Source organism: Centruroides sculpturatus, unplaced genomic scaffold (assembly GCF_000671375.1).
Source record: "Centruroides sculpturatus isolate CEXI.00-Female unplaced genomic scaffold, Cexi_2.0 scaffold929, whole genome shotgun sequence".
NCBI classification, from domain to species: domain Eukaryota; kingdom Metazoa; phylum Arthropoda; class Arachnida; order Scorpiones; family Buthidae; genus Centruroides; species Centruroides sculpturatus.
Genome location: NW_019385117.1, coordinates 238,343 through 310,431, shown reverse-complemented (window position 1 = coordinate 310,431; position 72,089 = coordinate 238,343). Strand labels below are relative to the sequence as shown.

The 72,089-nt window shown below is 27.8% G+C and overlaps 2 protein-coding genes across 4 annotated transcripts in view; both read right to left on the bottom strand.

Moving 5' to 3' along the window:
- Window positions 1-11,653, bottom strand: part of LOC111635009 (zinc finger protein basonuclin-2-like) — a gene marked incomplete at its 3' end in the record, with an annotated part of 42,529 nt that extends 30,876 nt beyond the window's left edge. The window contains exons 1-2 of the mRNA XM_023379849.1: window positions 11,525-11,653; window positions 11,080-11,182 (exon numbers count right to left, since the gene is read on the bottom strand). Coding sequence (XP_023235617.1) covers window positions 11,080-11,182; window positions 11,525-11,653 — 232 coding nt within the window. The remainder of the gene's footprint in view (window positions 1-11,079; window positions 11,183-11,524) is intronic.
- A 2,303-nt stretch (window positions 11,654-13,956) lies between these two features.
- LOC111635010 lies at window positions 13,957-71,326 on the bottom strand. 3 transcript variants are annotated; one of them, XM_023379851.1, is made up of 3 exons: window positions 70,529-71,322; window positions 40,262-40,323; window positions 13,957-14,061 (listed from the first exon to the last, which is right to left on the bottom strand). In XM_023379851.1, exons 1-3 carry the CDS (start codon window positions 70,841-70,843, stop codon window positions 13,998-14,000), a joined length of 441 nt encoding a protein of 146 aa, XP_023235619.1. In that variant the 5' UTR covers window positions 70,844-71,322; the 3' UTR covers window positions 13,957-13,997. The 3 variants fall into 3 exon arrangements, 2 of the variants coding, with proteins under 2 accessions (XP_023235619.1, XP_023235618.1); XR_002758322.1 differs by lacking the exon at window positions 40,262-40,323 and having other exon boundaries at window positions 70,529-71,326; XM_023379850.1 differs by lacking the exons at window positions 13,957-14,061; window positions 40,262-40,323 and adding an exon at window positions 50,636-50,888 and having other exon boundaries at window positions 70,529-71,323.
- Between the last annotated feature and the right edge of the window lie 763 nt (window positions 71,327-72,089).

The window sequence follows — 72,089 nt, the reverse complement described above, 5'->3', positions numbered from 1 at the left end:
CAGAACGCACCAATTATTTGTCGAGTTGAACAAACACCAGTTATCGTCACACACTTCTTTATCAAAACCAATTATTTCAAACATCATTACTGCCGGATCCCGGAAACATTTTAAGTCCTATCAAATTATTAACTTTATCTACAATCGAAAATTATTATTTTATGAATTATAAAAAAAAATAAAATAAAATAAATAAATATTATAAGTGAAAATCTTTATTTACGTTAATATTTTATTTTTACAAAGAAAGTTTGGTTTATTTGATCATAAATTGGATTTTTTTAAATATAATTTTACACAAAAACAGAATAAAAATTTGTAATATAGTAAGTGTTGGTACTCCACCTTTTTAGTTTCCACAAATCTTACAGGTACACAAATAGACAGACGAACGTACGGACGAAAAAAGTATAAAATTTCAATTTAAATTCTTTTAATTTTTAAACCTTACAGATAGACAAATGGATATAAAAAGAACACAAAATCTCAACTTCAATACCTCCTTTTAGTTTCCGACAAATCTAGCGGATATACAGACAAACAGACAAAAATAAAATAGAAATCGTTATAACAATTTTATACAACGTTTCGCATTAGTAAACGTTAGATATAGGCCACAATATTAAAAAAAATAATAATAAAATTTCAATAAATAAATAACAAAAGAATAGACTATACTCTCTCATTCTTTTGATTAATATAAAATAATTTAATCGTAGTTAAGACGTTGCTTTAGTTGAATGAGAAGGGAGAAAGAGAGAGAGATAAGAAACAATGTTCTGAATATTTAAGGTAGGAATCTGGAATGAAACAAAGATGAATAACAGCAAGATTGCTTTCTCTTGTTTACTCTATTGATAATTTCTTCCGGTTCTTTCTAATACTTTATTACCATGTAGAATATTAAGTTACAGATCAGGTGAATGGCCAATACAATAATATAATTAGAAAAAAAAAATTAATATAAACAAAAGAACAATTGAAAAATTCTATAGTCTATTATTAATAAAAATATTATACGCTTTTTGAATAATTTAAAATTCTATAAACAATAAAAGTTTATCGATTTGTAAAGTCGAAATCAATTAAATACGTGAATGCAATTTTAATCCTTCTTTATTGACATTACAATTAAGTCTTACAATTAAACAATCGTTACAAATTTATATGTTAATGCAAAGGAAGAAAATTATAATCGTTTAATTAATACGAACGTTTAGCAATGCGAGTAAAACAAAATTTTTTTTTTTTTTTTACAAAAAAATATGCATAAATTTAGCTATTTTAAAGTGTTAAGTAAAGGTTTTACTAGTGGAAATTTTTATAAAATTAAAGCCATAAAATGAAAATTAAAAAGAGCTTTTTTTTCGTAATTTAAAGCATGTTTTTAATGCTTTTTTTTTTGCATAGTAAACACTGCTTAAAACCTCGAAATTCTCAATTACGTGGGAAGTTTATATTAAATAGAATTTAAATTTCTAAAGATTTTTACAATAAACCGATAAAAATATAAAATAAACATATTTTAGATGTAATTTATCTTAGAAAAATGATCAAATTCTTAAAAAAATAATTATCGAAATGAACGTAAAGTTCTAAGAATCGTTGTGATGCAAGAACGTAAATTTTGAGCCAAATTTTAAATTTGGCTCAAAATTTAATTAATTAAAACTTGTAAAATTGAACTTATAAATAAATTAATAATTTGTTTAATAAGTTAAAATATTATTTATTATATTTTTATTTATAGATATCTTACAAACGTTTCTTGTATTATGTAGTAGATTTATGTAACTCATTTTCTATAGGCCTCATATGTAGTATCATATCAAAGTTCTAAATATAGAATTAACATAAAAATTAAGAATTTAGTATCGAAAATATATAATTAATAAGTGTTTTTATGGCATGTAATCACTTTAAAAACAAAAAGAAATATTCTCATTCGTTTCCGATTGTCTTGTATACATTTTAATATTGTATCTTAAAAACTATTAAAATAAAGAATTTCTTACAACTTTATCCATTTATTCTTAAAATAAAGTTATAAAATACTTTCCAACTATAGGCCTAGAACTAATTCTGAGTAGCGCGTGTTATGAAATAAACAATAAAATATCAACATTTATTCTAATTTAAGCATTAATATATCAAAATACACGACTATAATAATACATTTTTAAATATATAGAATCAATTTAGCTTCGTTTAAACTAAGTTTTCTCGGTAATTACGCGCATAAGAACATATAAAAGATAAATTAAAGCTGTCGAGTATGGATAAAATAAAATATTCTGTAAGATATTTTACAAAAAGATACTGAAGATGAGAGCAATCTTTGATCTAAGAAACAAGCTAACTTCTGTACAAAGTGATAAAACTACATAAAAATCAAAACATTATAACTTAATGGCATATTATCCATCATTTTCTTTATATTAGATATCGGTAAATATTACACATTTATTTTATTTAATCTATCTAAATTTTATTCTATTAAATTTTTCGATATTTTAATCTTTCTTTTTTTCCCCTATTCTTTATTATATTTAACATTAAAAATTTGTTACTTCGTATGTTAAATGTAACAGATTTATAGTTAGACAATAGATTAAAAATTATAATAATTCTTATAAAATTAATTAAAATAATTGCGTGATTAAATAATATAGGAGAAAATTTAAAGTCAGAAATAGAATCCTTAAAGATAACGAAGAGTAAACTCCGGGACTATATTTAGCATTTTATACGGAGAAGAATGCAAATGAATAGAAAAGATATGGTCGTACTCACGCTATAGATTCATAGTAATAACTAAATAGTGAATTTACAGCGAATATATCCATAGTTAGATATATATATATATGTGTTTTTTATAGATTTATATCTAAGAATCAGTACCATATACAGCTACAGATTCTTAATTGTAGATTTAAATGTCTACACTTATTCATCTCAATTCTCAATTTAACTCTAGCTAAAACGTCTATAACCGAACTTATGAATAAAATATAGATTAATTCTATATCTTATATTTAATTTATATGTTATATAACTCTATAGTTCGCATATTTAGAGACAAATCTAGACTTTACAACTATAAAATCGCTCTATAAAGATATAATTATAAATAAAATTAAATAGTTTATTTCAATCAAAATAATTTTTATTCCGTGATCATTTCCTTATTAAACAATCAAATCATTTATATAGTATTCAATAATAATAATAATAATAATAGATCCGTCTTGAATATCTGTCTTCAAGGACAAACGTTTTAGTATATTTAAATAGAATATAAAATTTTTATCAGAATCACAATTAATTTACTAGATATATCCACTTTATATAGTACTGTAAACAGTGCATCAGGAGGTCACGAGTTGATGGTTAGGACAATGTCTGTTTGTCGGTGCCTTTCTGAGGACAAGCTGGCTAACAACACACGTGTCACTTATCTGTCGGAAAATGGTTCTCAGACACCACTCCAGATTGTGACCGACCACTTTATTGGGTTCCAGTTAAGTTTATTATCTATATAGCAACTCTATTGGTATCCTGCGGTATCCTTTGTGTGTCGTGCCAGCTTTACCCTTACATTTTGCAGGTTCGTCTTCCCCGGTGGTCGAAAAACAGACACAGAACTGTGACGTTTGCCTTGTCTATCACTAAGCTTTACACCGATACAAAATGGAAATTCAGTTTAGGAAATTTTAAATATATGTAAAAAAATTAATAGATATATTTTTCTGCGACTTATAATTTACATAGAAACATTTAATATTCGAGTAAATGTCATAAAGTTTTAGGCAGAAAAATAAGCCAGTTTTTAAAAATTTATGTTATAATATCGTAGTTGTAACATTAATTAAATAAATAAGAAATAAATGAAAAATTTATATTTATCCGAGTATTAAATAATGGATGTTACATTTACTGTTTTAAAAGTGTGATGCAAAGGAATAATATGATGTACAGACGATAAATATTTTTAATGGTAAACACAAATTTTAATAAAGAAAAGCTATGAAAAGTAGCCTATTATTATCAATTTTGCTCACATGTTTTTTTACTTTAAAGGTGTATTGTAGTGTTGTATGCGGAATTTCTGCCCCAGTGGCCGAGTAAAGAAGTGGAAGCAATGGAAATGAGCGTTTTTATGTCATAGGGTCATACCGATGTCAACCGAGTGTAACTTCATCAGATCGGGATAGAAAGACGTCATTTACAGAGGATGACAATACGGCATAAAAATGCCCATCCGGATGAACGGAATATTATAAAAACGGTTTCCCAAAAGAGACACCGACGGGAACGAAGTTCAGTTACCGTTCATGCATCACGTGATTGACCCAGGTCATTCGGGGTCCAGCTGGAGGATGACAAGCCGTGGGACAATAGCCGTAGTACATCAACCCTCCTCCCCTTTCTAAGTGGTCCCTGTCAGGGATGTGCCTAGGGATGGTTGCCGGCAATGATGAATATGGATGATTTCCTCGGATTCGTTGTTTCACTGAGCTCTCGCGGACAGGTAGGGGACCGTGTGAGAAATCAACACGTGGGGGACAGAGTAGTTGTTTAGGCTTACTGTCAGCAGATGGCATCACGTGACAGGGACGAACTCCGCGTGCACCACCTGGTCCCCCGCTCTTCATCGAGTATAAATAGGTCCGGTGCCCATAGTACGTCCTCCAACTTTAATCAACATGTAAATGAGATAAAGATAAGTTATTTTGTTTTCTTATTGGGTTAGTCATGATTTAACCGCGCATTGTTTCCAATTGTCAAAGTAGCATAACACCGAACCGAATTTTCAATTAGTCACTAACGATATCGTATATCTTTCGACTAGCATTGCCTTAATTGATGGACAGGAAGAATGCTACTTTCATTTTAAGCGTGTTGGCAGAAACGTGACATCAGCAGTCTCGCATGTTCACGGTCCACAGAACAGAAAGAGAAAAGTGGCGATGAAAACGTGCAAAAGTGAACTATCGTCTTAGTTGCCGTGGGGAGAGAAAGAGAGCGCATAGTACATCACTGGCTGATTCGTCCACTCAACACACAGATCCTTCTCTGGTCGGTTAAGTGAAAGTCGACGATGTGCCCCAGGGCTTAGAGAGTGCCTGTTGGAACAAAAGACGTGAATTAGTTATAAAGCGACTGCGTGAAATATGCACCAAATGGCTCTCGCAAACAACGCCTCCTCTAGACGGTATGCTACCGTGAAAACAAATTTGGAAAATAGGAATCTGTCCCGGAGAGTTATCGATTGCTCGAAACTCCGCAGACAGAACTACTTTAGTTCTGCCGCAAGAACTTTCACTTAACTGATTCACATTCTTTAGCAAGACTTTCGCCGATTTACGAGAAAACATCGTTCTTCTGAATGCTCGTATCTGGATGAAAACAAATAATAGTGTTGAGAAAAATACTCTATATAAAATGTTAAACAATGAAAAGTAAAACGCGTGAATTATAACTAGAATATAAATGGACGAGACTCGCTTTCCATAGCTTCATTTTCCTCCTTCCCCGGCCTAACTCTTTCACAACTCCTTGCTATTATTTAGATTCCACTTAAGAATTTTAAATGTTTTTCCGTAATTACAATTCCTATCAAAATTATATAACTATGTGTAAAAATTATCACAAATTTTATTCTTATCAACACGTCAATTATGAGATTGTTTATAGAATTATTATCCATGCTTAATAACTAGTAATACTTGACACATAATAAACATAGAATTCCTATAAGAGATGGTGCACGACAACAGTATATGTTAATTTATCGAAGATTTGGTACATAATTTTAAGAAAATTAAATATTTTAAAAGCGAATAAAAGCACGATTCAGCTTTAACAAAAGACAATAATATGATTTTAGTTATTGCAAAAGATAAAATCTGTCATTAGCCTTTTAAAAAAGTTCGTCATCTCGGAGTCTCGTAAAGTTGCATACCATATAAATCATTATAAACAAATTTTCTTTTATTGTTGCGTAAACGTCTTGTCTCTATTATTTATGTTGTCAATTAACGATTAGGACATGAACAACTATCTAAAGCTACAACTTTGATAAGACTAATTACTAAACCAACCCACATTGGATCACGTGATATGCAATGCATGCGAATGGCATGTCGTGCATGACAACTTTCTCTTCTCGCACTCTACCGCGCCTAACACAATTAAAACAGCTCGTAGGGTACAATAGGGCAGGAGTTAGTGTCACGTCTGGACGCACTAAATAGCGCAGACTATGACAAATGATGCGACTTAATAATCGTTTTAATCAGAACCTCCAGGTTACTACTTCTTTCTTTTCTTTTATTTTTTTTTAAAAAGCACAGCACCATACTGTCCACACATAAAAGAAACAAAGTCATTCTTGTACGGTACCTCTTACTAAGTTTTGTACCTACCGAATTCCGATTTAGATTCGAAAATAATAGAAAGAATGAAGACAATAACTCGGGTTTACTATGCCATAAATTATATTTCTATGATAAAAGATGCTAAATATTTAGCCCTCAGGTTTTAAATTTACAATTATTCTTCGATAAAACATGCTTAAGTTATCATTGTTTTCATTAAAAAAAAATCAATTTTTTAAACGTATAATACATTATTATAACACATTTTACGAGATTATCTAGAGATACGAGTCTCATACAGTCGAGTATCAATAGCTAAATCAATCATTTTAGTGTTAAATAAGTAATAGCTCGAAAACATAATTAGCCAACTCATTAAAACTTGAACACTATAAATCTTTAAACGTAATTAGAATTAACTGTTATATAATAAATATGTAAATAGGCCTAAGGGTGTAAATACCAAAGGGGTGTTTTATTTAGCATATCGAATGTAAGCGAAAGGATCAATAAACCTATAGCGGAGCAATTTTAGAACGTTTTGAACACGTCTTTAAAGGTAAATATAGTAAAAAAAAAATCAAGAAAATATTTCGTATAACATTCTAAACACATAGACTACAGGATAATTATTAATGAATATGTAAATATGTACCGGTAACGAGTGATTGACTATGCGTTTTATATTCAAATAATCCTATAACTTAGCTTGAAAATTAAATTCTAGACCATTTTACACCAAACAGAAGTAATTAAAAAGAAAAAAATGATTATAAATTATTTTAATAATATATTTTTAAAGAAAAATTCAACATATTCGCTAGTTTTTAAATCTTAAAAAAACGGATAAAATATTAAAATTTATGTATAAAATATTAACGTTGAGAAAATTCTAACAAAGTTACTTAATTACGCGAAAAAATAACTTTATTTTTCATTAAAATTAAATTAAAAACAAATAAAACACTCACTACATCGAATAAAAATAATGCAAACCTTAAGACAATTAATTACAATTGTAGGCCTTAAAAAAAGTCAATTTTTATGAAGAAAATATTTTAAATTATTATTATTTTCGAATGGAAGATAATTATTAATTAACTATAAAATAAAGTTAAGAATATAAAAGATAGAAAACACTAATTATTCTATATATGATTAACGCATAATTTTGCACATAAAAAGTCAAGAAAACACTTCATTTAACATCAATATACATCTAATTAATAAATTTCTAAGCATATATTTATATTAAAATCAAACAATCAATAAGTCTTATCCATTTAACAAGACCAAAGAGTATAAAAATAAGCTAGAAAAAAAATATATATATATACGATATCTTAGAAAATGGATAAATTTAATCTAACATAATTCTGTTTAATTTTATTAAATGAACCAAAAAAAAAAATTCACCGTTAATATTTAAATATATCGTCAACTAATAAAATTAAATGAGAAGCGCAATTAAATCCAAATATTTATAATTTCATTATTGGTAATGTTTCTTTTTATTTCCCAAGGAAAAAAAAAATTGAATAAAAAAAAAAAATAAGAAGAGAAAGAAATTGTTAGAAACGATATTTTTCTCGTTTTAATGAATTGCATTTTTGAAAATAAATTGTAATGTTTCCATCTGAATATTATTTGAATATATTTTTTTCTCTTCAATTCCATAAGGTTTAAAATGGGAAAAATGTTTTTCTTGTCACACAATCCAACAAGAACATTTAAAAAAAAAAATGTATTTTTGCATGTTTCTTTTTTTCTTCGTACATTGAAATTTTCTTTGGTAAAATATTTTACTTGATTTCAAATGAACTACATCTAATATAATTACGGATTGGTATTTAAGTATATCGATAAATAGGAAGTAATTTAAGTAGGAATTGATAAGTATGAGAGATTGCATTATTTTATTATTATATATATATATATATGTTTTTTTTTCAATAAAATTTCGATATTAGATCCAATAGCTTTTTTAGAAAAGAAGAAATGACGGAAGGAGAGAGAGAGAGAGAGAGAGAAGTCTGTTTTCTGCCAACGTCACATTATTGGGGAGGCTGACAAAATTGCCCCGGTCAATCGATAGCTTATTGCTAGATATCAATCACTACAAACATTCTATTACAGCCGGGAATGAGAAAAGGATCTGGATGAACAGAAGTGTGGATTTTATTGTGTGGAATGATTGTTTTTCTTACCCGCAGAAAGTGTTCCAAGACAGATTTTCAAAAGGGGAAAAACGAAAAAAAAAAAAAAAGAAAAAATCATGTTTTGTGCAATAGTCCGTCAGCCGTGATTCAAATCTTACACGATTGTCTAGGAGGATGGCGCTTAGTAATTCCCGTATTCATCATTTCTGAGTATTTCCGACCTCTGTGCTCTCACCATCTGGCAGTACTTCATTCACATCACCGTTTAGAACTGTGACTAGCGATGCTTCGTTCCCGGAAAAATTCTCCGATATTGGGGGTCCTATTCATTGTTAGCTAGTTTCCTTTCATCCAAAACAAGAAACAAGTTCATTTATCTACTCAACAAGCTCTAAACTAAATTAAAGAAACGGGAGTAATTAAAGTGATGTTTCCTCCGCTGTGTTAGTGGAGGAAACATCACATATTTAAAAAAAAACTTTTTTAAATAAATTGAAGTTGTCCATCATAATCGAAAACTATAGAAATCCGTTGGTGAAATGAAGCAGAGCAAGGAAAAACCCATGGAAGAATTGAAATCATAGAGTAAAGGGAAAAAGAATGCCAATTGGTTTCGACTCTATGAGAGAATGGATAAATAAATCTCTTAGCGTAATGCCAAAAATCAATTGGTGGTAGGTTTTTAAGCATGTTTAAGGTAATTTAAGTGGATATATTAGTATGTTTCATTGTTATAGTCTCACTTAGAGCCGGGTTAGAGCGTGGATGCGATGCACAAGCCCAGATCATTAGATGAACTTCTTTTCAGCTGTCTAGTGTAGAGCCCGGCATCTATTTTCTTCCATCCTTACCACTTACCGTCTTTCTTCCCCTATTCCGCTTTGTATAACCTACTGGGACTGGATGGACGCGTTCGAGAAGTTTCCGCCGCTTGTCAATTTTTCCGGCCCACACCGTTGCATAAAAAATTGATTTGCACACGGTACCAATAAATCTGTATTCCGAAATGCCTTGTCAAATTGTTCACAGGGGAGATACACATCTTCAGAGCGCGAGCTCGAAGAGATAGCGAAAAAACGTCCTCCATGAATCACAGGAGGGAAGGGGCAGTGTGTGGGTAGAGCACAACATGGCCGCCATTATTTCCCCGGTTTCTCCCCACACACACCTAAAAGGGACATTTGGAGATGCATGATAAATATAATGTAAATGGCTATTTTGAAAAATTTCTGCCTGGCAATGGTCTCCCCCGACATAATCTCACACCGGAGGATTTTTAACCGGTTCCTTGACAAATGGCTCCACGAAATGAATGCCGAAAGTCACGAACATTTCTCGGTCCGAGCTCTCGCAAGTGAAAAACGTTCGGTAATGTTAACTAGGCACCGGAGAGATCGGGCGAGAAGACGAGTCTAATGACAACAGGACCCGAAGCCTGTGTGAGTGATAGGGTGGAGGCGAGTGATGCCGCGTGCACACAAGCGATATCTGGTTGGCGGGCAACAGCATTTTTTTTTTACGAGTGGAGTTATTTATAGGCATTATCTTGTCGCATTTCATTCCGGTTGGTGTCATGTCCAACAATTATTGCTCTACACAGGAAAGTAAATATGTAAATTATGACCGAAACTCCCCTATTTACGAAGCGCTCCACTTCTTTTCGTACGGGTTTCTATACCGATTTCTATAGCATTTAACTCTGCAAAAACTGAAACTATTAGCTCAGTTTGCTCATTTAGATCTAAATTTATAGATTCGAGCGATTTAGTTTTCTCTAGTAACACAATACACTCTACGAGAGTAATCTGTATTTAATGATGAGCCGATGATTGACTGTAATTATTAGATTATTAGGTCGGCAACCGCAGAACCGCCTTCCGAGGAGGGTATTGGACCAACCTGCTGCTTTCGGTTCGAAAATAATAATCCATTAATGCATGAATTGATGTATAATTAATTTTTCGTGTTATACAAAACACGTCCTTGTGTCGCAGTTTACTTCTTCTGCCAGGACTCTAACACACGACTATTAAAGTATATTCTTTTATCTTCTAGACATGTGTTGCAACATGTCTTAATGCAAAGAAGCCAAAAGCACTCTCCATTATCCGCTAATGATTTTGTCTCATTTGATGAGTCTAAACCATAGGAAGATAATGGAATGCCTACCATAAATATAAGCAGGATAACAAAATGCATACAGTAATTTGAACGGGGCAATGAAGTCACTAGTTAAAAAGGAATAGAATTATGAATGCCTGTGGTAACTGTGAATAGGAGTATGGAGTGCCTATGGTAAATGAGAACGGATACTGGAATGTATGTCTAAATCTGTGCAAGGTATTTAAATGCCTAGATTAAATATAGCGCATTATAACTGAATATTAACAATTAGAAATAAACCTCGAATATTAATCAGCATTAACTGTTAATGATTGTTAACATAATAAAGATTTTTAGAATATTTTATTTAATTATAAAAATTGAATGTAATCGAAAAGTAATAATTTCTCTAAAAATATTTCAAAAATAATACTTGCCATGCGATACCCAACCGTGTTTACATGTATCACACGTTCTCAATTGCGACTTGCCAGGCGTAAAACAATCACAGGAACAATTTGGAGTTGTACACCTGATCGCCTAAAAGAGACGAAAGAAAAAAAAAATACAATTTAATTTAATAATTTATTGTTGTAAATGGAGTTAAAAATTTGCAAAATCAACTATAATCTTTAAAGATTAATTTCTAGAAGTATCGGTTTTTAATCTATAAAGGAAATCTACGATATGATCAGTGGACGAAGTGGTGCAACACTTCACGTATCGCCTCTTAACAACGTCGTACACTCACCCGTTTGGACAGTTACAGTTCATGGCATCGACTCTCGAATGTGTTGCCATCCGCACAGGGGTCGAAAGTCTGCGCAACCGATAACGACTCGACCGGACAAAACCTAAAACTGTACTAGAGCTTAATTATACCCAGGTGACGGCGTGTGTTCTGTGTTTTACTTTTTCCTCCGAGATAAAAACGTCGCATTTCCACTCATCATTGATGTACGACAACGTTGTGGCCCCCGTTATCCGAACGGCCAGCCCTTGGCCGTCCATCCCCAGGGATAGCTTTTGAACAGTCGAGCTGTCGTAACTCACGGATCCATTCTAATATCTGCAGTAGAGAACCGTTGGAAATTGATTTACAGCCAGTGTATGTTGAAATTTTAAATTTCCTCACCTAGAGACAAAGTTGAAGCAAAGGAAAGAAAAAAAGGTGTTTCCCGGAATAGGTAATGCACCTGGAGTAAGGTCTCACTACCTTTTCTGTTAAAAAATTCAAAAACTTTTAAGATGTTTATTAAAACATGCCATAAAAAGCTTTTCGGCATGAGACCCCGAGCAACAAGGATGATAAGATAATTCACTTCCCCTTTCCCAAAGAAACAAGAAAGTGTTAAACTTCGAATACTGGACATACGATTCACGTTCAAAACGGCAATTCGCACAACTGCGAGGGAATCTTTAACCGATGATTAATGGGCTATGAATGTAGCAGGAACCATCTCATTAACCGAATATATTCCGATGAACTCTGACCCGGACGTAATAACCGGTTTCATTTATTACTGGCGGCCACGACTTTATTGCCTAATTTTGGGCAATTAAAAGAAGCAAAGTGACAACTAATGTTCGGTTGACGATTTCTTTGTTGCTTGGAAAGTCAAGAAGATATAAAAAATCGTAATTGGGATTTAAAAATATCCGATAACGCCTACGTGTGTGTGTGTGTCAAAGTTTCATTCCAAAACATGCCGAAAGACAGGAAAAAAATTCTAATTTTTTTTGCATAAAGACGAACAAAATAAAGAATAAAAATAAAATACTTTCTTTAATTATTATTATTTTTTATTTTTTTATATAGTAATGGGCGAGATAATAGTTATCTTCCATTGAATTACTAGTATATTCTGAGATCCGGTAACGAAAACTAGTAATAGATTTATTAATGAACAAATAATGATATGTGGCCTAACAGCAGTTTATCACTAGTAATTTATCAGTTATTAACATTGCAGAAATATCTATTTACTAATAATAATTTACTCATTATTGATAGTAAATTACAAGTCATTGCTACTACTTTATTTACTCAGCATGCGACTATAGGCCTTATCATATTTATGGAAAATTACCGCTATTGACTTATATATTTTAATAAACATTTAATTGTAAAATCAGTTAATAATTAGCAACAGAATTGTTAAATATAAGTATTAATTAGTCATCGTAACATCTGTAACTGAAGTAAGTAACCAATGTTCTCAATTCCTGAATAGTCTTTAAGTATGTTCTCGATGATGGAAAAAGACACTTCCAACTAAACTTTGTACAAAAGTTTTTTGGATATCTCCAAAAGCAATTTCTCCAATTTACGTTAGTAAATAATTTTCGTGTAGTAGCCAATGAAGTCAATTGCCAGGACATACATGGAGCGTAGATAATCACTAGAAAGCGAAAGGACACAACAGCATTAAGAGTTACCAAGAGCAGTACTTATGCTGTACGTCTGTTAATTATGGATCAAGTACTTAATGGGAATCGTACATTCTGTGACAGCCAATCTAGGAAATTCCATACTCTTTCCGGCACGTTCAATGCCAGGCCTCATCACTAGTTACTGCAAATTTACTAATTTTATCTTTAGTCTGCAAAGTTCTATAAGCTCGCAAATATAAAGATCCTTATCTACTAATTATTTAAAGCAATTTCGGTTATTGTTTCATTGCATTAACTATAGTAGATATAATTTCTGTAGGCATAAATGATGATGTTATAGTCTAAGTCAATGGTTTAATATAGGCTTGTGACTTTATCGATCCAAGGCAACGAGTTCTCGTTAATGATAGAGAAAACCTGATTCTAACTTATTGATATTTTGACAAGTAAACTAGAAGATCTACTACATTTAAATACACGTAAATTGAAATTACTTACAAAGGACCAAAAGATTTATTTTTTTAAATTAAGATATTAATTACATTGCAGTAGCTATGTGATGTTGATTTTTATCTTTAATGTTAATACAGGAATATATATTTTTATATATAGTGTTAACAAATGTAGTGTTAAAATATATATGGTTCCAGTTATGGAAATTACTTTAAAAATTCGATAAAATCTTCATCAGATATATAAAATTAGGCCTTGATAAAAGTATAACCTTTCGATGCTTTCATCTACTTGATAAGTCTATATGAAAGAGCGAAATGAATAGTTTGTAGCTTTAATGAAGGCATAACTGTCGAAGCATGAATGAAGACATAACTAAAACATAATCAGAGAAAGAATTTACGCATTCTTCCAGCTTAAATAAAAGCATAAAAATTAATGAAATTTGAAGAAATAATAAAATACTTGCCATGCGATACCCAACCGTGTTTACATGTATCACACGTTCTCAATTGCGACTTGCCAGGCGTAAAACAATCACAGGAACAATTTGGAGTTGTACACCTGATCGCCTAAAAGAGACGAAAGAAAAAAAAAATACAATTTAATTTAATAATTTATTGTTGTAAATGGAGTTAAAAATTTGCAAAATCAACTATAATCTTTAAAGATTAATTTCTAGAAGTATCGGTTTTTAATCTATAANAGAAAAAAAAAAAAAAAAAGGTAAAGTTTTCAACAAATTGAATACAAAAATTTCTCTCTAATTCAGATAAAATTTTTCCACTTTACCTATTAATGAAAAGTAGGAAATTACCAATTAGAAGTTGAAAGTAGTTTATCAGATTAAAAAGTCATTAGCTCTTAATTTTAGGAAAATTTTCGAAGATGAAATTTATCGAAAATCAATATTTTTGTTTGTTTTTCTTTTATTTTTAAAATAAATTCTCTAATGATTCTTTGAGGGTAAAAAAAACCATTCTTACGTATTTAAATTAATTTAATTAAGCGTTTAAAAGGTGTTATTTATGTTAAATTCACGATTTTACTTTGTTATAAATATTTTTTTTTAATAGAAAAATTGCACGCTTTAGTTTGATATAATTCATAAAATATAAGTAATATTCGAATCTAATTTTAATAAAAAAATTCGTAATTTGCTGTAGTTTATGGTTAATTATATATATATATATATAAAGTTCGCTTTTAATTCGTACAAAATGCATCGACTTATAATAATTAATTACAAAGAAGCAGATGAAACGAAGCAAGTTTACAAAACAAACGGAAGAATATGCTTAAATTCGGATTTTAAGAGAATAATAACGATTTACTTTCATTAATTCCTTGGTAAGAAATAATAGAAATCGCATTTAGTGTATGTGACAATGAATAAACTTGCTGGCAAATTCGCATTTATTACACACATCTTACTTCTACTGAAAGTAAGAAAAAGTAAATTTACTATTGGATCGAATGGGGCACGTTTTATCACTGACCATAGGGTGGTATGAGAGGGTCATGAAAAACTTCTCGAAGCCCCCCTAGCGGAATAGGATAGAACTAATAATCACAAACCAGTTAGTGGTGGCCACGAGTGGTCAGTGACGACAGCAATAGTGGTACCTGGGGAGCAGTGTCGGTCAGTACTGGACATGTGGTGGACTTAATGGGCCGGGCGAGCTAGAGCACTCTGTGGGGCCATACACTACTACAGTACGACCGTCAGTGACCACTAACTCTTGGCCACCTTATTTTTGTTGCATTGTCTAGGTCAACGAGATCGTATTGTGCGTCTGCCTTAATCACATCCACTGGTAATATTATGAGAGGAAGATGACCCCTCGGTATTTCTCATCTAACTCACACTTGCATCTGAACTAGTATCACATAGAAAGATTAAGCCAAGTTAATTATTAGAAATGCTCTTATATACTAATGAAGATGTAGAGTTTTTAAATTAATTAGAAATTAACTGCAACACTTTACATTTTTATTACTGTACAGCGATACAATAGATAAATTACCGCATTATACCTTAGGCCTGTAATAACATTTCTTCATTTTTAACAAAAATATAACTAAATTAGTCTTATACGTTATTATTTCCTTGAAAATAATTTCATTTTTTCTATTTATTTACATAAGCATTAGGCCTAAACAAGCCCGAGTTTACATGGTTTTAATATTTTCTATTAGCGAATATCTACGAAGGATTGCTTCTTTTACAATTAAACTTTTTTCTAAAAATAAGCTGAAAGTAAGTATAAATTTATAGACTTATATAAAATTTAATTCCATATTTTTTCAAAGGGTGAGCGAGCGCATCTAACCGGTCAACAAGGTAGAGACTTGATACAGTTTGCGTGTACTAAAAACGTTTATTAACAACTAAAAATACTTAAGCAATAATGGCCTAACTTGCCTTACACTAAATATTACCTTTTTTAGTATATAAATATAATATTTTTATTAATAAAATCTAATCAATTTTTAGCAAAAATTAATTTTTTTTCAGTCTGAAAATTTAAGTTGTATCATAGGCGAATATTCGTGTTAACAAATTACTTCCTAAAGTTTAAATGTTACAAATTCTTTTATAGTATAACACATATTATAGAAATTTAATAAAAGATAAGAAGGATTTAATATTAAAAACTCTATAGGCCTATATAACTTTTATATAAATTTAAGAGAAAAACTTCTGATTTGAATTTAAAAAAAAAAAAACTCTTTTCGCTTTAAATCTTAAGATTTTTTAGTTCTTAAAACGTATTTAAAATGTTATTTTTACATAAATTCACAAAAATAACGTAAAAAAATTCACTATTTTAAAGTCTCAAAAACGCAAAATGCATTTATTTATATAATAATCGATATAAAAAAAAAATAATAATATAAGTAATTAATTTACTGTAAAATATCGTAAAAAGTTAAATAATAATAAAAAAAACACTTTTCTTACTCTTTATAAAAAAAAATAATAATAAAAAAAAAAACATTAATATAAAAGTTGAAAGAAAATTTCAAACACGATAAGACATTAGCATGTGCATAACAAAATATATTATAATAATTTCTCTTAAGAACAATCACGAAATGTTTGGTGATGTGAATATTAATAACGTAGCGACTTGGGGTTCGGTTCCAAGAACCCATAACTACATAGTTAACGCTGTAACTAAAGCTTTAATACATAGTTAAAGAGGGGGGAAAAGTATATATATTTTTAGAATTATAACATTCTAAAAATCCTGTATTAAATCTTTTACTTCTCATCTTTAATCATATTAAATCGTTCAGGAGCTCATATTAAACATGAGCTCCTGAACGATTATCATATTAAAAATATTTAAAATAAAAATTTAAATTATTCTTAAATTAATTTTCTATAATATTTAAATTCTTTCAAATAAATCTAACAAGACTTTGGTCTATAATAAAATAAAGTAAAGAAAAATTTTAAATTAAATCAATTCATTAATTAGTTTGATTTTTTTTTTCTTCTTTCTTCTTTCTTTTTTCAAAATTCAAACAAAAGAAAGAGAGAAAAATTTTCTAAAATTAATTATTTCCTTATTGAATAAGAATTTATAAAAGAATTCCAATTATTTCTCCAATAATTATAATTTAACAGTAATTTATCAATAAAAATTTCTTTATATTTAATATTATATTCTTTTAAAATTAATGTAGCAAATGTATGAATGTAAAAAGTCTATTAAAGAATTTTTATCTCGATAAATATAATAATAATGAACATTAAAAAAATAATAATAATTTGATAAGTTATCCATAAAAGTTACTTTCGTTTATCTTAACGAAGATTAATAAGAGCTTAACTCTTACAGAAATGATTTTTTTAATTTTTATTTTGGATTTTTAAGAAGAAAATATTTGAAAATCAATAAAATTTATAGAGTTTTCAGGTTAATTTTTTCAATAGAAAATAAAATAATATGTATAAATTTTATCTAATTAAAAATTAAATTTGTAGAAAAATTTTGAAGTAGGATAAACTTATAACTTTAACAAGAAGTTTTTAACGACTTCAGTAGGTCTAGAGTTTCGAATTAAATAAGATTGTCTTAAGAATTTATCTATTGTTTTGCTTCTTTTCAAGTGATAAGAGTCAGTAGTCCACATGAATCTGTCTCTTTATCTAAGTCTGAACATCACGCCTTAATCTTGCTAATGCTTCCAGTTCCTTATCGTGACACATTCGTGAGACAAAGAACAATATTCAGATAAAGCTAGCAAGGTTAATTACACATATAAATCTACATAAAAAAATATATTAATTTACTTTAATTTCATTAATTTTCTAGTAATGCTTTTAATGCTGTAGTAAAAGACATTTACTAATACATTTTTCTTACCAAAAAATGAATGATTTTATTATATTTTTAGTGTTATCCTGTTTAGAAGTTCTCTCGAATATTTCTGAAAATCGAAATAAATTTTGTAAAATTTAATTCTGAAATTAATTCGAAGTAATTAAAGAAAAATTTCAGCCAAGATTGCTGTAGTTCAGAGAACAATTATTTATCAATATTTGATTTAAAAAAAAAAAATTAATTTTAAATTTATGTAATAAGAGAATTGGCCTAATTTTAGATCTCATCATTTTGTTTATTTTCCAAATAGGCTATCTTATGGTTTGTATTCGTCGCCATTCGTGAGGAGATGGTAAGTTTCCCACACTCGCTACTCACCAATAATATGCAGTGAGGTGTACAATGTATAGCGAACGTCGTGCAGAGAATACAATTAGCTATATACGTCGACGTTGTGTCTCTGGATATTTGACCCTTTGGAAAAATTCTGCTAAAAATTTATTAAGCGTAGTGTTTTAATGAAATAATATTACCCCTCATTGGTCGATATTTTATTCTGTGTTTCGTCTTGGCAGCTTTTTTCCTTTCAAAAAATGGGTCCTTTCGAAAGACAAAGTAGTATTAATACAAACTATGCTGTATGGGTGTAGATAACTTCACGTCATATAAATACAATTTTATATACAGATGTATAAACACTTCTGTTTTGTGTACACACCTCTATACAATTAGAGGTAACTTTTCGTTTATTAGGTGCAACCCTACAGAATACGGGCCTTTTATTTTATAGGTATCACCTTGCATAATATATACCAAAATGAAGGGTATCCCATACAATATAGATAACTATGTTTATAATACAGGTATATCTGTAACTCTTTGTTTATAAATATAACCCTATATTGTCTAGTGCAACCTTATGCTGTTTATATGATTATACAAATATACAACTGGTGTATATGTCTGTATACAGCTTGTTAACTTCCAAATATTGTCGTGTACATCATAGAGACAAGTGTACACTCTTATCTAATAATGCGACCTATTTTTAATTTGACCTTCTTCGTATGTCAAAACAGATGTAAGTCTATTTAAGCGAACTTTACTGAATAACTTCGTACATACAACCTATTTATAAACGAAGAAATTAATTTAAAAAACAAAACTTAATTTCTCTTTTATTAAATGAAGTATTATAGACAATATAACAATGAAAAAAAAATGGAAGAAAAATAAAAATAAAATTTAGAAATAAAGAAGGAAAATTTATATCTAAATTAAACGAGTTAATTAAAAGAGATTTCTTGGAAAATAATAAAAGACAAAGTTGAAAGTAAGCTTTTCTTTATTACACTATGAGAAAGAATCGTTCTTGTAATGCAATTTTGGTTATGCACGGATAGTCTAAAATCAATTAAGCGAAGTGGCTCGCGTGTATAAACTTTAATTTGCTCAATTTGCAAATCCATGCTATAATTTGTGATATTGAATGAAACAGGCCTATGGCTATGGGCTATAAATTTGAATTAATCAAAGTTTTAACAAGTGGATTCAGTACTTTTAATCTATATTAATTTAAAGTTTAATGTATAATTAATTGAAGCGAATGTTTTTTTCTTATTAAGATACGTTATAATCGTTCTTTTTAAGAAATAAATTGTTTATCATCAAAATTGAAAGTTCAATTATATCAAACAATTCAAATTTTATTACTCTTTTCCATGATATAATTACTATTTTATATACAATTAACGATGGAATTTTTTAAATAATATAAAAAGTATATAATAAATTAATTATATAATTTATTTATACTCAAAAACAGCTTATAATTAATGAATATTTTTTATGTCTACAAAAATAAAATAGTGAGAAAAGCGCCAAAATCTCACCTAGATTTTTTTTAAAGTATTATCTGTAATTGTGAAAGATATATTTAAGAAATAGCATATAGATGTTGAATTTTTTAAGCTAATATATAAAAAAAAGTTCATCTAAATCCCTTCAGACACATTTGGGTATTCAGATCTATCTATTTTAGGTTGAAACGGACAGGATTTTACTGCTTAATTACACCACAGTTATTTTAATATTTAAAAAAAACAAGTAAAGTAATCGATATTGAACTAATTAACTGTTAATTAGCATATTTTTTTCAGGAGAATTCCAATCACGGCGAAAAACACACATGGGGATATCCAATGGTGGTTATCTCAACATTCTTGTCAACATTCGTGTTTAGCTTGTAAGGCATGAATATTGTACACCATGTAGCTAATTTATTGTTGTTGAGGGAGGCAATAAAGGGAAGTAGCTAGAAAAGCAATGAATGGGATGATAACTGTGCTATAAGTAAATGTAAGATGCAATACGGTTATACTCCTGTTTTTATAAATGTACACAGTATAAGTAAATAAACACTGTTATTAAAATTGAATTTGTAATACAAATTAAATTAATATAATTTCATATTTTGAAAACCTTGAATTATCTCAAGGATATTTTATATATAGAAAATGTACTAAAAGATTGTCTCACTTGTGGGTGAATCAAGTCATGAAATGGTGACTTATAACAGTCACGAGTGACAAATTACAGATCAGATGAGACTGTTTGCACAAGAAACAAGGTCAAACGACTCGAGAAGTGTATACACTTTAGCTATACAAAAGAGGACAGAATGTTTACTATAGCGGCCATAGTTGATTTATGAGAATTTACCACATTAACCTCGAGGACAGTATTTCTCAAGATATGTCACTTATCTGTGCACACTCTTCACTTGTTTGATCTTAGAATGAAAGAGTAGAAAAGAAATAAAATACAACGACTTTAGATATTTATATCGAGTTTAAAAGTTATTCCAAACTCACGTATCCGGTTACATAACCTCAAATTAATTTAATAACAAACGGGGTTTGATAATAACAAAAATGATTCTTTTCTCTTCTTGATTATTTATTCAATCATCATATATATATATATGAAGAAAGTGAATAGATAATATTTATGTCGTAAATGTATAGATAGGTGAAAGGGCGATTCAGCCACGCCGCAGCAGGGTTCAAGACACCACCCCTATGTTACTTGCTTAAACACCCCCCGCACACGATAGATACCGTGACTGGCTAATGACAGACCTGGTACAGTGCTTTGCTGCCGGCCAGTGGTATTGATGGTGATTCATGTTGCGGCCGTCGGCATTATTTCAACGAGTGACCATTCCACCCACCGTCTATCTAACTAACTACCATAGCTTGTGAAGAACAAAGAATTCTTGTCCAACTAACACCGTGGTAGGTTATTGCAATTGACAAATGTTAATAGCAATCGGAAATGAGGAATTTGATTAATAACATCACCATTCAAATAAGTTTGTTATGCAATTCCAATGATCCAAAAGAATCCTCAACGAATTTTAATTAGAAATATTGTCTATACGCAAAGAATTTTTTTAAAAAAAAAAAACTTCTTATTTTACTTTTATTTAATGATAATTAAGTTAATTTTGTAATTTTATAAGTGAAAATAATAAAAGATTTATAGGTCTAAGTAAGTAAATTTCGTAATTTTAAATGTTTTAAACGACGTAGAAATGTTTAGATAAAGTTTATAAAATAAACATTTAAGTTCATTTTATCCTCTCAGCGGGCTTTTTATGTGACGAAAAGAAAACTTTTTAAGATAAGGAACGTTTTTATCGCTTTAAAAATACAGTTTTTCGTGAAAATTTGAATTTTTTTTTTTTTATACGATAAGAAATATTATTGATACTGTAAAAATAAAAATGCAATTTTCGTGAAAAATCACAAAAAACAAAACTTAACTGTAACGTGAGAGATGAATGGTATACACGATCTAAAATGCTCCATGCTATATTGTATACTATTGCATTTAACTCTATACATATAAAACTTAAAGTTCATTATATTTGTGCGATCTTGTACATTATAATACGTACTTACTTTACACTTTATTAAATTACACAAAGAAACATGTAAATCATTCGATTATAAATTTAACTAAGCATCGTTTACTTTAAAAGAAGCACGTTTTATAACCTTATACTTCTATCATAAAAAGAAAATTTGCAAGTAAAATAATGATTCTTATAATTATTTTATTGTAATTATTCAATTATTTTATTGTTTTAAATTAATAAAAATAAACTTTTATTTTAGAAATTTAACTTTAAAAATGATCCGAATGCGTAAGAACATAATTGAATTTGAATAGGCCTATTAAATATATATATATATATAGGCTATACATAGAGGAGAGTGTCATTTGTAAAAGCTACATTTTTTCCCTATAAAATATATTAATTAAGTAATGTAAGAGACAATACATAGCACATAGTTTATGTTTATCTAATTTATAATTTAACATTTGTTAATACCGAAATATAACGAATGACTAATCTGGAATAAACTATATAATCGGAATAGGCGCTTAGAAGGGACTTGCTAGTAACCTGTCGGAGATCTTTTGACACATTTGATGGATCAGCTCTAGCTCTCGACCTTCCGGAAAGGAAATAAAGACTCTACCCTTCTCACTTATATTGTGGAATATGGGTGGAGATGGAGTCGACAACATACAACAGTGACAAAACTACAAATTTATAACTAACTATAGGTTAACATCATAGAAATAATAATAAAAAAACACACTTAATTTATAGGTTTTTGTTCAGTATGAAAGGAAAATAATGCATCATTTAAGAGTGAAATAAGTCTACTAAAATGAAGATGTTTTTTATTTTTCTATTCAAGAATAATAATAAAAAATTTATAAATTTTTTTATTATTTTTTTTCTGTTACTATAAGCTGATAATGTTTATTTCTAATTAATATATAAATTAGTAAAGTATAAAGTATAACAGTAAAATACAGTAGCCTATATAACATTGGCGTTGTAAATGTTAGAATTTAATTTATATTACATCCATTAATATGAATTAATATTCTTAAAATGTATTTTAAATATCTTTCTTTAATGATAAAACTTTATAATTTAATATTAAATGATAACTTTTAATGCGTGAAAATTTAAATAAATAAATAAATAAATTTTTTAAAAGTCTATAAAGTAACAAAATTGATAATTATGTTTCGAAAAGAATTACAGTATAATAATTTTAACATTAAATATACTAAAGAAATTGCCATTTTTTATATATTTTAATTAATTAATTAATTAATTAAATAGTAAAGAGATTACTTAATAAATAGGAATATAATTTCTTTTGTTATTTGTTAAAATAGGCTTTAAGTATTTTATTAACATGCAAATTTATTTATTTATCATAAGAGAAATTAAGTTACTTTTTTATGTTGTTACAGTATTATGAAATTTTATATTCTTTTTATAATAATAAAAAATAAACGAATGCAAATTGTAAGTTACTCGTAACAATTCTTTAAAATTACCATTTTTTTAATCAAGAAAATTGGCCTAAAAACTAATTTTTATGATATAAACACTTTATAATCTCCATAATTAATTAAAGCGATGAAACACAATAATTTTGTAAGTATTTTTATCTAATTTCCGTTTCATAATTTTTTTTAAATGAAATTTTAAGGTAATTATTTATTTATTTTATTTACTTAAAAAAAAAATAGTGTTTAGTCATAGTCTAACAACATAAGGTAGAATTTATATGTAAATTTTTCATTGAATTATTTATAAATTCACAAAGAAATAACTCTTGTAAATAGGCCTATATGATACATTATTTCTTCATAGAAAATAAGCATACTGACATTTACATGATGTAAACACAATGTATGCCAAAATTTCGAGGTTGTTTATGTTGTATTTTCAATATAAGCTCAACAAACATAATGTAAATGTATGCAACGCCTTTAACTCTACATTAATATATAAATCATAACGCATTATACCTTTATTTGCAGCATACATAGCATCATTTATCTGCATTTTAAACATACAAATTAATTGTCATCATACATAAAACGTTATTTTATATCAATACACTGGTTATTAATATATAAAACACATAATATTATCTAAAAAACTTTCAAGTAGGCCTATATTAAGGGTAAGAATAATTGCACATAAGCTACTTAAACACAAGAATAAATTTAATTAATTTTTTTAAATTAAATAAAAAAATATATATATTTTTTAAATATTTTTTCTATTTATTTAAGAAAATAATTAAATGACCTAAAGATATTTAAGTCAATTAATCTAAAGATATATTTAGTGACAGAAATTTATTGTTTACTCTCGGTGCTATACTCGAGCAGATGCATTTTTAGAAAAGGGCGAACTTACAGATACCTCATTTAGAAAATATCTACCTTTCCAACAGGGTCGGAAATTAAAAGTTCGCGAAAATTACAGGTCCGGGGCTAGCGGTCAGACCGCCATAAATCATGTCGGACTGGGTACAAAGAGGAACCAGGTATCCGACAAGTCATTAGTGTCGTGCTTCGTGTCCGTACAACGTCGGTGACAGAATATTGCCTGCAGGCTACTCAGGTAAATTGTGTTTTTCTAGAGACTTGCCGAAATCTTCGGAGTGGGCGGAGTGAAAGCATACAACCTGACTTCCCCCAAGAGAATATTGGTCTTTTAAAAAATACGAGAAAAATATTGGAACGTTGAAAAAATAAACACCTTTAGAGATCCGCAATACATCATACGGCATACTTTCTATAAAAATAAATAAATAAATAAATGTTTTTCGACTATGAATACCAATTAATACACCAATTTTTGTGTAGCAAAATATATTCTTTTAAAATTAAAAAAAAAAAAAAACAATTAATAAGTTATATAAATCACAATTTATATCACGATCTAGGACAAACATCTGGTCTAATATATTGTGATGGGTGCCTCTAACTGCATCCCGTTCATATTTTGTAACGAGGATTTAACATGTAATATTATTGTATAAATTAATACGATATAAACGAAATATATCACGCTAAATTATTTTCGGATGTGTAATTTAGGAACATAAATTGAATAAAGATTGTTGATACTGGCTATTTATTTTCTACATTAACTAATTTCGATGATATTCCGAGATAATTTAAATAATCTGCTTTAAAAAATAAAGGAAGAAAAGTTGAAATTATGGACTATAAAAACACTATGAGAAACATAAAAAGTAAATTAGAAAGTATTAATTAATATGCTTTTCATATCTTATTTTTCTATGCTTCTTTTTTTTTCTAATGAAAAGCACTGATTAAAATTAGTTTATATGCTTCCATAGTCACTTCATACACCGTTCTCGTATGCATTTACATTAATTTGTATGCTTTACATTACGTTACATTTGTATATTATTCATTACAATCACATTAGGGTATGTAAGATTTACGTTATACTTATAGAAAATATATATTATACTTTCAATCGTACGAATAAAGCTATATTTTTTTTAAAAAAAAATCACGATATTCTGACGACAATACAAAAAAAAACATCCCCTAAATATTTTTGTTACCTATATTTAAAAAAAGCAACAATAAAAATTAAGAACTAGCGTAGTTATAATATTATAAATTGCATTTTCTACATCTCAGTTTTGATATATTTTTTTTAATATTATTATTTAAGGGGGAAGTCTTCTTTCCAAATGGTTTCGAAAACAATAGGTCATTTAGTACCATCCAGGTGGCGTGACCGCCCTGCTTGCTCTTAAAGGAAAATGATAGGGGACTCGATTGTATTGACGCCAATATGTAGCATAGAAAAATCGCACTACAAATGGCTTCGCTATATATATTCGTCCCGGGTATAAAAATAAATGGGTAGAAGATTACCTTAATTCAATAGGAAGCGCACTAATTTAAATGATTTATAAGGGTTCCTTCTCCCCATAGTTCCTTATTCCTTATAGGATTGTAGATATGTAAGAGGATAATATATATGTGTATGTTTTTTTCCCCTTCCTTTAAATCTAAAGTCAGCAATCTGTACGGCAATTTGACCTGTCGACTAAGTTGGTATCGCCAGTCACGGACCCAACCCGCCGATGAAAGGGTCGTGGAGAGTGACACTGGGTGCCGCGACGCCAGGGACAAGCTGGTCTGGTATAATATAACTCCCGTCAGACGTTTGGAACCCAACACCAGTTTGGTTCGGTACCCCGATGGTGCACCGAGTGACAGATGTACTGAGTTTTAATTACATTGGACTAAGAGAGTACAAAACAGCTGACCCCCGTTTCAGCACGTGCTCGCGTTCCACCCCCTTGTCATCTGACCTTGGATCGACTCCATTCTAACTCTTGACCCCATCTGATGTATATACGGTCGTAAGTATGTCAACGTAGCGAGTGTCAGAGTTCGCGCCCTATTCCAAAGAAACTAATAAGTGTTGGTTTAAGGACATTGATACGTGAGTCGATTAAATTGCACGCTCTGTAAGTTTAGACACTCTACTCTCATTTTAAAAAAAAGTATTTCCTATTTAAACCTTAAAATATTCACTTAAATTCAATAAGGAAATTTACTCTTTAGTAGATAGGGATTAAGGCTATAATTTCTATAAAATTAAATTTAGATACCTGTTTTTTTTATCTTAATTTTTCTAGTGGTTGCGATGAAATAAGAAAAAATATACACACAAATCAAGTATTTAGGTTGATTTATCATTATCGTAATATAAAGATATCCTCATTATTTGATAATTGAAAAAATCCACATGTCTATAGACAACTTATTTTCTTTCTTTTTTTTTTCTATCTTATTCCAGAGGAGACTCGAGAAGTGAATAATAAAATTAACATCAAGGAGTATCTTTATACATAATTAACTTGTCAGCATTTTAAATTTAAACTGATTATTCTCATTCTAACGTGTACAGGTGCAGATAGAGACAACTGTTATTTACTTATTATTATTTTTTTCCTTTTTAATTATTATTTTTTTAATTTTAAATATATATTTAATAAGCGGCTTTATATGATTTAAATTAATATTTACACGAAAGAAGACTTTATTTATGAAGTGGATGAGGTTTTTTTTTCTTTTTTTTCTGAAGTGTTCTCTAACTTATTAATAGTTCTCAATCGATAATGATAATTATCGTAACAGTTTAAGAGAAAATTAGAGAAATGTTTGATAAGTTAATTTCAAAACGTTATGACAAATGCCTTTAAAAGTACATAATGACTCTTTATAACTCTAGATATCGTGACATTTTTCGATAGAAGATAACAGGTGACGTGATTTGGGACAGTTTAGAATGGAAACAGCGGTTGTGATCCAGGATCTGTCACGTACTACATGCTATGGTAGAAGACGTATACGTGTCTGCAAATGATGCCTGTTCAAGGTTATTTGGCTGACAGCAAAACCCCTTATTATGTGTAAAGTGACATTCAGAGAGGTAAAGGACAGGTGTAATAAAAAAAATTGACACCCTGTCAGCGTCGCCCGATTGTTGAGACAAGAGTACAATGCGCGTGCTTTTATCTAGTCCCAAGGTCTTTGCATAGGATTAACTATTGCAAGGACTTTCTACGTATATCTTACATATTATAGTAAAATTATATATAAAATCATATTTAAATTTAAAATTTTATAAAATACTTTAATTAGGTTTAACACTACAAAAACGTTTCAATTTTTTTTTTTTAATTTTGTATTATTCTTCTCATCAAAAACGTCATAAATGATTTTACATTGTTTACGCGATTATTACATCATCAAAACGTTTTCGAATGTTTAAGTCGTTATTACGTCATCAATTTTAACGTTTTTTTTTAACTGTCGAAATGAACGTTTTAATAGAAATAACACTATAGAATATTATTTCTGTATTGCTGTGTGATTTTTTTTAATAATTTGTATCTGTTTTTAATACGAAGAAAACCTAAATGAAATCATTTTTTAAATGGAAAATTCGAAAAGATAATTTCATTGTTATGTTTAATTGATTACATTCCATAATGAAATCATTTTCCGAATGCCAAAAAAAAAAGAGGATAAAGTAACATTTATCAAAGATAATTAATTAAACAAAACAAAAGGAAAGTTGAAAAGTATATTCGAATTTATGATTTTCTACAAATTCCTGGTTGAGAGGGAGTTAAATGGAGCAATTCGGCGATAAACTCTCGGCAAACGATGCATTAAAATTTAGACAAATGCACGTGCATTTCATTCTTACTGCTTGCCTCTTCACGATACAAATCATTTACCTGGCATTATGAATAAGCAGGTTTACATACAAATGATTTCATGAGAACATTTGGATTGATTGCCCCACAAAACACCATCAGTCATCAATAGGCAGCTCTATATATTCTGTGTAAAGGATCATTTTTTATCGATACGATTAACGAGTGACATTTCTACCTGAAGAGGAGGGAAGCATCCTATAATCTTTCAGGTGAAAAAGTGAATAAAGTGTAAGATAATGGGAATATCATAATAAAAACGACCACTTAAACGTTTTCGTGATGATAATCGTATGGAAAATGTAAATGTAAAATAGAGAAGGCGCCAGGATAAATACAATATAAATCTGAAATATATGGTATAATTTTGTTTAATTATTTAATTTTAATAAAATTTCGCTTATTTATTAAAGATTTTCGTGCAATTTTTATTGTAAAAATTCGATGTAAAAACGGGAATTTAATTTCCAAAATCCTTCCAAAACACCTCACATCTTTGTTAAAAATCCTTCTTTATTCGTGTTTTCAAATAGGATTTTCAGAAAATATCTTTTATTTTTATATTAAAATCTTGTAAACTTATATTATTTCTTACATCGAATTTATTTTCAGTGTAAAATAAACTATTAATTAACATTCGAAACTATATAATTAAGCATCCATCTTTGAAACTTTCTATTACAAGAAAACACGATTCTACAATTAAACGAGCGAGTTATGTATTAAAATTTCAATAAAAATAAGTAAATTTATCCTTTAAAAAATACCGAATAAGTAGGACAAAAAGATGAAAGTAAGGAAGAAAGGAATCACTAACAACACAATTGAAAATAGCTTCTTTTTTTTTTGTATTTAATACCACAGCTAGGATATATTGGATAGTGTATCTTGAATATGTCATTTGACTCAATACTAGATTAACTTTCTATTGGATGAGTTGTAGCAAAGCCGTACAAAACGCGACAAAAAAAAGAGAAAAAATAATATAAAAAAAAAACTACTGATGACCAGATACGGTGGGTACCCTCTGTCTAATCAATTCGTTTTGTCAATAACTCGTCTCCCCTTTGCATGACATCATTACCCCGTACACTGAGAATATTGTCCCCAAGACAGTCGCTTCTCTTATATTCAAGTCTTTACACAAATAAGACAACCGTTCTAATATAAGAAATTTTATTATATCTCATATATAACCATTTCTATTAAGCGTGTTTTATACTCTATAACCTATATAACTCGCACGTTTTTTTTATTATTATAAATTATGTAATTAAAGTAGAAAATATTTTATAAATTAACAATTAATTTGTTATTAATTATAATGCGTAAAAATGTATAAACGTTAGCTTATACATTTTTACGCATAGTAAAAATGTTAGCTTAGTTGAAAGTTTTAAGATGTTCTAGGCCAATAATTCGATCTCTTAAGAGAAATGTCTTCTTAAAATATCTTTCAAAGGGGCCAATATTAACTAAATAAATAGAAAAAAAACACGAATTTGAATGGTTTTATTGAATAAAGTGTCGATTCTTGGTTGAAAAATCGATAAACAAACCTTAAAAAGTTACGATTTACCTCTAAACCGCAATCGTTAAAACCAATATTTAAAGATAGATCACATGTATAATATGAATATTTATAAATTGTTACGATTAAATATCTTAAAAATACAAATAAAAACTAATTTTGTATGATTTATAACACGAATTTATAGAAATTACGTTGTAATTTCAGAAAAAAAAGNAATTTATAAAATAATAATAATAATAATCTGAGGTATTATATAAAGTTTAAACCTATTTAAAACTATAAATCTTATGGTATAATTAAATATATTTGATGTTATGATTTAAATACATTTAAATCCAATTTTACTGGAATAAGTAGAAGCTGTACATTAAAAAGTTGATTTCTTGTTTATTTTAATATCTGTTTTATTGCAAATTATAATTTTTCTACATTATTCAGCAATAATTTAAGTATTTTCAATCTGAAAAGTCTGATAAAGGTATGCTTATGATACCAAACTTCTATGAGAATGGCTCAAAAAAAATGATGTAATACATAAATCGTGTAAATATTATAGTAGATAAACACTTCATTTATTTATAATTCGAATTAAAAAGTATCAGAATAAAGGGAAAGTATTATAAATACTAGTAAATACAGTAGCTATGAAATTCTTTTAATGTGTTACCTCTTGTTTTAAAGTAACTTTAATCTTAAATTAATAGGCCACATTTGTTTAAAAATTATACGAAATTTTCTAAATTACTAAATTTAATTAGAAAAAAAAATAATATATTTTTTTAAATTGCACATCGAAAAAATTACTTATAACTTAGTTATTTGCTTAAAACAATGTAATAATAATACATTGATTATGATTTAAGTTAGAATTTAAGAAAACGTTTTTTAATCTTATATTAAAAAATAAAATTAAATTTTTTTTTAAAAAAAAAGGTGACCATTCAGTTATATTTTTATAAGATTTAGAAATATATTTACATAAAAGATAAATATATAAAAATATGTAATATTAAATCCCAAATATCCATGCTGTTTTCATAAATCTGGATATGTTAATGTTCAAGTTATTTTATTAATCGTATCAGAAGAGATTTTATATTTTTCTAAATTACATATGTAACTTATTTTTCACTTTATCAGTTCAAAAAGAAAAAAAAATTACGGTAATTTCTTCAAATTTTTTATTAGAAATATTTTTTGAAAAGTTTCTAAAACACTTTTCCTTGACTAGAAACGTTCTTAATAACAAGACTCCTCGCTATTAAACACACTTAAAACATTTTAAAAAATATATATAAATAAATATCTTTTTGTATAAAGAATAATTTAATTTATATTTTTGAGCAGTTAATAATAGTTCAATATCATCTTTTGGTATATAAGTTTGACACCTAAATCATTACAGTCGACCCCCTATAACAGTGTTGATAATTCCGTTTTATATGAATTCCATGTTGTACGAGTCACTTAAATTTTACAAATACGTGTGCCGGGCTGTGAACGGCTCACGTATTTGTAAAATTTAAGTGACTCGTACAACATGGAATTCATATAAAACGGAATTATCAACACTGTTATAGGGGGTCGACTGTAATGATTTAGGTGTCAAACTTATATACCAAAAGATGATATTGAACTATTATTAACTGCTCAAAAATATAAATTAAATTATTCTTTATACAAAAAGATATTTATTTATATATATTTTTTAAAATGTTTTAAGTGTGTTTAATAGCGAGGAGTCTTGTTATTAAGAACGTTTCTAGTCAAGGAAAAGTGTTTTAGAAACTTTTCAAAAAATATTTCTAATAAAAAATTTGAAGAAATTACCGTAATTTTTTTTTCTTTTTGAACTGATAAAGTGAAAAATAAGTTACATATGTAATTTAGAAAAATATAAAATCTCTTCTGATACGATTAATAAAATAACTTGAACATTAACATATCCAGATTTATGAAAACAGCATGGATATTTGGGATTTAATATTACATATTTTTATATATTTATCTTTTATGTAAATATATTTCTAAATCTTATAAAAATATAACTGAATGGTCACCTTTTTTTTTAAAAAAAAATTTAATTTTATTTTTTAATATAAGATTAAAAAACGTTTTCTTAAATTCTAACTTAAATCATAATCAATGTATTATTATTACATTGTTTTAAGCAAATAACTAAGTTATAAGTAATTTTTTCGATGTGCAATTTAAAAAAATATATTATTTTTTTTTCTAATTAAATTTAGTAATTTAGAAAATTTCGTATAATTTTTAAACAAATGTGGCCTATTAATTTAAGATTAAAGTTACTTTAAAACAAGAGGTAACACATTAAAAGAATTTCATAGCTACTGTATTTACTAGTATTTATAATACTTTCCCTTTATTCTGATACTTTTTAATTCGAATTATAAATAAATGAAGTGTTTATCTACTATAATATTTACACGATTTATGTATTACATCATTTTTTTTGAGCCATTCTCATAGAAGTTTGGTATCATAAGCATACCTTTATCAGACTTTTCAGATTGAAAATACTTAAATTATTGCTGAATAATGTAGAAAAATTATAATTTGCAATAAAACAGATATTAAAATAAACAAGAAATCAACTTTTTAATGTACAGCTTCTACTTATTCCAGTAAAATTGGATTTAAATGTATTTAAATCATAACATCAAATATATTTAATTATACCATAATCCAATTCTACTTATTCCAGTAAAATTGGATTTAAATGTATTTAAATCATAACATCAAATATATTTAATTATACCATAAGATTTATAGTTTTAAATAGGTTTAAACTTTATATAATACCTCAGATTATTATTATTTATTTTTTTTTAAATTTCTAGTGTAATAATTATTATAGGTTGAGGATGATAACCGAGTTTGTCTATTATCTACAAAGTCCTAATTCTTTTCTAAATGAGGAAAGACTGAGGAAAATTCTTGTGTGTAGATTTGACAAGCGTCGCTCCTCCTTCCCTTCTTATTCTGATGATTATTAACTGTCATCTATCAGTGACCGACAACGCGTACACCAGTTAGGTGAGTTCTACAGTACAGATACATTGCGACTCAACTAGACAAAGGGCGAAAAATGGCGTTTGCCAGGTGTCCTCTTATTTCCGCTCTTGCTTAACGGAACCACTGATTAACACCTGCTAAATCACAGGTTAGAGACATCTAGCAGATTTTCTCAAGAGTACTCGACTATAGATGCGAGATGTCAAATATAATTGAATTTAAACATAGCATTTGCTACATTTTTCTTTGAAAAATTAGATAGTTATCTTATCACTAAGAATGTTAATGAGTTCGAAATAGTAAAACGATACTTCAATACACTTCATATTTGTAATTTTTCTATAGCTATTTTAACTTTTGTTATAATAGTTTGGCTATAAATAATTTAAAAACATCTTTCAAAGTCTACTATTATTAATTCTGTGATACATGAATACCTAATTTCGAGACAATACTATCATTGAGATAATTAATGTAATACTTCCAGCATCTATCATTGTTATTAAAGTCAAATGTCTAATTATCTTGTTAATACTTTTAAACTCTGATTGATTTTAGTTTAAATTTTTATAGAAAATCATTCTGTATAAAATTAAAATGGGATCATTTATATAGTTTTTTAACGATAATACATTCTAACTTAAGTGTTAGCATTCAGAACGTTTAAAATAAAAAAAAAAATGATAGAAAAATTATCAAAATTTTAGAATTACTTTTCAATATCTTGGTTTATTCTTTGTGTTTTAATACCTACTTAATTAATATTTCCCAAAGTAAGTGTTTACTATACATTATTAACACAGAGATTCTCCATTTTCTAATAATGTAAATTATTCTGTAACAGCAAACAAAGCTTATATTTATTTCGTTGAAGAGATGAAGATTATTGACACATTTTATTTACAATTATTATTATTATTATTATTTTAGTTAAGAAAAAAATTAATTATAGTAGACAAATTTCTTTATATTTTTGCTTATGTTTTACCTGCCTTAAACGAGTTTAATCTAGTTATTACGAAATAGTATATAGGCATTATCGTGATAAAGGGGCATTACGACCGATTTCGAGAATCCATTTCAGCATCTGCCTAAGTGAATTATGGGAAACCGTAGAAAACTGAAGAGATGGAGGCAAGTAGGAGCTCGATGACAGTAGCCACTTTACTAGTTGTTGACCTTGAGATGCACCTCTTCAAAGCATCTCCAAGCACCCATCGCATATTTGTACTCATCTGGAAGTTAATTAAAGAGCTTAGGAAAATTCTAATGTTATTTTTTTTAAAAGTATAGTTTAGGCTTTTAATAAGAACTATTACATTACCAAAATGGCTTTTAATTTGCATACATTTATTATAATTAAAATGCAATCGCTCAAATATAAACGTGGATAAGTTCAAAATTTAATGTAGTCATTTTTATAGTACTTAATATTATTTAAAGACTTTTATGTAGTTCAATAACAAAAGTAGAGTAAGAGTAATAAATACTAAACAAGAGCGTGGAAAGTTGCATGTAAAAATAGTATATTTTCTTTAAATACTTCTTAAATTACGTTTCTTAAAAGGAATAAATATACTGTATTTAAATACTGATTAATGAATAAAATTACCGGAAATTTAATATATTTATTTTAACGTAACACGATTAATTCTAAGCAGAATTAACTACTGCTTTATTAATTATGAAGCTGTTGTATATAAATTTTAAAAAAATCAAATGAATGAATATTTATATTTATAATAGCAAAATAAATGAACTAAAATTCTTGTTTATACTCTTATAAATTAATTTTTTTATAAATAAATTAACATTTTCTGTTATAAGTAGTTTCAAACAATCGATAAATCACTTGGAAATTGTTAAGTATTCTCAACGTGTTGAGTTTAGCTTTACTTAATAACAATCTAATCTCAATGTATTCAGTTTATCATTACAGACTGAATCCACAACAAAAGGGGCTTAATATACTAAGAATAGATTTAATATTAAGCTCAACACAAGTGTTTTAAGGAATTTAAACTATTACAGGTATACGAATCTATCTATTGTAGTATCTGGATAACGACTTGATTAATCCTGATCAGAATTTATTAATTATGAAAGCATTTTTTTTATTTGTATAATAGCCAAGTAGAATTGTTCATGGTTAACAGACATATTCACAAAACTGCTGTTTAACTGTATCTAGTCAGGGTCAAAGATAAGTCTAGATGGAAGGAAAATATGGAACGGTCCTTCATCGCTTGATTTATTTCAAGCTATAAACTACAAAACGTCGTTTATGGTGTCTCGAGTTACTAGCCAACAACAAGATAGTTCGTGTAAAATACCACCTCTACGTGAGCTCGATTCAGTCCCGTAGAAAACACATATTGGTGTTAGGATGACGATAAAATAATGATCATCGTCTTCGAACTAGTCAGACTTAAAAGAAAAGAAAAGAAAACGTCTGTCTGTATATGCGTGTCCAAAATTGGTTGCGTGATCTGTCCGTGATGGGATATGTCGAGGTTAGTTGTCGTTTGCTATTCGACATGATTACTGTATTTATTCAGTAGAGTTATTTAAATGAAAATCATTTACTTAATCCTACATTTATTTATTACCTATTAAAGAGATAAGAACGTGTTTTTATTACTTTTTTTTATATCGTGTCGTACGTAAGTGATCATTTTTGTCGATTGTTATAAACGTTTTCATTTAAATATTAGGAAACGTTTTTAAAAAAAAATCGATAAGATCATTCATTGATTTTGTTTATTATTAATGGTATTATAAAAGATATTTTCGAAAGGTACCGAGAGATGGCGGCTAGACGTTTTTATTTGGAGTATTTAACGGTAAATAAATTACACATAATCCATTAAAATTAAATGGATAAAGGACCGTATTTTTCAGTTATAAGAAGTTATGTTGTTAAATTTAAATAGAATAAACAGATGAAATTTCCGATGTAAAAATCTATCAGTGAGAGTAAAGACTTATTGATGCATTGTTTAAGATAAAATTGANACTTATTATTATTTTTTTCCTTTTTAATTATTATTTTTTTAATTTTAAATATATATTTAATAAGCGGCTTTATATGATTTAAATTAATATTTACACGAAAGAAGACTTTATTTATGAAGTGGATGAGGTTTTTTTTTCTTTTTTTTCTGAAGTGTTCTCTAACTTATTAATAGTTCTCAATCGATAATGATAATTATCGTAACAGTTTAAGAGAAAATTAGAGAAATGTTTGATAAGTTAATTTCAAAACGTTATGACAAATGCCTTTAAAAGTACATAATGACTCTTTATAACTCTAGATATCGTGACATTTTTCGATAGAAGATAACAGGTGACGTGATTTGGGACAGTTTAGAATGGAAACAGCGGTTGTGATCCAGGATCTGTCACGTACTACATGCTATGGTAGAAGACGTATACGTGTCTGCAAATGATGCCTGTTCAAGGTTATTTGGCTGACAGCAAAACCCCTTATTATGTGTAAAGTGACATTCAGAGAGGTAAAGGACAGGTGTAATAAAAAAAATTGACACCCTGTCAGCGTCGCCCGATTGTTGAGACAAGAGTACAATGCGCGTGCTTTTATCTAGTCCCAAGGTCTTTGCATAGGATTAACTATTGCAAGGACTTTCTACGTATATCTTACATATTATAGTAAAATTATATATAAAATCATATTTAAATTTAAAATTTTATAAAATACTTTAATTAGGTTTAACACTACAAAAACGTTTCAATTTTTTTTTTTTAATTTTGTATTATTCTTCTCATCAAAAACGTCATAAATGATTTTACATTGTTTACGCGATTATTACATCATCAAAACGTTTTCGAATGTTTAAGTCGTTATTACGTCATCAATTTTAACGTTTTTTTTTAACTGTCGAAATGAACGTTTTAATAGAAATAACACTATAGAATATTATTTCTGTATTGCTGTGTGATTTTTTTTAATAATTTGTATCTGTTTTTAATACGAAGAAAACCTAAATGAAATCATTTTTTAAATGGAAAATTCGAAAAGATAATTTCATTGTTATGTTTAATTGATTACATTCCATAATGAAATCATTTTCCGAATGCCAAAAAAAAAAGAGGATAAAGTAACATTTATCAAAGATAATTAATTAAACAAAACAAAAGGAAAGTTGAAAAGTATATTCGAATTTATGATTTTCTACAAATTCCTGGTTGAGAGGGAGTTAAATGGAGCAATTCGGCGATAAACTCTCGGCAAACGATGCATTAAAATTTAGACAAATGCACGTGCATTTCATTCTTACTGCTTGCCTCTTCACGATACAAATCATTTACCTGGCATTATGAATAAGCAGGTTTACATACAAATGATTTCATGAGAACATTTGGATTGATTGCCCCACAAAACACCATCAGTCATCAATAGGCAGCTCTATATATTCTGTGTAAAGGATCATTTTTTATCGATACGATTAACGAGTGACATTTCTACCTGAAGAGGAGGGAAGCATCCTATAATCTTTCAGGTGAAAAAGTGAATAAAGTGTAAGATAATGGGAATATCATAATAAAAACGACCACTTAAACGTTTTCGTGATGATAATCGTATGGAAAATGTAAATGTAAAATAGAGAAGGCGCCAGGATAAATACAATATAAATCTGAAATATATGGTATAATTTTGTTTAATTATTTAATTTTAATAAAATTTCGCTTATTTATTAAAGATTTTCGTGCAATTTTTATTGTAAAAATTCGATGTAAAAACGGGAATTTAATTTCCAAAATCCTTCCAAAACACCTCACATCTTTGTTAAAAATCCTTCTTTATTCGTGTTTTCAAATAGGATTTTCAGAAAATATCTTTTATTTTTATATTAAAATCTTGTAAACTTATATTATTTCTTACATCGAATTTATTTTCAGTGTAAAATAAACTATTAATTAACATTCGAAACTATATAATTAAGCATCCATCTTTGAAACTTTCTATTACAAGAAAACACGATTCTACAATTAAACGAGCGAGTTATGTATTAAAATTTCAATAAAAATAAGTAAATTTATCCTTTAAAAAATACCGAATAAGTAGGACAAAAAGATGAAAGTAAGGAAGAAAGGAATCACTAACAACACAATTGAAAATAGCTTCTTTTTTTTTTGTATTTAATACCACAGCTAGGATATATTGGATAGTGTATCTTGAATATGTCATTTGACTCAATACTAGATTAACTTTCTATTGGATGAGTTGTAGCAAAGCCGTACAAAACGCGACAAAAAAAAGAGAAAAAATAATATAAAAAAAAAACTACTGATGACCAGATACGGTGGGTACCCTCTGTCTAATCAATTCGTTTTGTCAATAACTCGTCTCCCCTTTGCATGACATCATTACCCCGTACACTGAGAATATTGTCCCCAAGACAGTCGCTTCTCTTATATTCAAGTCTTTACACAAATAAGACAACCGTTCTAATATAAGAAATTTTATTATATCTCATATATAACCATTTCTATTAAGCGTGTTTTATACTCTATAACCTATATAACTCGCACGTTTTTTTTATTATTATAAATTATGTAATTAAAGTAGAAAATATTTTATAAATTAACAATTAATTTGTTATTAATTATAATGCGTAAAAATGTATAAACGTAAGGGGAGAGAAAATTAGCTTAGTTGAAAGTTTTAAGATGTTCTAGGCCAATAATTCGATCTCTTAAGAGAAATGTCTTCTTAAAATATCTTTCAAAGGGGCCAATATTAACTAAATAAATAGAAAAAAAACACGAATTTGAATGGTTTTATTGAATAAAGTGTCGATTCTTGGTTGAAAAATCGATAAACAAACCTTAAAAAGTTACGATTTACCTCTAAACCGCAATCGTTAAAACCAATATTTAAAGATAGATCACATGTATAATATGAATATTTATAAATTGTTACGATTAAATATCTTAAAAATACAAATAAAAACTAATTTTGTATGATTTATAACACGAATTTATAGAAATTACGTTGTAATTTCAGAAAAAAAAGTCGTTTTTGAGCATTGTTAATTTGTGGCATTCAATTGTTAATTATAAATCAGTCCATTTTCTTATGTACAAATTAAAAAAAACCCTGTAAAAAACATCATAATTATTATCCTATAACGTTTTGTTAACTAAAATAATGTTGTATTCACAGTAATAACATTTTAATCGTTTAATTAATTAGAAAGATAACAATTTATGGATGATGTTAGTAGATTATTAGAAAGGTAGGTAGATTGCAACAGTTTGACACCGTAGAAAACGTCTCCTGCTGTGACAGATTCATTTATTTCCTTGCAACTGTTCTAATCACCATCACAGTTGCTGGTTGCTTGATAGATTGCTTTCTAACAAGACATGCAGTGGGCAGTTGATTCAATTCCACCAATCAAAATAACGATATGGAGTACATGTTACGTACCTTCGGTCCATTAACTGACTAATTAACCACTTTTCAGCTAATTAATGAGCTACTTAATTAAGCAGGAAACAGACAATGAAGCTTGTCCCATTTTCTGATGATGCATCTCAAAGATTCAATGACGGTAAAATCACATTTTTGTAAGATGCATGTATGTATGTATGTATATATAGATATATATACATTCATGTCAGAAAATGACGGATAGAGCACTCTTCTTTCCCCATTTTTCTACATATGTATGACTGTTAGAATGGATCGAAGTAGTGAGGATGTCTAAGTGACTCAATGCGTCGTTTAGTTGTCAGGATGCTATATTTCCTTAGATGCAACCCGCTGAATTGTATAAAAATTATCGTATTTATCAACAACTCTACCATCAGAGAAATTAATATTTACGATTTTTATATGAAAATTTAAGTAAATCTACTTATCAACTGCAAGAAAAAAAATTCTGTTGATTGAGAGTTGATCCTAGGTTCTTCTTTAATTTCTTTTGCTAATGATTTTCAAGTAAAAACATGGAGTGGGAAATATAGTAACAAAAAAAAAAACCCGACATTTGTTACTGCTGGGATCGTTTTTATTTTGAAACTTTCTCCTTTTTTTCGAAAGATTTCTTAGGAGAAAAAAAAAAGAACTGATGATGATGCATTTAAACTTTTAATTAGTCAAAGTTTCGCTCTACATTCATCAACTTTTCAATATAAATATCGAGAAATAAATGGAAATTTTATCCGAAAATATAAATTTAAATTGTAATTTTAAAACCTCATAAGTTATTTTTTATCATAAAGAAACAAACAATATACAGTACAAGCCTATAAAGTGAATATATACACGTGTACACTAGTATAACTGACAGATTATTACTACTTCTCTAGCAATTTTGAAATTGTAATATCTAAAAAAAAAATGATGCTACATTCAAAAATATAGGTCTGTATATAACCTTATATTTGATGGGTTGTGTATTGACAGCTACAACGAATCTTCTGAATTTTATGATTCAATATCCAAAATACTGTATTTAATATATGATCATATACCTAAAAGTTGAGTAAAGCCATGTTTCTTAAAGGTAAATTCTATGCATTTCAATCATATAAAAAATGTAAGAAAAAAAAAGAAGATATTTTCAGTTATTTAATTATATTTTATACACGAAAATCTTAACATTTTATTTTAAAAAAAAATTGTTAATTATTTATAAGAGTAATGAAATGTAAGGACCTTTTTTTACAGCCTGAATGCAAAGTTTCATCAAGGATTATAGTCTTAAATTCCTGATTTTTCTGTAATAAAATTGTATAAATATTTAAAATATTAAAAAATAGTAATTTATTTTATATTTTATAAGATATAACGATTTAAATTTGTATAAAAATCACCCGTTAATTAAGCGTATAGTTCGATGTAGAATAAGAAAAAGCGCAAAGGAATGATTAATAATATGATATTTTAATCGAGCGTAAAATTAAATTAAAATTATATAATAAGTTATATATAAAGAATGGTAATTATTTTTTTAAAAAATATATGTAAACATTTATAATTTAAAATGTTTAGCTTGAAATTTTTCTATTTAATATTTTAATTATTGATCCTATTGAAGAGTCACGGTTTCTAGGCATGATCCTATTGAAGGAGCAAAGCAATTCCTACTTGTTGATCCTATTGTAAAAGAGATTACACTTATGCATTGAATCTAAATATATAGTATTTTATATAAATCAGATTATTTAATTATGATAAACTCGATAAAACTCTATGAAATAATAGAAATACAGTCGACCTTCTATCAACACTGTTATAGGGGGTCGACTGTAATGATTTAGGTGTCAAACTTATATACCAAAAGATGATATTGAACTATTATTAACTGCTCAAAAATATAAATTAAATTATTCTTTATACAAAAAGATATTTATTTATATATATTTTTTAAAATGTTTTAAGTGTGTTTAATAGCGAGGAGTCTTGTTATTAAGAACGTTTCTAGTCAAGGAAAAGTGTTTTAGAAACTTTTCAAAAAATATTTCTAATAAAAAATTTGAAGAAATTACCGTAATTTTTTTTTCTTTTTGAACTGATAAAGTGAAAAATAAGTTACATATGTAATTTAGAAAAATATAAAATCTCTTCTGATACGATTAATAAAATAACTTGAACATTAACATATCCAGATTTATGAAAACAGCATGGATATTTGGGATTTAATATTACATATTTTTATATATTTATCTTTTATGTAAATATATTTCTAAATCTTATAAAAATATAACTGAATGGTCACCTTTTTTTTTAAAAAAAAATTTAATTTTATTTTTTAATATAAGATTAAAAAACGTTTTCTTAAATTCTAACTTAAATCATAATCAATGTATTATTATTACATTGTTTTAAGCAAATAACTAAGTTATAAGTAATTTTTTCGATGTGCAATTTAAAAAAATATATTATTTTTTTTTCTAATTAAATTTAGTAATTTAGAAAATTTCGTATAATTTTTAAACAAATGTGGCCTATTAATTTAAGATTAAAGTTACTTTAAAACAAGAGGTAACACATTAAAAGAATTTCATAGCTACTGTATTTACTAGTATTTATAATACTTTCCCTTTATTCTGATACTTTTTAATTCGAATTATAAATAAATGAAGTGTTTATCTACTATAATATTTACACGATTTATGTATTACATCATTTTTTTTGAGCCATTCTCATAGAAGTTTGGTATCATAAGCATACCTTTATCAGACTTTTCAGATTGAAAATACTTAAATTATTGCTGAATAATGTAGAAAAATTATAATTTGCAATAAAACAGATATTAAAATAAACAAGAAATCAACTTTTTAATGTACAGCTTCTACTTATTCCAGTAAAATTGGATTTAAATGTATTTAAATCATAACATCAAATATATTTAATTATACCATAAGATTTATAGTTTTAAATAGGTTTAAACTTTATATAATACCTCAGATTATTATTATTATTTTTTTTTAAATTTCTAGTGTAATAATTATTATAGGTTGAGGATGATAACCGAGTTTGTCTATTATCTACAAAGTCCTAATTCTTTTCTAAATGAGGAAAGACTGAGGAAAATTCTTGTGTGTAGATTTGACAAGCGTCGCTCCTCCTTCCCTTCTTATTCTGATGATTATTAACTGTCATCTATCAGTGACCGACAACGCGTACACCAGTTAGGTGAGTTCTACAGTACAGATACATTGCGACTCAACTAGACAAAGGGCGAAAAATGGCGTTTGCCAGGTGTCCTCTTATTTCCGCTCTTGCTTAACGGAACCACTGATTAACACCTGCTAAATCACAGGTTAGAGACATCTAGCAGATTTTCTCAAGAGTACTCGACTATAGATGCGAGATGTCAAATATAATTGAATTTAAACATAGCATTTGCTACATTTTTCTTTGAAAAATTAGATAGTTATCTTATCACTAAGAATGTTAATGAGTTCGAAATAGTAAAACGATACTTCAATACACTTCATATTTGTAATTTTTCTATAGCTATTTTAACTTTTGTTATAATAGTTTGGCTATAAATAATTTAAAAACATCTTTCAAAGTCTACTATTATTAATTCTGTGATACATGAATACCTAATTTCGAGACAATACTATCATTGAGATAATTAATGTAATACTTCCAGCATCTATCATTGTTATTAAAGTCAAATGTCTAATTATCTTGTTAATACTTTTAAACTCTGATTGATTTTAGTTTAAATTTTTATAGAAAATCATTCTGTATAAAATTAAAATGGGATCATTTATATAGTTTTTTAACGATAATACATTCTAACTTAAGTGTTAGCATTCAGAACGTTTAAAATAAAAAAAAAAATGATAGAAAAATTATCAAAATTTTAGAATTACTTTTCAATATCTTGGTTTATTCTTTGTGTTTTAATACCTACTTAATTAATATTTCCCAAAGTAAGTGTTTACTATACATTATTAACACAGAGATTCTCCATTTTCTAATAATGTAAATTATTCTGTAACAGCAAACAAAGCTTATATTTATTTCGTTGAAGAGATGAAGATTATTGACACATTTTATTTACAATTATTATTATTATTATTATTTTAGTTAAGAAAAAAATTAATTATAGTAGACAAATTTCTTTATATTTTTGCTTATGTTTTACCTGCCTTAAACGAGTTTAATCTAGTTATTACGAAATAGTATATAGGCATTATCGTGATAAAGGGGCATTACGACCGATTTCGAGAATCCATTTCAGCATCTGCCTAAGTGAATTATGGGAAACCGTAGAAAACTGAAGAGATGGAGGCAAGTAGGAGCTCGATGACAGTAGCCACTTTACTAGTTGTTGACCTTGAGATGCACCTCTTCAAAGCATCTCCAAGCACCCATCGCATATTTGTACTCATCTGGAAGTTAATTAAAGAGCTTAGGAAAATTCTAATGTTATTTTTTTTAAAAGTATAGTTTAGGCTTTTAATAAGAACTATTACATTACCAAAATGGCTTTTAATTTGCATACATTTATTATAATTAAAATGCAATCGCTCAAATATAAACGTGGATAAGTTCAAAATTTAATGTAGTCATTTTTATAGTACTTAATATTATTTAAAGACTTTTATGTAGTTCAATAACAAAAGTAGAGTAAGAGTAATAAATACTAAACAAGAGCGTGGAAAGTTGCATGTAAAAATAGTATATTTTCTTTAAATACTTCTTAAATTACGTTTCTTAAAAGGAATAAATATACTGTATTTAAATACTGATTAATGAATAAAATTACCGGAAATTTAATATATTTATTTTAACGTAACACGATTAATTCTAAGCAGAATTAACTACTGCTTTATTAATTATGAAGCTGTTGTATATAAATTTTAAAAAAATCAAATGAATGAATATTTATATTTATAATAGCAAAATAAATGAACTAAAATTCTTGTTTATACTCTTATAAATTAATTTTTTTATAAATAAATTAACATTTTCTGTTATAAGTAGTTTCAAACAATCGATAAATCACTTGGAAATTGTTAAGTATTCTCAACGTGTTGAGTTTAGCTTTACTTAATAACAATCTAATCTCAATGTATTCAGTTTATCATTACAGACTGAATCCACAACAAAAGGGGCTTAATATACTAAGAATAGATTTAATATTAAGCTCAACACAAGTGTTTTAAGGAATTTAAACTATTACAGGTATACGAATCTATCTATTGTAGTATCTGGATAACGACTTGATTAATCCTGATCAGAATTTATTAATTATGAAAGCATTTTTTTTATTTGTATAATAGCCAAGTAGAATTGTTCATGGTTAACAGACATATTCACAAAACTGCTGTTTAACTGTATCTAGTCAGGGTCAAAGATAAGTCTAGATGGAAGGAAAATATGGAACGGTCCTTCATCGCTTGATTTATTTCAAGCTATAAACTACAAAACGTCGTTTATGGTGTCTCGAGTTACTAGCCAACAACAAGATAGTTCGTGTAAAATACCACCTCTACGTGAGCTCGATTCAGTCCCGTAGAAAACACATATTGGTGTTAGGATGACGATAAAATAATGATCATCGTCTTCGAACTAGTCAGACTTAAAAGAAAAGAAAAGAAAACGTCTGTCTGTATATGCGTGTCCAAAATTGGTTGCGTGATCTGTCCGTGATGGGATATGTCGAGGTTAGTTGTCGTTTGCTATTCGACATGATTACTGTATTTATTCAGTAGAGTTATTTAAATGAAAATCATTTACTTAATCCTACATTTATTTATTACCTATTAAAGAGATAAGAACGTGTTTTTATTACTTTTTTTTTATATCGTGTCGTACGTAAGTGATCATTTTTGTCGATTGTTATAAACGTTTTCATTTAAATATTAGGAAACGTTTTTAAAAAAAAATCGATAAGATCATTCATTGATTTTGTTTATTATTAATGGTATTATAAAAGATATTTTCGAAAGGTACCGAGAGATGGCGGCTAGACGTTTTTATTTGGAGTATTTAACGGTAAATAAATTACACATAATCCATTAAAATTAAATGGATAAAGGACCGTATTTTTCAGTTATAAGAAGTTATGTTGTTAAATTTAAATAGAATAAACAGATGAAATTTCCGATGTAAAAATCTATCAGTGAGAGTAAAGACTTATTGATGCATTGTTTAAGATAAAATTGACTGATAAATATATAAAATTTTTTAAATTTTTAAGCATTTATTGTATGTTCAGTTTGTTTTTTCCTATTTTATCTTACTATTGTTAAGGGTCTTGTTTCTAGGGAGAAAAGATCTACTGTCTCACGTCATTTACTATTTTAGATGTTATTTTATTAAAATAAATAATAAAATTATTTATATTTTAGAATTTCAAGTTATTATTTTTATAAACAATAAATTAAACTTATTTTTCTTTTTAGAAGAGACAAAAATTGTTCCATTTATTACTCATCATCACCCGACTTTTCTGATGATTCTAAGTCATTTTAAAGCTAGTAATATATTTATTTTTCTTTAAATTATTCAAATTTTGTTTCAAAATTACTGAGATCTCATTATCTATAATTGCAAAGAATTATAGTTTATACATGAAAATTTGTAATTCTTAACCTTGAATACGTGTATTATATATTTTCTTCCGAATATAATTAAATTAATTCCTTTTACATATATTTTAATTATAAAAATTTAATTCTATTTATTAATTGCTTTATGCACGAAGCAACGAGTCACATCATACGCTGTCAAACAGCCTCAATAATGTGCAACGGACTTCTCTAGGATAATGTCCATCTAACAAATTGAATAATGTTTAATGTGCAAAAGTGGATAACATAAAGCTCGCGGGTTTACGTGAGCTACCGATCAAGGGCTGTAACAAATATTCCTGAAGTCCCCCAGGCATGGAGAACCCACAGGACAATGGGCCGTTACAATCTCTCGTTAACAATGAGATTTTTTCCTTAATTTGTTCTTTAAATTATTTAAAAAAATCTAGTTAAAAATATTTAATTTTAAACATAAAAACCATATTTAATTCTTATAATTTATCTAAAAAATAATAATAATCTTAATTTTGCGATTTAAATTATCTTATAAATTTTAAATGCTTTAATTTCTTATAAATATATATTTATAAAACTTAATTAAGATGTCGTTTTTTTTAAGTATTCTTTGTTCTTTAATCATATAATGTCATTTAATTCTCTAAATTATGATAGAAATATGTGACGACTATAATATATACATATGTAACTACTCTTTGGAAACCAGTAGCATAAAGACTTATAGACTTAATCAATTTTTTTTTAACGTTCTGAATACAATCGCTTCTTGATAGACTTGTTTTCATCGCATTCATACAATGTTTTACACTTAATATCCGTCTTACTTTAATAATGGTTATGTCACTCTTTTCAACCATTCTTCAATAATGCTCCATTCTTTTCCTTTAATCTCCTCATTTCACTTTCCATTATTCTTTTATAACATTTCCTCTGAACCATTTATTAAAATTTGTCAATCTATGAAATACGAGACGATGATTATGTAACTAATTTCCAGGTTTAAATTTAAAAATTCTCTCTCTCTCTCTCTCTTGAAGATAATGGAATGTTTCATAATAGATATGAAGTTATCTTTATTTGAAGATTTTTCTAAAAGTGGTCTTCATGCAATTACGATAGAATTTATTTTCGTTTATAATATATTAAATCAGAGTAATATCTTACTTAAATGATTATATTGTAATTAATGATCGATGCTGGCTTACATATTTTATCGTTGTTAATTATTTAATGTTATAATCTCCCCATTAAATAAGCGTTAGAGGTTTATAACATTAAAAATTTCCATCTTCACCGGATTAAAATAATTTTACAACAATTTCTCTGCTCGAACACTAATTAAACAAATAAAAAAAAAAGCTGTTGTTTAAGCTGGTGTTGTTGTTATACCTTTGTTTTTTTTTTTGCTGTTTAAACAATACTTTAAACAACATTAAGATGGTAAAAAAATAAAGGAAAACTTTAACTTTTAAACAAGTAGAAAACGAAGGGAAGAAATGAAGAACGTTTACTTGTAATTCCGTCGATAAAACTCAACTTATAAAAGTCAATTAACGACATATTTCTAATTAATTTTATAAGTATAATAATTTAAAAGGGGGGGGGGAAACGTATCCCGAATGCATTTAATTTGATTTTTAAACGATGTAATTTGGGACACTCCCTTTTAAGCGAAGCCGAGTCGCTTCTGTCTTTGGATGTGGAAGAGACAGAATCCATCATTTTAACTTTTTCTACTCAACTTTACCGATATTAAATTAGCGGCAGATAGAAATTAAAGACAGGTGGTGTAGCGGTTTTTGGAAAGTTACGTCTGCCTGTCAACCGAGGAGAAATATGAGCAAGGGAGCATCTGTTGAGATTTGACTGTATGCAACAGGAAAGCATCATTACTCATTACTTGGTACCTTAGCACAGATTTAATAGGTTGCGGTAAGGTCGTCATTAATATCGTCTAACAATCTTTATCACCAACAGCAGAAGAGAAGAGAGTCTTCTTCGACGAGAGATCAAAGTTTGTTTAAAGATATACAAAAGAAAAAAAACAACCAAAAAGGTTTAATGGCCAAAATAAGTTCATAATACGTAATACTCAACGATTAATTTATTATTTTAATAGTCTTTAAGTATTTATAAAAATGGAGTGATTTAAATGTAAGAGTATATATATATATATTTTAATATCAATTATCATCCAAAGATAATATTTAAGGATTTAAAAACATTTTTATCTATAAAACAGCAAATATTCATCATTCGAAATGAACTTAACTCTATCTCCTATTAAATAAAACAATAACTTATGGAAGAATATAGGCTTATATATATATATGAAAGACTTATAATTTTATTTCTAAACATTTAAAAAACGTTGATAAATACTAATATTTAATCAAGGTAGATTTATTTGTCATTTAAAAAAGCTTATTCATTACAAACTTCATATTTATGTTTATCAATCATCAATGTTTTGATTGGATTTGATCGAAAGTTCTGATATAAATTTGTACAGTTTTTTTTTATTACTTATGATGTCCGACCTAGCAATAACGTATAAAATTGCTTCATACTCGTACTTTAGTAGATAGGACAGCTCTGACGTCATGTCTTCCACATAGAAGAGAAATGTCACGTTCTCACTCTCCACATTGACCCGATGGCAGTTAAGAAAAAAGATCTGGATTCCTGAGATGAACTTTGCTCAGTAATCTGATCTCAAAGTAATTCTGTATAACATTAAAAACTAGAAAACATATAATAAAAATATCAGTTTTAATCATTCAAACTATTAGTCTCCCGTCTTCAAACAATAGAACTAAGTTTCCATAAGATAGACATATGCAACTACCTAAAGTTTCGGTAAAGTAATTTCTATTTTTCAATGCGATAAAGTAATAATTTTTCTTCTTTGCAACGATTAAAATCTAGAATTTTTATTATATATTTACAACGTACAATTTGAAAAAAAAATATTCTAAACAAAGTCTTATACATGCTTAGAAAGTGGAAGAGAATTTTTAAAAAATTACTTGGAAACATTCAAGAAAATTGAAGATAATATAACAAAGAAAATTTTGTAATTAATATAATATGCAAAACTCATGATAGGAATGAATAAAAATTTAGAAATTATACCCCAGGCCTATATATAATGATAGGCCTTGGTTAAATTATAAACGAATTATATGCAATCTATTATAATTTTCTATACTTAAAATAGTCTGGTAAGTAGACGAATTAAAATTTAATCTGTGATTTAAATATTTTGACAGATATTTTAAATCCATATCTAAATTTATGTCATTGAAAATATCATAAAAGTTTATATCTATACTTACAAATTTATAATTATATCAGCATCTAAATATCTCACATCTTGGTAATCTCTAGTTANCTGACCATGTTTTTTATTTAATTTTAAATTCATTCTAAAATTTATATTGTTGGAAAGTATATAATGGAATGTATGAATTTTGATTTTTAACGTCTCAATATGTAATTTAATTAAGAGAAAACTAATTAAAAATCTTAATTAAAAGCTCAAATTTTGTGTAGAATTTCATTAATTATAGACGAAACACATAATTTTTATACATTTATTTAGTTTAAAATGTGTATCTTACAAGGCATAGTAGCATATATATGCTACTATACCTTGCAAGATTACGTATATAAAAAAATATATAGGCTATGTATAGGTTGCATACATAAAAAAGTAATGATAAACTTTACAGATAAATCACCAAATAGTTAATTATTATTCAAATTAAACATTTATTAATNTAGTTTTAAATAGGTTTAAACTTTATATAATACCTCAGATTATTATTATTATTTTTTTTTAAATTTCTAGTGTAATAATTATTATAGGTTGAGGATGATAACCGAGTTTGTCTATTATCTACAAAGTCCTAATTCTTTTCTAAATGAGGAAAGACTGAGGAAAATTCTTGTGTGTAGATTTGACAAGCGTCGCTCCTCCTTCCCTTCTTATTCTGATGATTATTAACTGTCATCTATCAGTGACCGACAACGCGTACACCAGTTAGGTGAGTTCTACAGTACAGATACATTGCGACTCAACTAGACAAAGGGCGAAAAATGGCGTTTGCCAGGTGTCCTCTTATTTCCGCTCTTGCTTAACGGAACCACTGATTAACACCTGCTAAATCACAGGTTAGAGACATCTAGCAGATTTTCTCAAGAGTACTCGACTATAGATGCGAGATGTCAAATATAATTGAATTTAAACATAGCATTTGCTACATTTTTCTTTGAAAAATTAGATAGTTATCTTATCACTAAGAATGTTAATGAGTTCGAAATAGTAAAACGATACTTCAATACACTTCATATTTGTAATTTTTCTATAGCTATTTTAACTTTTGTTATAATAGTTTGGCTATAAATAATTTAAAAACATCTTTCAAAGTCTACTATTATTAATTCTGTGATACATGAATACCTAATTTCGAGACAATACTATCATTGAGATAATTAATGTAATACTTCCAGCATCTATCATTGTTATTAAAGTCAAATGTCTAATTATCTTGTTAATACTTTTAAACTCTGATTGATTTTAGTTTAAATTTTTATAGAAAATCATTCTGTATAAAATTAAAATGGGATCATTTATATAGTTTTTTAACGATAATACATTCTAACTTAAGTGTTAGCATTCAGAACGTTTAAAATAAAAAAAAAAAATGATAGAAAAATTATCAAAATTTTAGAATTACTTTTCAATATCTTGGTTTATTCTTTGTGTTTTAATACCTACTTAATTAATATTTCCCAAAGTAAGTGTTTACTATACATTATTAACACAGAGATTCTCCATTTTCTAATAATGTAAATTATTCTGTAACAGCAAACAAAGCTTATATTTATTTCGTTGAAGAGATGAAGATTATTGACACATTTTATTTACAATTATTATTATTATTATTATTTTAGTTAAGAAAAAAATTAATTATAGTAGACAAATTTCTTTATATTTTTGCTTATGTTTTACCTGCCTTAAACGAGTTTAATCTAGTTATTACGAAATAGTATATAGGCATTATCGTGATAAAGGGGCATTACGACCGATTTCGAGAATCCATTTCAGCATCTGCCTAAGTGAATTATGGGAAACCGTAGAAAACTGAAGAGATGGAGGCAAGTAGGAGCTCGATGACAGTAGCCACTTTACTAGTTGTTGACCTTGAGATGCACCTCTTCAAAGCATCTCCAAGCACCCATCGCATATTTGTACTCATCTGGAAGTTAATTAAAGAGCTTAGGAAAATTCTAATGTTATTTTTTTTAAAAGTATAGTTTAGGCTTTTAATAAGAACTATTACATTACCAAAATGGCTTTTAATTTGCATACATTTATTATAATTAAAATGCAATCGCTCAAATATAAACGTGGATAAGTTCAAAATTTAATGTAGTCATTTTTATAGTACTTAATATTATTTAAAGACTTTTATGTAGTTCAATAACAAAAGTAGAGTAAGAGTAATAAATACTAAACAAGAGCGTGGAAAGTTGCATGTAAAAATAGTATATTTTCTTTAAATACTTCTTAAATTACGTTTCTTAAAAGGAATAAATATACTGTATTTAAATACTGATTAATGAATAAAATTACCGGAAATTTAATATATTTATTTTAACGTAACACGATTAATTCTAAGCAGAATTAACTACTGCTTTATTAATTATGAAGCTGTTGTATATAAATTTTAAAAAAATCAAATGAATGAATATTTATATTTATAATAGCAAAATAAATGAACTAAAATTCTTGTTTATACTCTTATAAATTAATTTTTTTATAAATAAATTAACATTTTCTGTTATAAGTAGTTTCAAACAATCGATAAATCACTTGGAAATTGTTAAGTATTCTCAACGTGTTGAGTTTAGCTTTACTTAATAACAATCTAATCTCAATGTATTCAGTTTATCATTACAGACTGAATCCACAACAAAAGGGGCTTAATATACTAAGAATAGATTTAATATTAAGCTCAACACAAGTGTTTTAAGGAATTTAAACTATTACAGGTATACGAATCTATCTATTGTAGTATCTGGATAACGACTTGATTAATCCTGATCAGAATTTATTAATTATGAAAGCATTTTTTTTATTTGTATAATAGCCAAGTAGAATTGTTCATGGTTAACAGACATATTCACAAAACTGCTGTTTAACTGTATCTAGTCAGGGTCAAAGATAAGTCTAGATGGAAGGAAAATATGGAACGGTCCTTCATCGCTTGATTTATTTCAAGCTATAAACTACAAAACGTCGTTTATGGTGTCTCGAGTTACTAGCCAACAACAAGATAGTTCGTGTAAAATACCACCTCTACGTGAGCTCGATTCAGTCCCGTAGAAAACACATATTGGTGTTAGGATGACGATAAAATAATGATCATCGTCTTCGAACTAGTCAGACTTAAAAGAAAAGAAAAGAAAACGTCTGTCTGTATATGCGTGTCCAAAATTGGTTGCGTGATCTGTCCGTGATGGGATATGTCGAGGTTAGTTGTCGTTTGCTATTCGACATGATTACTGTATTTATTCAGTAGAGTTATTTAAATGAAAATCATTTACTTAATCCTACATTTATTTATTACCTATTAAAGAGATAAGAACGTGTTTTTATTACTTTTTTTTTATATCGTGTCGTACGTAAGTGATCATTTTTGTCGATTGTTATAAACGTTTTCATTTAAATATTAGGAAACGTTTTTAAAAAAAAAATCGATAAGATCATTCATTGATTTTGTTTATTATTAATGGTATTATAAAAGATATTTTCGAAAGGTACCGAGAGATGGCGGCTAGACGTTTTTATTTGGAGTATTTAACGGTAAATAAATTACACATAATCCATTAAAATTAAATGGATAAAGGACCGTATTTTTCAGTTATAAGAAGTTATGTTGTTAAATTTAAATAGAATAAACAGATGAAATTTCCGATGTAAAAATCTATCAGTGAGAGTAAAGACTTATTGATGCATTGTTTAAGATAAAATTGACTGATAAATATATAAAATTTTTTAAATTTTTAAGCATTTATTGTATGTTCAGTTTGTTTTTTCCTATTTTATCTTACTATTGTTAAGGGTCTTGTTTCTAGGGAGAAAAGATCTACTGTCTCACGTCATTTACTATTTTAGATGTTATTTTATTAAAATAAATAATAAAATTATTTATATTTTAGAATTTCAAGTTATTATTTTTATAAACAATAAATTAAACTTATTTTTCTTTTTAGAAGAGACAAAAATTGTTCCATTTATTACTCATCATCACCCGACTTTTCTGATGATTCTAAGTCATTTTAAAGCTAGTAATATATTTATTTTTCTTTAAATTATTCAAATTTTGTTTCAAAATTACTGAGATCTCATTATCTATAATTGCAAAGAATTATAGTTTATACATGAAAATTTGTAATTTTTAACCTTGAATACGTGTATTATATATTTTCTTCCGAATATAATTAAAATAATTCCTTTTACATATATTTTAATTATAAAAATTTAATTCTATTTATTAATTGCTTTATGCACGAAGCAACGAGTCACATCATACGCTGTCAAACAGCCTCAATAATGTGCAACGGACTTCTCTAGGATAATGTCCATCTAACAAATTGAATAATGTTTAATGTGCAAAAGTGGATAACATAAAGCTCGCGGGTTTACGTGAGCTACCGATCAAGGGCTGTAACAAATATTCCTGAAGTCCCCCAGGCATGGAGAACCCACAGGACAATGGGCCGTTACAATCTCTCGTTAACAATGAGATTTTTTCCTTAATTTGTTCTTTAAATTATTTAAAAAAATCTAGTTAAAAATATTTAATTTTAAACATAAAAACCATATTTAATTCTTATAATTTATCTAAAAAATAATAATAATCTTAATTTTGCGATTTAAATTATCTTATAAATTTTAAATGCTTTAATTTCTTATAAATATATATTTATAAAACTTAATTAAGATGTCGTTTTTTTTAAGTATTCTTTGTTCTTTAATCATATAATGTCATTTAATTCTCTAAATTATGATAGAAATATGTGACGACTATAATATATACATATGTAACTACTCTTTGGAAACCAGTAGCATAAAGACTTATAGACTTAATCAATTTTTTTTTAACGTTCTGAATACAATCGCTTCTTGATAGACTTGTTTTCATCGCATTCATACAATGTTTTACACTTAATATCCGTCTTACTTTAATAATGGTTATGTCACTCTTTTCAACCATTCTTCAATAATGCTCCATTCTTTTCCTTTAATCTCCTCATTTCACTTTCCATTATTCTTTTATAACATTTCTTCTGAACCATTTATTAAAATTTGTCAATCTATGAAATACGAGACGATGATTATGTAACTAATTTCCAGGTTTAAATTTAAAAATTCTCTCTCTCTCTCTCTCTTGAAGATAATGGAATGTTTCATAATAGATATGAAGTTATCTTTATTTGAAGATTTTTCTAAAAGTGGTCTTCATGCAATTACGATAGAATTTATTTTCGTTTATAATATATTAAATCAGAGTAATATCTTACTTAAATGATTATATTGTAATTAATGATCGATGCTGGCTTACATATTTTATCGTTGTTAATTATTTAATGTTATAATCTCCCCATTAAATAAGCGTTAGAGGTTTATAACATTAAAAATTTCCATCTTCACCGGATTAAAATAATTTTACAACAATTTCTCTGCTCGAACACTAATTAAACAAATAAAAAAAAAAGCTGTTGTTTAAGCTGGTGTTGTTGTTATACCTTTGTTTTTTTTGCTGTTTAAACAATACTTTAAACAACATTAAGATGGTAAAAAAATAAAGGAAAACTTTAACTTTTAAACAAGTAGAAAACGAAGGGAAGAAATGAAGAACGTTTACTTGTAATTCCGTCGATAAAACTCAACTTATAAAAGTCAATTAACGACATATTTCTAATTAATTTTATAAGTATAATAATTTAAAAGGGGGGGGGGAAACGTATCCCGAATGCATTTAATTTGATTTTTAAACGATGTAATTTGGGACACTCCCTTTTAANATTATTATAAATTTATTATTATTTAACTTATTATAACATTTAAATAGAGCAGGTATCTATGTTAAAGTGCTGAAGAAAGTAGACATTTATGCCAGAAAAAAAGAAAAAAAAAATGCTTATTAATTAATATATTTATAAATTCTGACCATGTTTTTTATTTAATTTTAAATTCATTCTAAAATTTATATTGTTGGAAAGTATATAATGGAATGTATGAATTTTGATTTTTAACGTCTCAATATGTAATTTAATTAAGAGAAAACTAATTAAAAATCTTAATTAAAAGCTCAAATTTTGTGTAGAATTTCATTAATTATAGACGAAACACATAATTTTTATACATTTATTTAGTTTAAAATGTGTATCTTACAAGGCATAGTAGCATATATATGCTACTATACCTTGCAAGATTACGTATATAAAAAAAATATATAGGCTATGTATAGGTTGCATACATAAAAAAGTAATGATAAACTTTACAGATAAATCACCAAATAGTTAATTATTATTCAAATTAAACATTTATTAATAATAATAACTCATCTACTCAATCATCGTTTAGACATAATTACTTTAATACATTAAAAAATTAATTATTGAATAGCTTTTCATAAATAAGTTAATTTGCTGTAAAATATATTTAATTACGTTTCATATAAAATTTATTTTAGATTTTTAAATTAAATTTTATAAGCCTTATATTAATACAATTTATTAAATTTTAGAGAATTTTCTGTATGTTACTGATGGCATTTTTTGTATTAAAAAATTATTAGCAAATTATTTTTGCTATTTTTTGAAATAGATTTTAATGTATATTTAATCTAAATACTGTTTTTTTTTTCTTCTTTTTATTTGTATATAATTTAAAATTTTAATAAATTTTCAATAAAAAAAGACGAATATTGCTTCCAATAAAGGTGAGTAATATAATACAAGATAATAATAGAAAGAACTATTCAGACAATTTAATTATAAACTAATGGAAGAAAATTCGATAAATTAAAGATAATATCGATTTAAAATTAAATTAAATTTTATAAATTTTAATTTTATTATTTAATTTATTTTAAAGTTTTGTTTCTATTACAGTACTTCATTATATCACTTCGGTAGCGGATAATTTCACTTTATTTACTGTTTTTATTATAATGGAATTAATACAAATCTATTCATAAACGTTTTTTAAATGTTATTTTTTTTATAAAACACAATTGTTTTGAATTGTTTTCATTACTGAATTCGTCATTAGCGTGGTTACAATCGAGATTAAAATGTTACATTTTCTAACATAAAAGTTTAGAATAATTTAATAAAAAAAATAAAACTCCAATTAATTATAATGATTTATATAATTAAATCTATAGAATAATTTCAACGAAAGAATAAAAAAATAAAAGTTTATTAAAATAAAAAGAAATTTTAATAATGTTTTCAAACATTTACATTGTCTCATACAGGCCTACATATGAAAAGAGTTAAGATAATTTCATAATTCAACTAAGTTTTAATGGATTTATAAATGAAATTGTTTCTAAAAACTAATAAAATATAGTTCTTGAATAAGAAAATATAATGATTTCATTTAGAAAATCTATTTAAATATATAAATTTTTCCTTCCAATTGCTTATAGTTGTAGGCCTACAAGTCTACATGCAATTGTTTCTATGAAGAATTATAGATTTGAAAGGAAATTTTTATCTAGAAAACTATTTATTTATTAATTTTTATTAAAATATTTTTAAAGTTTTATATTTTAACCATTTATTTTGAATATAATTACAAATTAAATTATAATTGAATTCTTAAAGAATGGAGCAAATTACAGGAAATAAATATAAACTTATCGCTAATTTATTTGCATGTTATTTAATGCAAAATTTTAAGTAAAATTAAATAAATTTATTTAAATTTTATCTATTAAACATTTAAGAAATGAATGAAACAGTCTGTGTAATTGTGTAAAGTGATCATAACATATATAGCTCTATAATTTGTTAATTCTTTAGAGGATTTATATTTAAACATAATCATCACGTTTCTCATTAGAGTCATCCTTTTATTAATAAGAACAAATTATTTTAATGAAACAATATAATTTCTCTTCTTAAGCATGAAATAAAGCGAAGATTTTCGACTAGTTAAAGTGAGTTATTTCACGAATTTTTGGACAGATTTAAATATTAAAATTATTTTTTATATGAATTTATATATTACACTTTATAATACTTAACATTTATTTATATTATTTTCTAATTAATTTTATGTTTTGATTTCTAAAATCTTCAAAAAAAAATCAGGTTTAACATAGAAAATATCGAAAAATGTTAAAGTTTAATATAATTTTTAATATTTTTTACCTTCTCAATCAGTTATTTTCTCATAAGAATTTAATAATATAACATAAAAAAGACAATTCTATAATTCTATTTCTTTTTTAAATATTTAATTTAAAAATGTTATAATTCTAACTGCTTGAAATATTTATTATTATTATATTTATTTCGGAAAATAATTTAAATATTGAATATATTTTAAATTAAACTAATTATATTTTGGACTATTTGAGAGACTGACTATGTAATAACACGCGTTAAGACTGGGTTTAAATGAGTTTTTCTTTAATTAAATCGCATTCTGTTGAGTGGATTATACTGTAAATGTCATTTTGGCAGTCACTAATGTCACCTTTGTAAGTGTTAGTTTATGTGATTAAATTCTACTTTGTCAAACTCTGCCTATAACCTATGCTAACACTTAAGTCTACTTCGTAATTTTATGTACAATACTTCACCCGTAAATGATAGGTTCGTTTTATTAAACCTTAAGGCAAAACACTACAACTCTAGATAATTGCCAAAACGCCCTCCGAGCCATCTACTACCGTGCTTGGCACGTTTTGCAATAGATGGATCTTCTGGATGATGGTAGCTCTCGACAACGAAAGACAACCATAGATTAAATAGGAAGAAACTATTGGCTAAAAATTAACAAGAACCATTCGTTACTCTTCAACAAATCCTATAGTTTTTTTAATTACTAAAGAATAGTTTTTTTTATCATATATCCTAGAACTTCTGAATTATAAACTATCTTAAAAAAATCATCAATGGACAATTGGCGAGCAGTTGATTATGAATTAATATTTATTAATTTTATAAATAACTTTGGGTATTATCTATTCATTAGTTTATATATAATTTTAACAAAATATGATTTAACCTATATACAATTTAATAAGAATATTTGAAATTAGTACACATTTCTCGAGTACTAATCCATAATTTACTGTAAAGAAAATAAAACATATTATCATTTGTAATGCTTCAATATAACTCTTAGTAATCAAGTAACGATTATAATTATTCATAAATATGTAAATAGTTTTACGTGAATTATATTACCAAAATATAGTCGATTCTTAAGTGATGCTTCTAGATTTCTCGGAAAAAAATCAAGATATTGTCGCCATTGATATATCTGACTTAAATTGTCTTTCGCCCCTTTTATCCTAACGTAACGATGTAATTTATTCACATAAGTGCGTAGAATTAGCTGAAATTTGACGAAAGTATGACTATAAAGAATATAATAGGATGGGATGTATAAGGTGCTGAGTTACTTGATTGCCTTGTGTTTCTGTGCTAATGCTGAGTTAATGCGCTTTGCATCAGCACTGTTTGACAGATAACTGTCGCTATTTACTTCTTGTAGAAAGCGAGCTTTTCTCTTGTCTTCAATTAACTTAGAAGTGGCTATTTGATATAGAAATCGGATTATATTTTACATTTTAAACGATAAATTTACATTTTTCCATATTGCCAAGTTGCATTATATAAAATTAAGAAGTTAAAAAAATATTTTTAATTATTATTTCAACAATAAAAAAATCATATCGCTACATCAACTTTCCATACATCAATGCTTTTCTGTGAAGAGTTCTTCATAGATGAACCTATATAAAAGCATTTATTAATTAAATTTTAAAGATATTCTAGTGAATAATGAAAGTTTTAATAAGTTGAGATGTAGTAATGCTTAACACAAACTAACTAACTTAGCTTTAGACCAAGTACAGAACTACCGAATAGAAGATGCCAAGCCGTTACTCGGGGACTTTACTCTCGAAGATATCACGGTGTAACCTCGACGTAATTGTTATCGTTTTTCGTCTAGCCTAATGGGGTTCTGGGACCTGACGTTAAGCCCTTAAGCCTGGTTTGACTAATGAGTCATTACCAAGCCAGCTCTAGAGGTAGCGAGCCAAGTGGATGGGGAGCGAGAGCTGCTGATGACTGTTTCTCTGCCGCAATCACTCCCCCTGTATCGGCCAGTGATCAGTAGGGAACACATTAGGCTTACATGGCTCTTTCCTCCCACGACCCAAAAGGTCAAAAGTTGTATCGGAGGTTAAGCCTAATAACGCTCTCGTCACAAAAGTTTTCGTAGACTATGAAAAGAACACTCCTCCGAAAAGAATCTCCTAGTCATTAACAGCTAAAGTTCTTCTTCTTCTTCTTCTTCTTCTTCTTTTCTCTTTTAATCCTTTTAAAAAAATGTATCTGCACAAAATTTTTAATTTTTTTTTCTAGAAATCCGATTTTATTCATGAAAGAATAATAAGTACAAATTACCAGAAACTATTAAAACAAGTTTCAACAGTTTATGTAATATATTTTAATCACGCGATTAAGCTGAACACGTTTTTATTATAATGGAATTAATACAAATCTATTCATAAACGTTTTTTAAATGTTATTTTTTTTATAAAACACAATTGTTTTGAATTGTTTTCATTACTGAATTCGTCATTAGCGTGGTTACAATCGAGATTAAAATGTTACATTTTCTAACATAAAAGTTTAGAATAATTTAATAAAAAAAATAAAACTCCAATTAATTATAATGATTTATATAATTAAATCTATAGAATAATTTCAACGAAAGAATAAAAAATAAAAGTTTATTAAAATAAAAAGAAATTTTAATAATGTTTTCAAACATTTACATTGTCTCATACAGGCCTACATATGAAAAGAGTTAAGATATTTTCATAATTCAACTAAGTTTTAATGGATTTATAAATGAAATTGTTTCTAAAAACTAATAAAATATAGTTCTTGAATAAGAAAATATAATGATTTCATTTAGAAAATCTATTTAAATATATAAATTTTTCCTTCCAATTGCTTATAGTTGTAGGCCTACANTCGATGGCTCAAAAAAAATGCGCTAATCCATCTACCTAAGGTAGGATGATTTCTTAATCTTTCTTTTGATCCGTGAACCCCTTTTTCTAGTCATGTGAAGATCATGAATGTCATATTATTTCAATTCAAAATTTCCCCCAAAATAAGTTAGATGACCAGCACGATTCTATTGCTAACAGGAAAAGTATGAGGTACAGAGACAAGACACTATTAATTTGGGGTGGAGAACATATATTTTAAATTAAATGAATAAAAAATATGATTAGAAATTGTAGCTTGGCATTGTGTGTGTGGAGGGAGGGGGAAAGATTTTGTTCGCTCACTTTGAAGTTCAATAACTCATGTGCCTTTTGTCGAAAATTCTGAAATTTGGTATGGGGTTTGTGCTCATAATACACAAACCCCATACCATGCTATTAAATTTTAGTGGTTAAAGGTCGAGGGGGTAGGGAGATAGAGGGAGTCACATGTCGAATCTCGAGTGGGGTCAGACTTAATGAACATTTTATTCGATATTAGCATTTGCAGTTTTTTTTTTTTTATATAAAACATCTCTATCTTCGAAATCTTTCTGCCATTTTATAATAATTAATAATATAAAAAGTTTTTTTAATAAAATCTCGTAACAGATGGCGCCATACAATTTTAACTTTTTGCCAAGAAAGTCACGCAACTCGTTGCTGGATTTTTTCTTCAGTTGAACACATATGCATTTAAAAAGTCAAGGCCTGTATTTTAAATTAAACTAATTATATTTTGGACTATTTGAGAGACTGACTATGTAATAACACGCGTTAAGACTGGGTTTAAATGAGTTTTTCTTTAATTAAATCGCATTCTGTTGAGTGGATTATACTGTAAATGTCATTTTGGCAGTCACTAATGTCACCTTTGTAAGTGTTAGTTTATGTGATTAAATTCTACTTTGTCAAACTCTGCCTATAACCTATGCTAACACTTAAGTCTACTTCGTAATTTTATGTACAATACTTCACCCGTAAATGATAGGTTCGTTTTATTAAACCTTAAGGCAAAACACTACAACTCTAGATAATTGCCAAAACGCCCTCCGAGCCATCTACTACCGTGCTTGGCACGTTTTGCAATAGATGGATCTTCTGGATGATGGTAGCTCTCGACAACGAAAGACAACCATAGATTAAATAGGAAGAAACTATTGGCTAAAAATTAACAAGAACCATTCGTTACTCTTCAACAAATCCTATAGTTTTTTTAATTACTAAAGAATAGTTTTTTTTATCATATATCCTAGAACTTCTGAATTATAAACTATCTTAAAAAAATCATCAATGGACAATTGGCGAGCAGTTGATTATGAATTAATATTTATTAATTTTATAAATAACTTTGGGTATTATCTATTCATTAGTTTATATATAATTTTAACAAAATATGATTTAACCTATATACAATTTAATAAGAATATTTGAAATTAGTACACATTTCTCGAGTGCTAATCCATAATTTACTGTAAAGAAAATAAAAAATATTATCATTTGTAATGCTTCAATATAACTCTTAGTAATCAAGTAACGATTATAATTATTCATAAATATGTAAATAGTTTTACGTGAATTATATTACCAAAATATAGTCGATTCTTAAGTGATGCTTCTAGATTTCTCGGAAAAAAATCAAGATATTGTCGCCATTGATATATCTGACTTAAATTGTCTTTCGCCCCTTTTATCCTAACGTAACGATGTAATTTATTCACATAAGTGCGTAGAATTAGCTGAAATTTGACGAAAGTATGACTATAAAGAATATAATAGGATGGGATGTATAAGGTGCTGAGTTACTTGATTGCCTTGTGTTTCTGTGCTAATGCTGAGTTAATGCGCTTTGCATCAGCACTGTTTGACAGATAACTGTCGCTATTTACTTCTTGTAGAAAGCGAGCTTTTCTCTTGTCTTCAATTAACTTAGAAGTGGCTATTTGATATAGAAATCGGATTATATTTTACATTTTAAACGATAAATTTACATTTTTCCATATTGCCAAGTTGCATTATATAAAATTAAGAAGTTAAAAAAATATTTTTAATTATTATTTCAACAATAAAAAAATCATATCGCTACATCAACTTTCCATACATCAATGCTTTTCTGTGAAGAGTTCTTCATAGATGAACCTATATAAAAGCATTTATTAATTAAATTTTAAAGATATTCTAGTGAATAATGAAAGTTTTAATAAGTTGAGATGTAGTAATGCTTAACACAAACTAACTAACTTAGCTTTAGACCAAGTACAGAACTACCGAATAGAAGATGCCAAGCCGTTACTCGGGGACTTTACTCTCGAAGATATCACGGTGTAACCTCGACGTAATTGTTATCGTTTTTCGTCTAGCCTAATGGGGTTCTGGGACCTGACGTTAAGCCCTTAAGCCTGGTTTGACTAATGAGTCATTACCAAGCCAGCTCTAGAGGTAGCGAGCCAAGTGGATGGGGAGCGAGAGCTGCTGATGACTGTTTCTCTGCCGCAATCACTCCCCCTGTATCGGCCAGTGATCAGTAGGGAACACATTAGGCTTACATGGCTCTTTCCTCCCACGACCCAAAAGGTCAAAAGTTGTATCGGAGGTTAAGCCTAATAACGCTCTCGTCACAAAAGTTTTCGTAGACTATGAAAAGAACACTCCTCCGAAAAGAATCTCCTAGTCATTAACAGCTAAAGTTCTTCTTCTTCTTCTTCTTCTTCTTCTTTTCTCTTTTAATCCTTTTAAAAAAATGTATCTGCACAAAATTTTTAATTTTTTTTTCTAGAAATCCGATTTTATTCATGAAAGAATAATAAGTACAAATTACCAGAAACTATTAAAACAAGTTTCAACAGTTTATATCTTATATTTTAATCACGCGATTAAGCTGAACACGTTTATGTTGCTTCTGAAAAGAATTATCTAGTCATTAAGAGCTGAAGTTGTTGTTCTTTTTTTTCTTTAAATCCTTCTAAAAAGTAGGCCTATATCTATTCAGTTTTTAATTTTTTTAAAAATAAATCTAATTTTATTAATGACAAAAGAATAATAAGTACAGATTATCAGAAACTATTTAAAACATGTTTTAGTAGTTTACAAAGTCGTACATTTTAGCCACGTGAATAACTGAACACGTTCAAGATCCTTCCGAAATGAATTATCTAGTCATTTAATAGTTAAGATTCTTTCTTTTTCTTTTAATCCTCCGAAGAAATCCGATTTTGTTGACAAGAAAAGAATTATATCTAGAAGTTCAAGAACCACTTAAAGAAAAGAAAAGATGAAGATAAGTCTGAACAGTTTAAGATTTTTAAACTGTTGAGACTTACCTTCACATCAAGTCATACCAATTCACTTCAACATGTTCAAGATTCCTGCATATAATACTCGAAATTCTTCAACTGATAACTAAAACAGTTCATAAATGCATAAGGATTTCTTTCTTTAAAAAAAATCCTTAAGATAATTGTAATAAAACCTTAAAATTTTCTATTGTTAATTAATTGATTAAATGATTAAATTAATGCAAAAGCGAGTGGATATGGTCTATTGTAATTAAGTATAAGTCATGTCCCAATGAAGTGATACAAAATAATGGAAACAATATAACTTAGTAATTAAAAATACATTTAAAAATAAAAAATAAAAAACGTGTTTTATTATAGAGACATTAGAGAATAAAATCAAAATTCTCTTCCAAATTCTAAGCCAAATGCTATTCTTTCCTATAATAAATCCGTCTTTTTATTAATTTAAAACCATTTCTAAGAAAAATTCCACATATACAATTACATTTATTCTAATTAACAAAATGAAATTTTGAAGTAAATTTGATTAAGAAAAATTTTCTCTTTCTTTCGTTTTTTTACTCGTCAATCTAATTATAAATTTCGTTTGGATAAAATTTAAATAAATAAATTTTCATTCGTATTAATAATTTAAATTAAGTTTAAGGAAAAATTGGTAAATATAAAGGAAACGTTGAAAACTTAACATATCACATTAAACAAATAAAATTGAAAATTTGATTTATATAAATATCTTTGTGTATCCAATTTAATATTTCCAAATATTTTTTTAACAAAAGCAAAAATTCGGTTAGGAAATTACATTAAAACTTTCCACAAACAAAATATTTATCTTCAAGAAGTTTATAATATTAAAAAAATAAATATTATATTATCTGGCTTTTTGTCACTAAATGATAACATAAACTCTTCTAAAAAAGGAGTTAAATAATTATTTTACTGAATAATAAATCAATTTTATCCATCAAACATAAGTTTATCTAAGAGGAGAAAAATATATATATATACTTAAAATAGTGGAATAAAATTTTGATGATAGAGTATAAAGGAAAACACTTCTGCAGTCCAGATAAAACCTTTAAACTCTTCTTGAATCGAGGAAAATCCTTTCATACACACAGCTAACATTGACATACTACATCCGTTGCTAAGATTAAAAAGCAGTTGAAAGACTTCTATACAACCGCCAATAAATACAAGAGGAACTTGACCGCCACAAACACTGCACTTCCCATTTCTTTTCTATCTGGGACACGTCAACAAGTCGACAACTCGTGACTGATGTGCTGCAACCCTACAGAATAAGGCTTTCGTCTTTTCCCCAATTTCTTTCTATAGTTAACCACATATTCTAACATTAAGCAACGAACAAGAAGCCAAATTCATTTTCTTTCTCGACTTGCAGCTAGAGAGAGAGGTTTCTTNTTTTTTTTTAAATTTTATTTTTCGAATTTTTAAAATCTAAATAGCTTTTTTATATTGTACAGGCCAAAACGTAGAGTTGTATACTTTAAAAACTTGTACATTTTTCTAACTGGAATCTTTAAAGAATTGAAGAGAATAATGCATAATTTTAGATTAAAACAAAAATATCAGATTAATTAAATTTTTTTTCAAGTACAAATGCCTTCATAAATGGCTTACAGGAAAGGTTCTTTCTAGGCCTCTTCTCTCATGATCACGATCGTCCATTGCTAGTAATTAACGTCAACGTTTCTACTTAGGTTCCTGTTTTGTAAATCGAACTAGGACTATCATAAGCAAAGTGAACAAGAGACTCACAATTGTCACAGAGAACGTCTTTGTTTTGGAGTAAGTTAAAAACTACCTCAAGCACTGCCAGAAGCAAATATCTCAACAATTTAAGAAGATATACAACAGACGGGATTATAACGTGTGAGACGTTTCGGGGTTGGACTGTCATGTTTTCTCTGACAGTCGTCGTAATTTCTACCTTATCAAAGCCTCCGAATTAGTCGACTCGAGAAAAGTATGCAAGCTTAAAACTTACAATTATTAAAAAGATTCATTTCTTTTCATCTTATCTAATCAGCTAACACAATTACAAGTTAATATATACATATATAAACTAGCAATTCTTAATATATAACCAATGAATTCTTAATTCATCTAGAAATAAAGTTATAAAATTCACAATTATTTTCAAAGAATAGTAATTAAAACTTTGTTAATTATAATTATTTCACACTTAGTTATAGGGTGGAATAGTATATGCAGGTATTTAATTAGATCTGAATGATCTGAGTCTAGTTTGGTGAAGGTCAGTTCGATTCTAGTTGACTGGATTTTCAAGTCTTGGTTGTGATTAGTTACAAAGAAGAAACACTGATTACTCTAATAAACTATGGTAAATTCAAATTTATATAATAACTAGTTTAAAAGAACTAAAATAGTAATAATATATGCAATTTTCTTAGCTTACAGCGCTATAACTATTAACCGAAATAATTAATTTTGTTGTAGAGAAAACATGTAAATTTAATTTAAAATTTTGGTTAAAAGATAATTATAATATATATATATTTTAATATCAATTATCATCCAAAGATAATATTTAAGGATTTAAAAACATTTTTATCTATAAAACAGCAAATATTCATCATTCGAAATGAACTTAACTCTATCTCCTATTAAATAAAACAATAACTTATGGAAGAATATAGGCTTATATATATATATGAAAGACTTATAATTTTATTTCTAAACATTTAAAAAACGTTGATAAATACTAATATTTAATCAAGGTAGATTTATTTGTCATTTAAAAAAGCTTATTCATTACAAACTTCATATTTATGTTTATCAATCATCAATGTTTTGATTGGATTTGATCGAAAGTTCTGATATAAATTTGTACAGTTTTTTTTTATTACTTATGATGTCCGACCTAGCAATAACGTATAAAATTGCTTCATACTCGTACTTTAGTAGATAGGACAGCTCTGACGTCATGTCTTCCACATAGAAGAGAAATGTCACGTTCTCACTCTCCACATTGACCCGATGGCAGTTAAGAAAAAAGATCTGGATTCCTGAGATGAACTTTGCTCAGTAATCTGATCTCAAAGTAATTCTGTATAACATTAAAAACTAGAAAACATATAATAAAAATATCAGTTTTAATCATTCAAACTATTAGTCTCCCGTCTTCAAACAATAGAACTAAGTTTCCATAAGATAGACATATGCAACTACCTAAAGTTTCGGTAAAGTAATTTCTATTTTTCAATGCGATAAAGTAATAATTTTTCTTCTTTGCAACGATTAAAATCTAGAATTTTTATTATATATTTACAACGTACAATTTGAAAAAAAAATATTCTAAACAAAGTCTTATACATGCTTAGAAAGTGGAAGAGAATTTTTAAAAAATTACTTGGAAACATTCAAGAAAATTGAAGATAATATAACAAAGAAAATTTTGTAATTAATATAATATGCAAAACTCATGATAGGAATGAATAAAAATTTAGAAATTATACCCCAGGCCTATATATAATGATAGGCCTTGGTTAAATTATAAACGAATTATATGCAATCTATTATAATTTTCTATACTTAAAATAGTCTGGTAAGTAGACGAATTAAAATTTAATCTGTGATTTAAATATTTTGACAGATATTTTAAATCCATATCTAAATTTATGTCATTGAAAATATCATAAAAGTTTATATCTATACTTACAAATTTATAATTATATCAGCATCTAAATATCTCACATCTTGGTAATCTCTAGTTATGATCTATTGCAAAAATGTTTAAGTAAAATGAATATAATTTTCAACGCAAATGAAATTATAAGAATATATTTTAATATAAACATTATAAATTACTATAATTATCTCAAAGTATTTAAATTTAATTATAAACTTTCTAGCTCCAAATCGATAACGAAAACAAAGGATCGGATCGGAATGGGAGTTGTAAGAGTTACTAAGGGAATACAAGTGACTTCAAACTGTCACTAAGTTGTCCAAAACAGATCTAGGCAATTCTTTGACCAAAAAGAGAGAAAGACAGTGCGACCCAATTACCTAGAGACCAAGTCATTAGCCGTGGTAATTTCCAGCAACCACTAATTCCTTTCTCANTTCAACATTTAAAAAAAAAAAAATATATATATATATATTTCGTATGAGATGCAGCATATAGAATTACAATTGCACATCTGTTACACGACTGCAACTCTTAACAGCAAATGTTTATCCGAAACCTTACTTTTTGAATTGCCATGGTAATGCTCAATATTAGATTCTTAAGCCAATATTAAAAACAGATGGGTCCACTTGGCGATTTTCCATTAGAAAATTTTTGTTTTTGTTGTTTTTACTTCCATATAGAAAAGACACGTCAGTTCTTATGGATGTCGCAACGACTTTGACTTATTTCGAGAAAATTTTGTTGGTTGCCTGTTAAATGGGTTAGAATATTTGACAAATGGGCTTTAAGGTACTGAATATGAAACAATTTAAGCTATAAAGTGGAAAGTGAATACATTAACCGAGAATGTTATGCATGTTTATAGACGAATGTTAAGTTTATATACAGAAAGTATACTTCTACATCATCCTGTTTTATGTACAGTACAGAAATAAGCTTAAGTACACAAAAAAAAAGAAAGACATTATAGTGTTAAAATATAGGAACTTATAGAAAATATATCTATACTTATGTATATAAAATTTAAAAATAAAATATTTGATCATTTTCTGTGATCAATCCATTTTGTCATCAGTCAATTCGTCTGTAAGGTCGATTACGTGACAACTCAATTTGCATAGTGAAAGGGTTATTAAACTGATAGGTATGACAAGATTACAATGTGTTAGGGGGAATCGTATGATCTAGAAAGTCAAAAGTGTAGAAATCCTTTAAGAAATCTTTGTTTTCGTATAATCCCTAAAAAGTAGTGAACTATTCACCTCCGCGTGTCATTTTTTAAACTTCCATTTGTCATTGTTCCTTCCTTATATGCAAATGAAGTGTCGTACAACTGATTACTTTCTTGTACAAAAGGGTGAAGCTGTAATCTTGTTTTAATGGCAAGAGTAATCTTACTAATCCTGTGTTTATATACGGTGCATGTTAAATTCGCCAAGAAAAAAAAAAAAAAAGAAAAAGAAAAAGGTATCTCCTATAGGAGTAAATATCTGGGACTCTGTAATCCTGTATTTGTCTCGATGAATTATTTTCCACTTAGTTCAATTCTCATTGATATAAACATGTAACTAGACTTTTTGTCGGACCAGATAGGAAATTACAATGAACAGCAACAAATGCGACAGATCGTAGATGAGATGTTCTTTGATAAAAATCTATTCTGATAAGAAAATTTACATTAATTTTAATCAAATTAATTACTAAATATCAAATTAAAATATGGATAAAATGTATTTAAAATATGCTAGAAATTAATTATATGTAGGATAAATTAAGGAGAATGTTTTTATCTAACTTGTAAGATGAATTAGGAATAATTCTATGAAGAATTACTCTGTTTAAGATAAAGAAGGAATGAATTTANTTTTGTTTCATCCAAAAAATTTTCCAAAAAATTTCTTAAGTATTTATACGTAAAAAAAAAAAACTTATTTAAACTGTTGTATGTAAACGCCCGCTTAATCACAATCCGATTGGATTCATAATAGGCTTGCTCTGTAAACCCATTATTGTACACCCTCCTGCCCTTGCAGAATATTTGTCCCAAGAGATTATTTGAAAGTAGCGATCTTAAACATTAGCAATGTTTAAGATGACTATTTTTACTTTCTTTAAAAATATTAATTTATCTTTATATACCCCGAGGTTTAAAGGTTTTCATATCTGTTAACTACTCCAGTTACATCTAAAATTACTTAACTATAAAAAGAAAAATGTTTAATTTTAATTCTATAACTGTTTTTTTTTTGTAAATTACTGTAAAAGAAGTATGTAATAAGGTGAAATTTGCAAACGAAATTCAACTTTAATTAAAAATATCCGAAAAATTCCGATGTAAACAATGAAGAAATTCCTCAAATAAAACACTAGTTTAATTATAGAAAAAAGAGGAAAAAGTTGTTGATTTTGAATAGAGGATCAGTTATTTAGGTTATGCAAATCTTATGTTGGAACCACACCTAGAATCAACGATTAGTATTTTATCGATTAGTAGGATTTTTCTCTCCTGTTTCACTATGCAGTGATTCTATTGGGGGTTGGAAGCTTAAGTGATAAAGCATTGACGATGATGACAATCTATATAATCGAATTTTTCTTTCATAATTTTGTTTTTTCTTAATCAATTTTTCACAAATTTTACTTTGCACGGTTTAAGTTTTCATACAAATGATAGTAACAATTCTACAGTAAGTAGACTATCAGCGCAGCGATAAGATCATCTTCGAGTATATCCCCCGTTTAAAATGTACGCTTCATTTAATTATCACAATGGGCACTAATCAGTTAAAATAACCCAAAATGGTAAATAAATATAATGTATGGGGTCTTTTCTTTTGTAAGAAACAAAGAAAAAACCCCTTTCTGAACTTTATTTTTAGATTCTTTACCTGTAAATGAATCTTATTGTTAACTCTGTAGGCGTAACAAATGCAATTATTCAAGTGTAATTAAGTAGAAAAACGCAAAATATCTATACTTTAGTAGTTTTTTTACTTCGATAATCCACCATATGTTTCTTTATCTGTGTGTTTATCGATGGAAACAATCCCTAATCGGTTGTAGAACAGGCAATCGAAGGAATAGGATTGAAATCTTCTTTGAATTTTCTAAACGTTTAGAAGTGAACTGAATATGGCCTAGTTAATTTACATATAGGCCTACAGCTGTCGCATGAAAAGGTGAGTTGAGCAAGAGATCATTAACAACATAATTATTTATCACTTTCATCTCATCAAAATGTCACAAATGTCAAATTTTATGTATGTAAAGTGATATTGATATTCACCTATGAAATTTGAATAATTAGAAAATGATATCTGGATTATTTACAATGAAATTGTTGGAGGAATAATAAAGATTTTAGAATTTTTTGTCAAACCAGATTGAAATTAAATCAAGGGTGGAGGGAGGATACTTAACTGTGCTTTTTAAAAATATTCTTAACTGTCGTAGGTAGGTAAAGTTAAGAGGTGATGCGTTGATACGTCGTGGGTGGCGAACGTTTAGTAGTGTCGTTAGATACGTAATAATATAGTAAAATGTAAAAATATAATATAAATGCCGAGCCTGATAGAGAAGAAAAGGAAAGAACTCACCACATCCATGAGAAACGTCGTGGTCTGGGTTCCACGCTGTCCCAACCTGATGTCTGATTGGTCTCCCGAGTTCATGAGGCGGCCGTCAGCTGAGACGCTGGTGACCGCACGTGCACATACCCCACACCCTGGTCCTGGGTCCGTGCTGGTCGCTGGCGGTGCACTGGTGCTGGTGGTTGCGTCGCCTCCATCTCCTAGCAAGGTACACAGAATGGGACGTGAGACACTAGTGGCGTTTGTCACCCCCCGGGCTAAACCGGGAGGAGGTGGGGGATAGGGAAGGGGCACGACGCCACGCATGCTGGCTCGGGACATGGAAGGCTACACCTGTCTATCACAGTGGCCCCTCCCACCTGGACACCTCGCGACACGTTCGACCAACACGAGGCTGGTTCCTTTAAGTTACCGGGGTGGGTCCATCGACTACACTCGGTGAGGTCAGAGTTCAAACGAGAAGACCTCGTGCAAGAACACGTGGCCGAAAGGACGGAGGCCAAACACTGTGCGTCTACATGGTTTGGCGTCGATAACGTAGCTGCCCACTTCCTCTCGACTGAGGGTCGATTAAACGTATGCTACACTACCGCCCTCGGTCGGCAGATATCGGGACTTCTTTACGAAAAATCATATCGACTCATCTACGATATTTCTTTGACGAAACGCATTTCGAAAAGTCATATCGACGCGAAAGTAATCCATATCCGAAGCCCAGAGGGTGCAAATCTCTGCAACTTTGCCACGATTTCACCCAACTGTCGTTTCGTATGCCGAGCGGAGGCGGAGCGACACCTGCACCACCTGTGTGCAGGTAACCAGTCGCAGTCCAACGGGGTAGTTACATCTCCGCCTTTCCAACCTCTCGCTAGTTGGCGCTCGTGGCGATGTGACGTCACCACGCTCCACCTGAGGTTGACAAGTTTAAGGAGGGAGAGTCAAGTGGCCGGTGCACTCAGCTCGGCTTTTCAGATGTCATTCCTGAGGTAGACAAGAGTCAATAAGGAGACACCACGATCTAACTAGACCCTTGTACTGACTTTTTGTACAGGGACAATGCTAGCATTTTGTCGCATTGAAAATAAGTCCATTAGTAGGGGGGAGATGATGTGTTTACCTATGCTGTCGGGGAATGTCTGGCCTCTCAAATCACTCACAGTAGGTCATTTCTTAAACAGTGCTATTCGCAGGAAAAATAAATGACAAAATTCATAGCAATAAATGTCAAAATATAAGAAAAGTTGACTTTTAAAGCCAATTTAAAACTTTCCTTTCAAATTTAAAATGTAAATGATCTTAAGTAAAATAGGTTAATGATATAAAAATATAATTCATTCACCATTATTTTAATAACAAAAATTAATTATTATTAAGATAATCTATAACGTAATTCATATTACATTTTTCTAAAATTTAATTTCTTTACAGATTTAATATAGGCCTATTGTTAACGTAGATAAGTGTATATTCACGAAGGAATACTGATTTTATTATAAATTACATCTTGTAATTGAAGCACTTAAGCAGATCTTATGAATAAAAGGTCTTTAAGATGCATGAAACAAAA

What these genes read in the sequence shown, in the direction of transcription:
- LOC111635010 (XM_023379850.1), bottom strand. Translation starts at nt 70,843, where the DNA reads ATGTCCCGAGCCAGCATGCGTGGCGTCGTGCCCCTTCCCTATCCCCCA. An exon ending in CGACGTTTCTCATGGATGTG is followed by an intron (nt 50,889 to 70,528) that starts GTGAGTTCTTTC and finishes ATTAACTTCCAG; the next exon opens with ATGAGTACAAATATGCGATG.